The 71,711-nt window shown below is 40.0% G+C and overlaps 4 protein-coding genes across 7 annotated transcripts in view; 1 reads left to right on the forward strand and 3 right to left on the reverse strand.

Annotated features, from left to right (window-relative positions):
- Positions 1–16,159, reverse strand: part of doc2b (double C2-like domains, beta) — a 294,549-nt gene extending 278,390 nt beyond the window's left edge. The window contains exons 1-4 of one of the 2 annotated variants that reach the window (XM_017699405.2): positions 15,901–16,159; positions 6,130–6,220; positions 2,464–2,607; positions 2,001–2,130 (exon numbers count right to left, since the gene is read on the reverse strand). In XM_017699405.2, coding sequence (XP_017554894.1) covers positions 2,001–2,130; positions 2,464–2,607; positions 6,130–6,206 — 351 coding nt within the window. In that variant the 5' untranslated portion in view covers positions 6,207–6,220; positions 15,901–16,159. The remainder of the gene's footprint in view (positions 1–2,000; positions 2,131–2,463; positions 2,608–6,129; positions 6,221–15,900) is intronic. The other variant, XM_017699415.2, reaches the window with a different exon arrangement.
- Positions 16,160–23,426: 7,267 nt separating this feature from the next.
- On the reverse strand, positions 23,427–34,765 carry tmem248 (transmembrane protein 248). The gene is made up of 7 exons (XM_017699429.2): positions 34,447–34,765; positions 31,532–31,690; positions 30,575–30,860; positions 28,898–29,048; positions 25,689–25,872; positions 24,923–25,066; positions 23,427–24,727 (listed from the first exon to the last, which is right to left on the reverse strand). The coding sequence occupies exons 1-7, from the start codon at positions 34,447–34,449 to the stop codon at positions 24,707–24,709; spliced, it is 948 nt and encodes a 315-aa protein (XP_017554918.1). The 5' UTR covers positions 34,450–34,765; the 3' UTR covers positions 23,427–24,706.
- A 1,062-nt stretch (positions 34,766–35,827) lies between these two features.
- rad51d (RAD51 paralog D) lies at positions 35,828–41,378 on the forward strand. 2 transcript variants are annotated; one of them, XM_037533182.1, is made up of 11 exons: positions 35,828–35,962; positions 36,555–36,670; positions 36,762–36,823; positions 38,193–38,311; positions 38,676–38,787; positions 39,092–39,226; positions 39,356–39,451; positions 39,569–39,659; positions 39,744–39,814; positions 40,011–40,172; positions 40,628–41,378. In XM_037533182.1, the coding sequence occupies exons 2-11, from the start codon at positions 36,589–36,591 to the stop codon at positions 40,724–40,726; spliced, it is 1,029 nt and encodes a 342-aa protein (XP_037389079.1). In that variant the 5' UTR covers positions 35,828–35,962; positions 36,555–36,588; the 3' UTR covers positions 40,727–41,378. The 2 variants fall into 2 exon arrangements, with proteins under 2 accessions (XP_037389079.1, XP_017554952.2); XM_017699463.2 differs by having other exon boundaries at positions 38,706–38,787.
- Positions 41,298–56,752, reverse strand: lig3 (ligase III, DNA, ATP-dependent). Of its 2 annotated transcripts, none has more exons than XM_017699451.2 (21): positions 56,613–56,752; positions 54,255–54,577; positions 53,526–53,654; positions 52,096–52,308; positions 51,660–51,811; positions 51,364–51,530; positions 51,063–51,140; positions 50,051–50,219; positions 48,858–49,013; positions 48,572–48,703; positions 48,408–48,487; positions 48,040–48,127; positions 47,703–47,780; positions 47,445–47,568; positions 46,307–46,449; positions 46,129–46,203; positions 45,557–45,703; positions 44,366–44,516; positions 43,678–43,772; positions 43,440–43,523; positions 41,298–42,509 (listed from the first exon to the last, which is right to left on the reverse strand). In XM_017699451.2, exons 2-21 carry the CDS (start codon positions 54,538–54,540, stop codon positions 42,276–42,278), a joined length of 2,781 nt encoding a protein of 926 aa, XP_017554940.1. In that variant the 5' UTR covers positions 54,541–54,577; positions 56,613–56,752; the 3' UTR covers positions 41,298–42,275. The 2 variants fall into 2 exon arrangements, with proteins under 2 accessions (XP_017554940.1, XP_017554930.1); XM_017699441.2 differs by having other exon boundaries at positions 54,255–54,848.
- Between the last annotated feature and the right edge of the window lie 14,959 nt (positions 56,753–71,711).

The following is a 71,711-nucleotide window of genomic DNA, read 5'->3' on the forward strand; positions in this document are numbered from 1 at the left end:
ATGGATGGATGGATGGATGGATGGATGGATATATATGTTTTAGTCCAAAATTTTACTTAAAAACTATCACAAAGGAATGTGTGAAGACAATATATTTTTTCAGGTTCATCACTATTTTACCATTATCAACAGTATATAAAAATAAAATGGCTAGTGTTTTAAATATTGTAATCCTGGTTCCTACCAACAGCTTCATAAAGAATTCTGAGTCGGTAGGTTTTTCTACAGTGCAACACTTGGCTTAAAACTGAAATTTGTGTTAAAAAAAAAAAATTGGTGGAATTCCTGTTAAAAATTTAGCACCGAGTAGTACAGGTACAATGTATCATGGTAACACTATCAAACCATACTTATATTTGCATTAATAAAGGTAATGAACCTGTGCTTCCTGAGTGTTTCTACTTTATGCTAACAGAATGTCTTACAAACCAAAATACACAGCTTGTTTTGATTATACTGTTTCCTGAAAGGATACTTCTAATTTACTACACTTTTATGTATTTTGATTCGTCAAACAGTCGACATCTTACTCCAACCTAATTTACAAAACATAGGGATGAAGGAAAAATGTGGTCAGTCTGGGGGGCCCAGAGGACCAGGCTGGAAAAACACTGATCTCATTCATCCGATAGAATGACATACACTGCAGTCTCATTCCAGTGTCCAATCTTAACCACAAAGGGTCACCTGCAGGTTTTCATTCTAAACAAGGAGAAGCACACTTGATTGCTCTTTAATCAGTTGGTCTCAGTCTTCAAACAACTGAATAGTTATGTGTGCTCATGTTTTGTTGAAAACCTGCGGGCATAACAGCCCTTTGCAGAAGAGACTGGAGACCTCCTTACTAAAATGAAAAAACATTATATACTATTATACATGACATACTGCCTAGGAATAATGGTGAAATCATGGTCATATCATAGTATTGTAATAAATTAAATGACGAACGTGCAAAAAATTTATATGGGACGGCTTTTATGAAAACAACAAAACACGAAGAAATAAGTAAGTTAGTTGGAGTTTGTGCTTTGTATTTGAGCCAGCACAGATTATTAATCATGCTTTCACAACACACTCATATTTCAGTTTTGGTTGCGGTGTACAAGATTTAAAGACATTATACGATATATATAAGATTTAAATCAAAAACAGCTATAATGTACAAGTTACAAGTACAAGTTATTTATTTTTCTGTCCAGAAAAAAAGCAGCAAACATATTTAACTGAAGATTACATAGAAAATGTCAACAACTAAATCAAATCCCTTCCCCCCACCCTTTTTACCTTTCTTACAGATTTGATTCTTTTCAGCTTGTTTTCAGGTTAAGGCAGGGATATTTTTCAGCACCTCCAAAGTTTTAGACGTATTTTCAGATCCTCGCGATCCAAGTAATCCCAAGTAATCCCAAAGTGACCAGTCCAGTGTTCAGAGAACATCAGCCCGTGTGCTAATGTTCTCCACAATGTGCTTTGAGATGTTATCTCGTTGCAGATTAACTGCTTCCTAATCAAACGTATTCCAGATGGTCTAACATTATGTATTAAAATGTTTCTGTACTTTTCAGTATTAATTATGCCTTCAATCAAAAATAAGTCATGATCTCCAGATGTTACACATCCACAAAATTGTACAGTTCATAATGCTTGACTGATGATTAACGACATGGATTGAATAGTCTTTTGTTGCTTTGGCAGCAAACATACTGCATTCTGTTAGTTCTAAAGAGCTTAAATTTAGAATCAAACATCTAGAAAACATTACTCCACATTCAGTTCCTGTGTTGTACATCCAAAGTCAAATCTAGTACTGGAAATCCAATTGATCATGAATGTGACCCAGCACTATAACAACTTCAGCATCTGTAGATATGCTACAAGGGACTCTAAAAAGTGTGACCATATTTATAGTAAAAGTATAGATGGATGACCTGCATTGATGTAATATTGAAGGACATTATATGGAGCGGCAGCTTTAGGAGCAGTGAGGCAGTGTGCTTTACCTTGCAGCAGTCCAGGCAGAGGACTGAAGGAGTGCCCAGCAGACCCAGAGCCTCCCCACACAGCAAACACTGAGACAGCCCATTCCCCACCGCTGACCTCCTCATGTTCTCCAAACGCTCAATTAGTCTCCTGTAAACACAGACCTCAGTGTCATATTCACATGCAGAATACATGGTATGTTTGTTTATCACCATCAAAAAAGAACTAGCAGTTCTAAGTCAGATGCCTTCATGATATGCTGACATAAATAACAAGCATCTATCATGGCTGCACTCAGTGCCTGTACGATTAAAATGATCTGGAAAGGTTATGACCTTTGCTGCTTAAGCAAAAGGCTCAGCACTCATGTAAATACAAAGGACGGCCCGTGTCAAAGCACTACAGCTACAATAGGTTTAGTGAGAGGCAGCTCAAAAGGGCATTGAGAGAACGAGAGCGATGCAGACAGATAAAAAGCTCTACCCGATCCTGTGCTGCTCAATCAGCTCGAGCTGCTCGGCTCTGCGGATGACATTGAAAATGACGTCCAGCTCTCGCTTGTCCAGTGCCTGGGCCTTCCTCTGCTTCTCTGACTGGAACGTGTGCACGGACCAGCCAGTGTGTAGCCTGGTCACACACACACACACACACACACACACACACACACACACAGTAGATTACATTACATTACATTTAGCAGACGCTTTTATCCAAAGCGACTTACAAATAATGTGGTACATAGAACAAACATAGTCAGGCCTTAAAGGAGGCCAAAGGGTACTAGCGGGGTAGAGAAGGGAAGGAGGGCAAGAAGGAGATGAGGTTGGTAGTGGTTAGATTTGATAGAGGCGATCAGAGTAAGTGCTCCCTGAAGAGCTCCGTCTTCAGGAGTTTCTTAAAAATAGCGAGGGACGCCCCTGCTCTGACAGCGGAAGGTAGCTTGTTCCACCATTGGGGAAGCAAGTATGAGAACAGTCTCGATTGCTTTGTGTGACTGTTTGGCAAAGCTAAGCGACGTTCATTGGAGGATCGCAGCGGCCGGGCGGTGCTGTAAGCCTTTAGGAGCGAGTGCAGGTAGGAAGGAGCCTGCTCTGTTAACACCTTGTAAGCAATCGTAAGAGTTTTAAATTTGATACGAGCAGCAACCGGTAACCAGTGGAGCTCAATGAGCAGTGGGGTGACATGTGCCCGTTTTGGTTGGTTAAAGACCAGACGCGCTGCAGCATTCTGAACCATCTTCAGTGGTTTTACAACACAGGCCGGGAGGCCCGTCAGTATGGCATTGCAGTAGTCGAGGCGTGAGATGACCACTGCTTGTACCAAGAGTTGGGTGGCTTGTTGTGTTAGAAACGGCCGTATCTGTCTGATGTTGTACAGCGCAAAGCGGCAGGAGTGCAGCTTTTAAATTGCAAACCTAAAGAGGACTCATTGGCAGATTAGCAATCTTCGTTCCTTGTTGTCAATAATAAGTAGCCCCAAACTGAAGACCGCTGCAGCTGGAGCTCAAAAAAAACAAATATTACTTACTGCTGCCCTCTAAATGTGTAATAGCAGCATGCAAGTTGTTCAAACTTTGGTTATTTTTATAAGAACCATGACGGTTTTCAATTAATGCATTTTCCGTTTTTTACATGAATTTGTCTCAAATCAACAGTGGAACACACACCTAATTCACCTTACATTAGTTGTGAAATAAACAGGACAAACTAACAACTGTTAAAAATAATTATGATCAGGCGATTACGTAATAACTGCGACAGACCTACTTTTAGGTCATCCTTGCAAACATTTGCATGATTTTTAGTTACAGCATCTGCTACACAAATTAATTTCAATGGAAAATGAAAAACCTTTTTAATTTAGTTTACTTATCAGTAACTCGTTTTAAGTCATCTACTTAGGGGGCAGTAATTATAAGTCTTTTAACACTAACTGCAGGTGCTCAGCCAGAAATCTGAAGGGTAATCGTTCCAACAGTAAGAAGCAGCACCAGTTCTCACGCCAAATTTGTGGCCACTTTTTGCATTAAGTGGATAGAGAAAATAGGAATGCACCACACGTTTTGTGGGCATTACAGTTAACAAATTACTATTAATTGGGGCCCAATCAAAATACCTCCTGATATTAGCTGACATTGACAAGTAGCGTTTTTATCGGTATTGTCAGAGCTCGATTTCCTTGCCATGGCATGACATATATCCCTGTTAATGATGGTTTTAGAGAGGGTAACAGGTGTGAGTGGTGGGAAACATTACACTGTTGGTAAACAATACAGATTCTTTCTATTCACATCAGTGCATGCTGATGTAATCAAAACTCAACCAACACATTATACATATATATTATACAACCCCAATTCCAATGAAGTTGGGACATTGTGTAAAACAAATAAAAACAATACAATGATTTGCAAATCCTTTTCAACCTATATTCAATTGAATACACTACAAAGACAAGATATTTAATGTTCAAAACAGATCAATTTTATTGTTTTTTGAAAATATTCACTCATTTTGAATTTGATGCCTGCAACACGTTCCAAAGAAGTTGGGACAGGGGCAACAAAAGACTGGGAAAGTTGAGGAATGCTCAAAAAACACCTGTTTGGAACATTCCACAGGTGAACAGGTTAATTGGAAACAGGTGAGTGTCATGACTGGGTATAAAGGGAGCATCACTGAACGGCTTAGTCGTTCACAAGCAAGGACGGGGAGAGGTTCACCACTTTGTGAACAACTGCGTGAGCAAATAGTCCAACAGTTTAAGAACAACGTTTCTCAATGTGCAATTGCAAGGAATCTAAGGATTTCATCATCTACAGTCCATATTACCATCAAAAGATTCAGAGAATCTGGAGAAATCTCTGCAAGTGGTAAGGCAGAAAACCATCATTGAATGCAGGTGACCTTCGATCCCTCAGGCGGCACTGCATTAAAAACCGACCTCATTCTGTAACGGATATTCCCACATGGGCTGAGGAACACTTCAGAAAACCACTGTCAGTGAACACAGTTTGTCGCTCCATCTACAAGTGCAAGTTAAAACTCTGCCATGCAAAGCGAAATCCATATATCAACAACACTCAGAAACGCCGCCGGCTTCTCTGGGCCCGAGCTCATCTGAGATGTACTGACGCAAAGTGGAAAAGTGTCCTGTGGTCTGACGAGTCCACATTTCAAATTGTTTTTGGAAATCATGGACGTCGTGTCCTCCGGGCCAAAGAGGAAAAGGACAGTCCCAATTGTTATCAGCACAAAGTTCAAAAGCCAGCATCTCTGATGGTCTGGGGGTGTGTTAGTGCCCATGGCAGGGGTAACCTACACATCTGTGAAGGCACCATTAATGCTGAAAGGTACATGCAGGTTTTGGAGCAACATATGCTGCCATCCAAGCAACGTCTTTTTCAGGGACGTCCTGCTTATTTCAGCAAGACAATGCCAAGCCACATTCTGCACGTGTTACAACAGCGTGGCTTCGTAGTAAAAGAGTGCGGGTACTAGACTGGCCTGCCTGCAGTCCAGACCTGTCTCCCATTGAAAATGTTGTTAAAAGGAAAGGTGATGTAACTCAGTGGTAAACATGCCCCTGTCCCAACTTCTTTGGAACGTGTTGCAGACATCAAATTCAAAATGAGTGAATATTTGCAAAAAACAATAAAGTTGATCTGTTTGAACATGAAATATCTTGTCTTTGTAGTGCATTCAATTGAATATAGGTTGAAAAGGATTTGCAAATCATCGTATTCTGTTTTTATTTATGTTTTACACAACGTCCCAACTTCATTGGAATTGGGGTTTATATATATATATATATATATATACATATATATATATATATATATATATATATATATATATATATATATATATATATATATATATATGTATGTATATTAAAGACTGAGTTCATGTCATTCATTTAAAATTATAAAGTGATAACTGAGAACTGAGTGATTTCTGTCAAAAGTGTTGAAGAAATATTAAATACATATAAAAAATATTAATATACAAACTGTATACAAATATAAAATGTATAGTCCCTTAAATTCACACATTTGTGGGCACAAAATATCATATTGGTTGCATCTTAGTATTAATATAAGCCAAAAGCATTAGAATTTATGACCAACAGTCCTGCAGAATTACTCACTTGGCTCTCAGGGCTAGCTGTCGGTCATTTGGGCAAACCCACTGGCTATTCCCACTGCCAAACATGGTGTCGGTCATGCCTCAAAGAGATGCTGTAAGAGAAAAAAAAAGAAAGCATGTAGTTTCTGTATGCTTCTTCATGATAGAGTTAATCACTTCTCTATTGGTTTGTTTGCCACAGTCACAGAGAGGAGACATATGACCTTTCAGTCCTGAAGCTTACTTTGAGTAATGAAAGGAAGCTTGCAGATCAATGCCTCAAAGTCTTAAGCATTTGCCATCAGTGTCAGTCAATTTGGAAGCCATTAGCGTTAGCTATTTGCCTTGGGGCAGTGGTTAGCATTGATGCTGCCACTGTGCATTTTCCTCATCATAAAAAAGCTGCACAGCTGTTCAGCACACAGTTATCAGTTAAGAGGTTTTCACAAACAAGAGGATTCAGTCATGTATAGTAAAATAACTAGCCCTGGAGGGTAGCACTGATACTTCATATCCATTTCACAAAAGAAAAGCTCCTCTTTTGCATCTGGACCTTATGGTTAGTCCTTTCTCTGAACATGACAAATAAATGACAATGAAGTCTGAAGCAAAAAAAAAAAAAAAAAAATGTATATACACACACACACACACACACACACACACACACACACACACACACACTCACCGGCCACTTTTTTAGTGTTCAATTGTTTGTCAACACAAATAGCTAATTCATTCAATCACATGGCCGCAACTCAATGCATTCAGGCAGGTAGAGGTGGTCAAGACAACTTGAAGTGCAAACCGAGCATCAGAACGGGGAAGAAAGGTGATTTAAGTGACTTTGAACGTGGCATTGTTGTTGGTGCCAGACGGGCTGGTCTGAGTATTTCAGAAACTGCTGATCTACTGGGATTTTCACACACAGCCATCTCTAGGGTTTACAGAGAATGGTCCGAAAAAGAGAAAATATCCAGTGAGCGGTCAGTTGTGTGGACGAAAATGCCTTGTTGATGTGAGAGGTCAGAGGAGAATGGGCAGACTGGTTCGGGATAATAGAAAGGCAACAGTAACTAAATGACCAACTAAAATCTGAGGAATGTTTCCAACACCTTGTTGAAAGTATGCCACGAAGAATTAAGGCAGTTCTGATGGCAAAAGACATCAGATAAGACAACCTCTTACTAGCACGTTGTACCTAATAAAGCGGCCAGTGAGTGTATCTCTAACATGAGTTAGTGCTAAATTCTAAACAATGAGTCAGTATCTTTCCTCCACAGGGTGGACAGGAAAGGAATCGGTCCATTTCTCTTGGCCCTGCCCACTCATCCATTTATCAGAGCATTTATGTCCATTAAAAACACATTTCTCAGTTTGTGCTCAGTGGTACAAACACAAGAAACGTATGGTGCAAGGACAGAGGAAAAAATGCAATTACATCTGGAAATACAAACAAACAGTGCTTTTCCTCCAGAAGCACCAAGCAATGAAGTCATGAATGTAGCTACTGCACTGGGTAATTGTGTTTTATCTGGGTTGTGATGCAGATTACTTAAAAGTGCAGTCATGAGAAAAAAAACACCCGTCACACTCTCGCTCTCTCAAACATGCACCTCATTTATGACTAAGCGACTCAGTCTGTTTACATTTCCATGCGACCTAATGCCCTTTGCACAGCGCTGCTGTTTAGGCCCCAGGCACAAAAGAGTGCAAAACAGCAGCTCCAAAATAAAAAAAACAGCCAATCAGCAGCACCAGAACACTCCACTCTTCACAACTAGACCTGTAACATCTTGACAAAATAGTCACAATTATATTGCTACACACTGCACTGTACACAAACAAACCATTTTCAGCATCACAAAAAAGAAATATATTAAAATATAAATATATTTAACAGGAATTTAAAGTCTCAGCAGTTAAATCTAATATCATTTTTTCAATATTTAATGTTTCCACCTTTGTCTTTATTACATCTTCCATTTTTTTCGGGAGTCTTGCCTTCAGTTTTTCAATCTGCAGGAAAACCTTTTCAGCACCACCAAAATTCAGTCTTGAAAAGGTTGTATTTTCTGTTTCTCATGATCCAAACACATTTGGACTCTGGAGTGGACAATCCATTGCTCCGAGGACACCAGCAGCTTCCTAGTTTGATTTGTTTTTGTACCCGTTTCATTTTTGCAGTAAGGGCTTCTTGATGTCTACACATCCTTTCAAACTCATAGCATTGAGTTGTCTTCTCACAGTGGAAGGATGGACAGAAACACCTGTGAATTTTCTAAGATCTAAAGTGAGAGTGCAGCCTGATTTTCTCCTGTCTCTCAAAGATAAAACTTTCAAGTACTGTTTATCTGCTGGTGATCGTTTTGGTGGTCTACTGGGTCTTGCACAGATTAGAAGTGCCATTTTCTCTTTAGCTTTTAAACATTTTTTTTTAAAACTCCAGTTTTGGACGCTCCTGCTTTGACTTTCCCCCTCTTTATGCAAGTGGATTACCTAATCTCAGAAATATGTACTGAAACATGGATAACTAGTACTTTGAAGCAGTTTTAATAAGTGAAAATTAAATGAATGAAGGGTAGTCGCTGACTTTTTAACAGCACTGCATTATGATCACAAAATACATTGGTGAATGATCGAACAATTCCCAATAGTTCTGAGTTCCCTGGAGAGTTTAGTTCCAACCTGCATCTAACAAGATGCCCCACTGATGCGAATACATCGGATTCAGCCAATGAAGGATGAGTTTATTAGCTGGAGCAGGTGTGGCAGATTGTGATAGGGACTAGACTCTACTGGAAAGCAGATCTTGAGAACCAGGGAGATCACAAATAAAAATTTTTTAAAAATCCAGTACTGGGCTCCAGAGTTGGAGCGTTGGCTCAGTCATCAGGAGATCGCGAGTTCGATCCATGGTGATACTACAGCCATCCATGGCCAGGAGTCCAATAGAGCACAACGTGCCTCACTCTCAGGGTGAGTAGGATGGCCCTCCCTCCCCACCCCCCATCACTCAGCGTGATGCTAGTCAGTACAGGCGTCTGTTAGCTGACATAACAAAGCTGACGGTTGCTGCTTTCCTTCGCGTGCGCTCAACTGTCCAATGACGTGGCATTGGCGGCAGTTCAAAAAGATGTGGTGGTGCTTCACAGGTCTGTGCTAGCCTTCACCCTCCTAGCGCTGCTAGTATTGTGATTTGTGTAGTGATAACTAGTGGGTGGAATTGGAAACGGCTAAATTGGGGAGAAAATTGATGAAACAAACAAACAAAACATTTTGTATATTGTCTTTTACTACAAATATTGGCCTTTATCAAATTCCCTCCCTAAGACCATGAGAAAGAAGCACCAAGAGGACCTATACTGAAAAGGAGAAGCTTATTAATAGCACAAGGAGCATGAAGAAAAACACTAAGAGAAACCAAGATTCAAAATTAGGATCTCCCTAAGAGCATGAGGAAGAAACAAGCCATGTTTACATGCAGCCTAATAATCCGTTAATAATTCAACTAATAGCTCAATCTGAATAGAATACGTCCATATAAACACCTCAAACGGAACAGTCTGGTCCAATTGAGGCCATTCAGAACACAATTTCTATCTAATTGAACAAGGTGGGTAAACCTGTAAATAATCAGTTAAATAGAAGTGTAAACGCCTGTGTCCAATTACACTTCCAAACGGAACGTGTAAGTAACGCATGTGCGTTGTGTCATAGTGAAAGTTTATAATGTTCAAGCAGAAACTGAAACTGGTCTGCTGGAAGCAGAAACTGGTCTGCAGGAGACGAAGTTTATGTTCTGATCTTTAAAAGACAGCGGTGGGAGGGACGTCCATCTTATGTGATTCAGATCAACAATCCCCACCGCTTCTTTTATAAGTACATGTGAAGTATGTTTTTCTGAGTCTGACATAATTTTAAAGCAATTCAAAAGACAAGCGCACCAACTGGAAACTCATCTCATTTGGTAAAGTTTACTCTAAGTGATACTCCACACGTGTGTCTTTTTGGATCGGATTACTTTTAGTGCACATGTAAATTAAGATTTACCATCAGATTGTTGAACAGAGTGCACACATAAATGCCTCGGTCTGAATTTGTAATTGGAATGTATTCAATTGGATTGCCAAAAATCTTTGCATGTAAACACAGCCACTGCGAAGAATCAAGACCCAAAAGAATAAACTCCCTAGGAGCATGAGGAAGGAACACTGAGTAGGCCCAAGACCCAAAAGAAGAAACTCCCTAGGAGCATGAAAAAGGAACACTGAGTAGGACCAAGACCCAAAAGGAGAAACTCCCTAGGAGCATGAGGAAAGAACACTGAGTAGGACCAAGACCCAAAAGAATAAACTGCCTAGGAGCATGAGGAAGGAACACTGAGTAGGACCAAGTCCCAAAAGGAGAAACTCCCTAGGAGCATGAGGAAGGAACACTGAGTAGGACCAAGACCCAAAAGAATAAACTCCCTAGGAGCATGAGGAAGGAACACTGAGTAGGACCAAGACCCAAAAGGAGAAACTCCATAAGAGCATGAGGAAGGAACACTGAGTAGGACCAAGACCCAAAAGGAGAAACTCCATAAGAGCATGAAGAAAAAACACTGCGAGGAACCAAAACTCCAAAGGAAAAACTCCCTAAGACCATCAAAAAAACCCCTTAGGGTGACCAAGATGGCGCACTACTGATCTTGTTAGACGTACAGGATATTAGATGTGAGAACAAGGGACGACATGTATCTAAAATTCATGGCTAAGTGGACAATTCTGCTATTTGTTTTTAAACGTCATCAAAATGAAAAAGTTAAAATGTATACAGTCATTTAGTGTGGTTTCCGTTCTAGAGAAGCATGAGTCAGAGTTGCTCAGAGCGGTGGTGATGGGAACCACACATTTGAAGACATTAATGCCTTTAAAAAGAAAAAACTACCTCACAGATAGTTAACTTATTACATTTAACGGTTACAGATACACCGTCTGATGCCAGAGACATCGTTTTACCATATTTCTGAGCTAAGGTTTTGGCCCAAAACATTTTTAAGTCAGTTTATGGCAGAGAGGTACAAGCAGGGCATAGTAATGAAAGAAAATTGATATTTTCCAGATTTACCACTACCACTATTTTACCATCACAATGTAACATACAATGTTGCCAGCTACTTAGACATTAATGGCTGTGTATTGAGTTATTTTCATAGGACAGTAAATCTATACTGCTATACAAGCTGTACACTAACTACTTTAATTTATACCCAAGTTTCATTTTGATAGTGTTGTCCTATGAAAAGATATAATAACATATTTGCAGAAATGTGAGGGGTGTTCTCCCTTTTGTGAGATACTGTACATAACCTCAGAAGACATGTGCAGGTTCACCGTTTGTTTTACATAGTAAATATGCTCAAAAACAATGAACCAACAGGGTTGTTTGACCTTCAAACTGAAAATATATTCACAATAAATGAATGATCGGTCTTTCTTTACACAACTGGTTTACGTAAAATGAATGAGATAAAATATATTTCAATAAATAAATCTATTTATTTTAACCCCAAAAAAATATTCATTCAGATGAAAGAAAAACATATAGTACTGAAATGTTTCAACTGTTCCATCAACTCAATTTTGTCATAGTAAAGTCTGTCTATGTTGACTCTACTCTGAATGCCTAAATGAAAATACGGTATAACTGAATTAAGTTCATACAACAATGTAAAGTGGCTACATTTGTTTGTTAGTAGGGGTGGGAGGTATGATCGTAATGTGGTACACGGCAGTAGGTAAAAACAATGATATTTTAAAAATAATGACGGTATTTCAAATGATGTCAAATTTCTATTCCAAGACTGAGGGGACAAATAAACACATTGCACCCATTTAAATTTTAGAGGGCTCACTGACTGGAGGTTTGGCAGCTCACAAATAACTGGCACTGACAGAAAAAGGTGGAAATCAGAGCCAGGAAAAACTAAGCATGACAGCAGCACTGCACATAAAGAAGCTTTGACTCCAACACCAGCCACTAACTGTGGCTAAAATGACACCTGTGTAGAGAAGAGCGCTCTCATTTTAGCAATAGTTAATTACAACCATGCTGTGGTGTGGAACGTTTAGCCTCCAACTAAGCTCTCTCTCCCAAAAACCACAGAACAGGATTTATTTCTGCTTAATGTCACTCTACTTTTGCTATCTCAAACATTATCATCTAAATTTGTATCAATAGCACCAATTTTCAGAATCAAACCCGTACTGTGATGGGCGGCGCTATATGGGTCTGTGGCCTGCTCGCTAAGCTAACATTAAGGCAGCATATCACGCTAAAGATCCGAACACCGCAGAAGAAATTTTATTTTGCCTTTCTGTATTTGAAATAACACTAGACAAGATGGCAAAAAGTGTTAAGTGACCATCACCAGCAGCTCAGCATTTCTGCCTAAATGGATAGCACCCCAGCCAATGTTGTAGACACTGTGAGCCCTGGGTTCCACCACCACTGTAAAGAAGCTGGTAAGCTTCTCTACATTCAACTATTTCATATCAAAACACTGTAAATGACTATCTAAATGATAATATGCTAAAATTAAGAAAAAAGTGAAATTCCACTTTTACATAAGCTGAAATCAACTCGGTGCTTCCTTCACGTGAACCCTAAGCTAGCTTGCTCATTGACGCCTAAAGTAGGAAGATCAGCAAGTCGTCATGAACGACTAATTGTCCGTTTCGCAAAAGACCACAGCGTTCACTGGGAAAAATCACAAAACTAGCTGGCCGCACACTTATAAAAGATGCTTCTTCAAGAGTTCTTTAGGAAAGAAGATCTATATAGAACCATGAACACTCAGAGAACCCTTTGCTAGATTTTATTTGGTTCTATACCCATCTACTGAAAAGGGTTCTATATAGCACCAAAAAGGGTGTTTCAATTATTTAAAGCTTGTCATTGTAACAACAGAGCCACAAACAGTCAACGAGCCCTTTGCAAGAATAAAAGGTTGAATGGTTCCTCAGATTGATGGAGAACCATTTCCCGATGGAAAGACACAATGGCTCTTTAAGTGTTCATGGTTCTATACAGAACCCTTTTTTTATTCAAGAACTTTTTTTTTTTAAAGAGTGTACAATTCTCCGCAGTTTCAACTCACAGCAAATGAAAAGGTCTTACTGCTGTTTTAACCAGCTGTATACAAACAAAAAGCCCCATTTAAATGAACCACTGTTCCCACTGAATATTCATCTCAGACCCCCCTTTTCCCTTGAAGCAAAGAACAAATACATGACAGAGGAACAAAATACCTTAATAACATTAACCACAGAGCGCTGGCTCCGGGCGATCGCCACACACCTTTCAAACTCAATACGCTCTGGCAGCTGTTCAGGCCAAATCCACTTAAAAGCTGTTGGCAAACAAAGACGCACACCGACAAAGAGCGAGAAAAAGTGTTTACCTTGGGAGAGAGGGGCTGATGACAACAAAAGCAAAAAGAAAGGAAACTTTCACCAGGCTCTGCTTCTTATCTAGGATCTACTTTTCCTCTTCCACGTCCCGAGCTTAAGCGGTGCAAACAAAATCCCTCAAAACTGGTCTTAGATCAGCGTGAGAAGGAAAGTTCCACAGGGCTCCACGGCCAACCTGTCACACCGGTCACATGATGGTAGAACAATCCTTCTGAAACATCCTGTTCCTCCGTTGGCACTGATTGAACCGCCCCTGATGATAGACTTTCACAGACCAGCCTGTTTTAAAGGGTTTACTATTGACCTGGCCTTCAAATCTAAGCAGTAGATGTCATTGTGATCTTATTTGGTGGGCCTGCTGGAGCCCCGAGACATCCCAAATTGAAAGTTGAGTGAGGACTATTGTTTCTTTCACATGGGCAGCTGCTTGGCTTAATAAAAGCTTTTTCAACCAAAACGTGGCTCTTATTCAGATAGACTATTAAATGGACCTAAAACTAAAAGGCAGAATAAGCAAGACTTCACATTTTAACATTCAAGCATCAAATAAAATGAAGTAGAAGTGGTTTTATGCACAGTCATAATTTATGTTTCTGTGGCTGGTTCCCAAACCCTCTATCATTTGGACTTAAACAGACTGTTTTTGTTACTGCGGCATTAGATAGAAAGCTAGACAGCTAGACAGACAGACAGATACAACTCATTGCACAGTACAGGTGCTAGGCAACAAAATGCAGTTTGGCATCTTCCAGAAGTGTAAACAGTGACAAAGTGCAAATCTTTCAATACTGCAATATTTGCTGTGAAACTTTATGACTGAAACATGTAAATGATCTCTGTTCTGATTGGCTGCCCTGTATTGTGCCTCACTCAAAAAGCAGTCTGGGCTGAAACACTGCTTATAACTTCAGCGTGAATAAGTGTGATGTACTGCTCTAGGCTGAACAGGCAGATTTGTGTAAATGAGTTGGTATTTGTGACACGACAATGGCTTGTTTTTGCAGTAGCATGTTTTAAGACCTCAACAATGTTTATCAAACTTTTATTTATAAAAAAAAAAAGAAGAAAATCTTTTGGTCTATATGTTATCACATCTAAAACACTTTGAAATTTATAGGACTAAAACGGCTGAAAATCTTTAATTGAGAATACAAGTAGGAAAATTCAAATATGCGCTTGTAAGATGTTCACCAAAGGTTTAGCCACACAAGATTTCACCGCTTTACTCCAATGAGAACAAGAACCCTGCCAACTTTCATTCTATAGTACACCATAACTTTAAAAAACCTCCTTGTTTCTACACCCTTTGTCCATTTGATCTGCTTCACTTACCAGATAGATGTGCTACAATTACAGACTGTAGACTGTTTCTCTGCATACTTTGTTAGCCCCCTTTTACCCTGATCCTCAATGGTCAGGACCCCCACAGGACCACCAGAGAGCAGGTATTATTTGGGTGGTGGATCATTCTCAGCACTGCAGTAACACCTACGTGGTGGCGGCGTACTACTGTGTGTTGTGCTGGTACAAGTGGATCAGACACAGTAGTGCTGCTGGAGTTTTTAAACACCTCGGTGTCCCTGCGTCCCATGGGCAGCGTCCCTGATGAAGGACTAGAGGATGACCAACACAAACTGTGAAGCAACAGATGAGCTACTGTCTCTGCCTTTATATCTATAAAGTGGACCAACAAAGCAGGAGTGTCTACAAATGGGCAGCGTGTGGACAAAGTTTAAAAACTTCAGCAGCACTGCTGTGTCTGATCCACTTGTACCAGCACAACACACACTAACACACCACCACCATGAATGATCACGCAAATAATACCAGCTCTGTGATGGTCCTGACCACTGAAGGGCTCCCATAAAAAAGGGTAAATGTGATCAAGTATGCGGAGAAGCAGACGGACTGCAGTTTGTAATTGTAGAACTACAAATTGCACCTACTTGGTAAGTGGAGCTCATAAAATGGTCAAAGAGGTGAAGAAAAAAATTTGGCAATTATTATGTTACAGCTGATCGGTGTATATACAGCTGACGTACATTAATGGACGAATAGGAGAGTCTAATATGCAGGTGGTCTGGTCAGGGGACAGATGGTCTGTCCTCTTGCAATATTACGTTTCAGCAAGTGACCGGTTAAAGACTCCACTAACAGCAGCTCAGCTTTCTTATGCAGCTCATCAGTAAATAAGGCACATGCTTGCCGAAAACATGACAGCTTCGGATATCTGTCATTAACTCTGCAATGTTACCACTGTTTCATCTGTGAACAACCATGTCCCATTCGTCACCCCCAAACTTCAAGAAAGCAAAACCTGCCTAGACTCCCAACCTCACCTGGTGACTTTATGTATCCACACAGAAAAGGGACTCTTTCCAAACACTGCTCGTCCTTCTCCCAGCTGTGCACACACCTGCGCTGGACGAAGAGGTTACAGCTGGAGACGCACGATAAGGCAGCAGGTGGAACACAAAAGATTTGCAGCCCATAGACAGTGCAGAACAGAGCTGCCTATTGTACACAGCTCCCTTCAGCTTTCTCCCTTCAAAAAAGCAGGGACGGTCTCGTGGGTCCAGGCTCTGGCTTCGGACAATGGCTGCACTGCGCTTTATCTCCAACTCTGCAAACAAGTGGAAAGGAAAGGGGAAAAAAGGAAACAGAGGTCACATTACACCAGTGCCCCCTCCTCCCAGCAGTGCGGAGAAAGGGGAGGGAGGACCGCGTGTTCCCTCCCAGATACTCAGCACAGGTTTCCTAGGAGAGAAACACCACAACCTTTGTGTCTGGTTCATTAGGAGGAATAGGGACGAAATAGTGCTGGACAATATATATTAATACAGGTGTTCTGGTTTTTGGTGTCACACCACAGATCTTTAATTTTAGCAGAACTGACTGAGAGCAAAAGAAATTAAAGGGACACTCTGACCAAGAGCAAAAAGGTAAGCAGTTACATCTGTTGTAAACATACCTGACTGCCCATCAGAGTTGGTCTACAATAGCCTATAGAGTGAGACTTTCCATTTTAAAACTAGAAGCCCCCTTCTGATGAGGTATCTTGAAGGTGGGAGGAATTTCTCCCAACACTACAGGTGCCTAGGGGTGATTAAATGAAGACAGGCTGTGTGAAATGACGAAAGGAGATAAAAAGAAAGTCAAATAGCCCATCTGTACTTGTTATGTGCTACACCAATAGATTTCCTCATTGCTATGGGATTCACAATGGTTGTGTAATGTATTTGCGTAACGTTTGCTGGGTACTGCAGTGAGAAAACACAAACAAAAGGGAGACAAAAGCGTGAGTTCTGTCAAACTGATGAGGCTGAGGATGTAGTGCTGCACTGCAGAACATTACATAACGTTTGATATACTAAGCACTCATAATACCCCTTTAACTGCAGTGTGATCATTTGCTGGACGCCTCAGATTGTTCTGAAGGAACGCAACACAAAATACAGAGGAAGTTTCCTTTTCCAGAAATCAGCTTTCTGTCTGGTTCGTGTTCACAATGTCAGGTTTATATGACATTCTTTCAGCACAGAGTAGCAGTACTTAGTACTTAGGAAGCAGGAAGATCAGTATTTTTATTAATGCTAATTTAAATATAACCCTATAACTGCAGTACTGTAATAGATCTAAAAACTACCCTCCTACTGAATTCTAGCCACACCGCCCAGCACTGCTAACAGATACAACGTCTGAGAGAACTGGTAAAGAAAGATCTTGCGGTGCAGCTTTTTAACTCTGATACAAAACACTAACCTACTGAAGATGCAAGGAGTGGAGGTCATAAAGGTGGATGACTTCAAATATCTTGGGTCAACCATCCAGAGCAATGGACAGTGCAAAAAAGAGGTGAAGAAGAGGGTACAGGCAGGATGGAGTGGGTGGAGACGGATGTCAGGGCTGAAGTGTGACAGAAGGATAGCAGCAAGAGTGAAAGGGAAGGTTTACAAGACAGTAGTGCGTCCTGCTATGATGTATGGTTTGGAGACTGTGGCTCTGTCTAAAAGACAGGAGGCTGAGCTGGAGGTGGCGGAGATGAAGATGCTGAGATTTTCATTGGGAGTGACAAGGATGGACAAGATTAGAAATGAGCAGATCAGAGGGACAGTGAAGGTGGAGCAGTTTGGAGATAAAGCCAGAGAGGCCAGGTTGAGATGGTTTGGACATGTGTTGAGGAGGAATAGTGGATATATTGGGCAAAGAATGTTGGAGATGGAGCTGCCGGGTAGATCGTGCTGCAGTGATCGGATTTCTGCTTTGCAGCAAAAAAAAAAAAGAAAGTTGGACAGTACACTCAGAAAAGGCGTGACGTAGACGTGACGCAAAGCTCAAACACTGCGCCACGCCACCTGAAAATATGAACGTTAAACACGTAGAACTACGGGAGGCAAATCCAGCCAAAAAAAGAAACTAAAACTGAAACAATAAGATGTAAATGCAAAGCACGTTTTGCCATTTCTTTTTCCAAATATCAGCACAAATATTCAGCCAACATTGACCATGAAATGAAATACCTACATTCGCAATTTCATCCTTCACATATGCACGAGTCATGTGTGACAAAATAAATAAATAAATAAATACATACATGTGAAAACTGCTACTTGTCATTTCATTTTAGTCGTTATTCTGGTGTTTCGTGGCCACGTCTAAAGCGAAAAAGCTAACAGCGAAAAGAAAATCCCAGCTTCACTTCGGCTTTTTCTCATGAAATGCAGAACGCACGTCAAAACTAAAATCAAAATGTAATGTTTACGTTCTTAATTCTTTTTCACAGCAACAGGCTGCATATCTGACAAAATGAAAATGTAAAACTGATTAAATCAACAGCAAAGTGACCGTTTGTGATTCAGTTTTTTTGGCATGAATTTTTAAGTATCTTTTAAGTATCAGAATAAAAAAAGGCAAATGCAAACGAACATTGGCGCCAGCTGCTGGAGATCTGCTTTTCATTTCTGACTTTTCTTCTTCGTTTTCAAACTGATCCACATGCCAATATATGTTAATTAGCACTAGGTGGCGCTACGGGTACATTTTAGGACATGCTCAGACATCAGCATCATCAGAGCGGCATCATTCCTCAAGATAAACCACTTTGAGTTTGGAGAAAAACTGTCATGTCTCAGATCTGGTGAAAGTGAGCATGAGACTGAAAAACGCCAGACCAAACGGCCTCAGAAAAAATTGTGAAAATGGCATACTACATATACTACTGGCATCTATATCGAGATACATAATAGTTTTCTAAGTTAAGCAAACCAGTATATGCTGAACCAGGCTTGCGTTTGGTCTTATACCTTTTCTCTGAGGCCATTTGGTCTGAAGGTCTGATCTCCTCTTCATTACCTTCACTCTGATAGGATGCACCCAGATGCCTGGTTTTCATTACTGACAGTGGTTTCAGTGAAAGATGGTGAATGAAAGAATGGTGTATTGGAAATTAAACTATACAGACCTCATACGTGGACCTCTGAGGAAAAAAGACACAAGAAAAATGTTGGATATGTTTTGGCTGGATGCAGCCAAAAAAAGAAACTAAAACTGAAACAATAAGATGTAAATGCAAAGCACGTTTTGCCATTTCTTTTTCCAAGAAAAATTTTCACAAGAAAAATGTTGGATATGGTCCCTTTAAGTATAGATGATTGTAAGGAAAGGAGCGTTTTTTTTTTTTGGACATTGTCCTCCGGATGTAGTTCCAAAATAGTTGGGGCAGTATGTGAAACACTAATGAAAACAGAAAGCGGTGATTCATAATTTCAATTTGACCTCTATTTGAACAAAAACAGTACAAACACAAAACTCATAATGTTTTACTTCACTACTCTCAGGGACTCCAAAGAAATCTCTGGGTATAGAGGGCAACGAATGAGAAAGACCATCCAGACTGTTACCAGCATAAAGTTCAAAAGCCAGCATCTGTCATGTTTTGGGGTATTAGTTGGCAACTTGCATATCTGTGATGGCATCATTATAGCTTGGCACATTTTGAGCAACATGTTCTGCCTTCTTTTTCAGGGATGCTAATTCTTATTTCATGACCACATAAAGCTACATTCTGCATGTGTTACAACAGCATGACTGCGTAATCAGAGTGTGGGTGCTAGACCGGCCTGCTTGGAGACAAGACCTATCTCCTATTAAAAAAGTGTACAACAACGATAGACCCATACGATTGCACAGCTGAAGACTTATATAACAGTATAATATTTTAAAAGGACATATATTTACAAAAATCAATCACATCCATAAAGTAAAACATCAAATGTTATGTTATATACCATTTTCAATTTAGTACACACTCTCACCTTAGTACCTTTAGTCAGAACCATAATGCTTTGAAACTATATTTTTTAGGTTGTACTGACTCCACACACCCTGTCTCATCTCCAGGCTTTTTATTTTATTGTTCCATTTTAAAACGTGAGGTTATGAAAAGTACAAAAGTATTATATGTATTTTCCACTGGGAAAGTGATTGGACCTCAAAACCAATGTTGTACTTTTGAGGGCACATTTGCATTGTTTGGTACCTTGATGAACGAGAAACGTACCTGTACCTGTAACGTATATTTCTAACACTGCAGGTCAATCTGAACTTACTAGTCACATTTGCTTATCTGCATTTCACACACATCTTTTCTGGAACTGGGATTGCAGGAATAAACCATGAGTTTGATGTAAAGTCTTCCTTCTTGGCTTAACTGCAATATGAAAGTTCAGCATTGAAAGGTTTTGCAACAGGTCCATTAAGAAATTGCATAACGCTCCATAGTCTATATATGCTAGTCTATGTATGCCTCTGTTGATGAAAAGTGCGTCTGGAACACCTGCTTCACTCACTAGGTGTAGACCCCAGAGCCTGAAGGCCGAGCAGCCGGTTTTATTTGTTCAGAGAATGACAGAATCCGCTAAAAGGTCAGAGCTCTTCCTCAGGTAGACTGGCGCAGGCAGCCACTGATTCCATTATTGACAGAAAATAGAATTAGTTTCACCCAGCTGGCCATGAAGTGCACCCTTCGCTCCCCGGCACCACCACATCCACACCGGCCACTTAAATACGCAACGAGACTTCTGCTTCAAGGCAAGCCTTACCTGCTCTCTGCTTTCCTCTAATGGATACTTCATTGTGTGATGAACTTTGATCATAGATGAAAGAAATTCATTTCCTTCCATCTAATGGCACTCTATAAAGGAAAATAGCAGAAATCAGTGAAAAATCTGCTCTGGAGATTTCTCTTTGCTTTTAAGTTAGGAAACATAAAGCTATAGTCTAATAGTGACCCAATCGAATCGCAATCAAGAGAAAATCATAACCGCTCATTGTTAGGTTTGATTTTATTCAGCGAAGCATGTGCCTACAGCATTTTACAAAGAGCACACATAACAGTAGGATTGTCTTCTTACAAACCGGTCAGCAGGTAGGACGTTTACAATCATGCAACAAGACATGTGAAGGAATCGCAATGGCATCACAGTCTGAACCTCACGAGAAGGGAATCTGGTCAAGGGCGTGTCCTTCAGCTCTTCCACCGTCTGTGTACATTATTAGTACATTTCACTCAATGTCCCAAAATGAAAGGGAACAAAAGGGAGGGGGGTGGGGGGGGGGATCAATATGATCCGAGCTTTGAGCAGCATCCATGGAACCCATTTGAGAATTTCCATTGTGTTCCAGTGAAAGCAAACAGTAAAGAAATCATTACATCGGTCATTCCTGTTTGCTTGATTTTAGATGATCTAACCTCACTTTTGGGATTTGGATTAAAAGGAATACGAACCCGTGAGACGCCCACAAATGTGTTCTTTTGTTGGAACGGCTTCCCCTTTGGACAAACTTTTGAAAACGTTGACCAAAATCCCATTCAAGCTACATAACATTGAGCTTCCAGCCTAAAAATGCTACTCTACTAAGCTGGACTATGTTGTTGTAGCTGAAAAAGCAGGTTGTAGAAGACTAACTTTAGCTTGATTACACAACAAATACTGTATTTCATCAACAGCGTAACCTTCCACATGCATAATAATGCCAGACTGGAGACCTGTCCAAGGTACTTCCTGCGTTCCCCCCAGTGAACGCTGGGGTAGGCTCTAGCACCCCCGCAACCCAAAAGGAAAAAGCGGCTTAGATGATGAGTGACTGATTGATAATGCCAGTGTTTTAACAAAAACTGCAATTTCTTATTAGGTTAAAGCTGCACCATGCAAAAGTTTTTTTGTTAAAAGAGTGGCATTACAGAGACAGGAGGAAAGAAAACCTCACTTAAAGTCGGATTTCGCACAAACTCTACCAAATCACGTCACGCGCACTGGCTCAAAAAGAAGGTCCGGCTCGATGTTTGGGTCTCAAACATAAAAACGCTATACTGATGTACAGATATGATAACAGAAATTCACTTACATCCTCAGAAGATAAGCTCTTCACCAAGCTCTGAGCTCTTTGAATACTCTTTCGACATGCTCACAATCAGTAGATTGAGATAGTGTGTAGCGTGCAATTACACATTTCCACCAGAGAGGGCTCTAAATCCCCAAAGCTTATATAATGTAGCTTTACACAGTTCTTGGACCATCGCTCTATAGATTGTGTAACCTAGCTACTGGAGCTTCAAAAGAACACATTTGTGAGCAGACAGGTCATTTCAAATCGAAAACTCCTGATACAAAACTAAAATGAATCATTATCATAAATCTGAGCAGCTTTTAAATAAGACAAACCCAGGAACATAAGCATGTCAACAACACTCTCTTAAAAAATAAGAAAAGAATATATTGCTTTTAAGAAACACAGTGAGCACATCCGTAACCATAACCAGTCCTTATCCTGGTGGTCAATATGTGCTCCCTTGCAAAGCACAATTTATCTCAGCTACTGGCAAATTAAGTAATGCTCAGGTTTAAGCATAACACCACAGTAAAAGCATCTCTCCACTGTATCCAGTCATACTGCAGTGGAGAGTAGGCTGATTCGAGCCGTTATTGTTTCTGATAGGTAGTTAGAGATGAAATGGGCAATGTGTGGATAAGAGAAAAGTTTATTTCAACTTGAATCGATTACATCAGGACAGCTGAGGGAAAAGCTCATTAAGACTCCTTAAGCATTCCTCAAAGTGTTCTAAAATGGACATGCTATTTACATGGGTGATGCAGCTGACTAGTGCAAAGGCACGTTAGTGGTTTGATGTTGGCGTGTTATGTGCTAATGAAGGGCTAGGTCAAGAGATGGAAGAAGCAACAATAGTCTAGATCAGACAAAAAGGACTACTGTTTGGGTGAAGCACTGAAAATGGAGAGCAAACAATGCAGATGAATCCAGTTTGGACAGCCACAAAAATGGATCTTTGTAAATGTGAGGCGCATTTACATATAAACAGCAATGTGAGCATAAAACCTGACTAAGAGGAGAATGAGAGAACATTAAGACAGTTTGTTTGCAGGCGAAAACAGAACAATCGAAATAGTGAGGCAAAAATGAAAGGGTGAAGTTATCCAGGCAAATGTACTTAAGATACTACATTTCATCTTCAAGAATATCAAGCTGATATAACTGCACGGAAAACAATGATCTGCATGGAGAGCAAATATCTGATATGTCCTGGAATGATACAACATTTGGTATGGAAAGGGAAGTAAAACAGCAGAGGTTTCACTTTAGGTAACTTACATGGGTTGAAAATAAAGTAGGAGGGGGGGGGGGCCTAAAAGAAAATTTGCAGGTCTTTGAAGCAATTAAGAATATCCAGTGATAAAATACAGAATGAAGAGAAGTCCAATGCATTTAAGATTTTATATATATATATATATATATATATATATATATATATATATATATATATATATATATATAAAAACATACCTGCCAAAGAAAGCTGTTTACATCTCAAAAATAAATGGAGAAATAAGGTTCGAGGTAAAGAGATTATAAATGATAAAACAACTAAAAATTACAGTAATTTTTATGTCACATTTCAAATCGGATGATAACTGTACAAGTGATTTTTATGCTGCACTATGCCGGTTAATTCTGCTGTAGTTTTAAAAGTACATTCACTCATTCAGTGTACCAGAAAAAGAAAAAGAAAAAAAAATCAAAGTCAAATATAAAAAGAGAGGTAAACCCAAAGTGATGAATCATTGCCAGTGAAGCATTCCATACTTTGTACACAGTAAATCAATCACAAAGCCATCCAACAACAAATGGCCCTTTCCCCCCATTTGAGCTACTTACAACCAAAATATTCAGTTATATACCTGATGGATCACAAACCAGACAAATCATCAATCCAATCCAAACAGCATCCTGTTCTTCGGGTCTTGGTCTCTTTTCCAGGTTGTTTTATATAATGAGGAACGACCCTTGCATCCTTTGATAACTACTTAGCATGTATGCACACTTTGGGTGTACAAAAAAGGCAAAAATCAGTGGGGAACTCAAATAATGGTCCTTTAAAAACCAACACAAAAATTCCAGACCATAATATTTATAATGAGTCTGCTGGCCTACTCTCCTACTAGAATCAATATCACCTTCCAGAGCCAAAGAGCAGACACTAGTCCAAACCATATCTGATAAAACGCCACTGAAGATCCTTCAAGAAGGAACGACAAAAGACACAAGGGCAATGAGAAGGCAAAGGAAAAAAAAACAAAACAACAGTCCATCCTCTCCAAGGAAAGCCATGGTTGATCACCACAAGAGACGTCACAGGTAGCCATGACTTTCTGCATGCGACCAGCAAAAAAGGTGCCGAAAAAACAAACGTGACACTGGATGATGACGATGATATGTGGAAGTGCTGTTGCCCATTCCTCCATACTTCTCTATTCTCAGATGATATTGCATGGGAAGGACTTGGACATGGATGGCACATGGGGGAAAGGAGGATTTAGGCAGAGTGCTTCTGTACTGAATTTAAGGGTCCTACAAATATTTACACAGTAGACACAGGCACTTGAAAGTCTTTGGTTGGAGTGACCCAACGTTGCAGAGATTCGCATTATAGAGTTTTTTCACCCTTCTCCAGGGTTCAGTAGGCAACAAGTATTTTTCTTTTCCTCCCCTATTTCTGATATGGTTCAGTTCAAATGCGCCCCTCTACTGCTGATATGGTTCAGTCCGTATGTCTACCTTGGACCCCGCTTAGCCCTCCGACAAGGCCACCTGAAAAAGACAGACAGGTTAAGCATGTAACAGTGTTTTTATACAGAAGGGGGTCATAGCTTTCATAACAGATACTGCATAACTGGCACACAACCCAAATGTAATCTACTACAGAACAGGGCAGACGGGATTAAACAGCTTTAGCTCTGACACATTTGTGTTTTTGTCAGTTATTGATAAAAGAACGTGTCCTACCTTTTCTGGACAGAAATCTGGGTTGGTCTGTCTTACTTTGCCAGGTCTGCCTTTGATGACTGCATAGCAGAACATTGTAATCACCATCACAAACAGGAAGTAGCTGGTGTGCATTAGGTGCAGGTTGATGAGAGAGCGATCATCCTGCCAAAGGAAAGAAAACACTCCCTAAAGCTCAATATCCATAAGTAGGAGCAGACAGATATACAAATCTGCACTGGGTATTCAGACCACCAAGCCAATGAATCTTCTACCCAGAATAATATAAACACAACTATATACTTTGTATTCACAAATAATAAGAATGCTTTTGAAAGTTGTGACTGAATCATGCACTTGGGAATCCTGCTGGTGTGGTTTCATGTTTCTTCTCTTTAAATGATGCACATAAATGTGACATGTGCACCAATAGCTCCGTCTTGTAGAGAAAACCTCAGTAAACAGGTGTGAGTATATTATTTAGAACAACTTCTAACTGGTTTTTGGTACCGAAGCATGATTGTTAATTGTAAATTTATCGCAAAATCAAACAAGCATGCTTCTGCTACTCTCGCCACAAATTCTACACTTTGACCACAAAATTACTTGTCTTGGTGGTCCAAATGGCTACTGCAAATTTTCTCTCTCTACACCTGGGGACATTACACAATACAAAGGTTTGAAAAGGCCATCAGGATGCCTGCAACACAATGTCCCATTCAACATATAGTTATAAACAACAAATGAACATATTCAGAATTTCCTTTCAGTTTTTGTATGCACTCACGTCTGGAACAATGACCGTAAGTTTGGGGTTCAGAGCGTGGTACACCTTCCCAATGGCACCTTTGTAACACCAAAATGGATTGTAGTCCTGGGTGTATTTGGTGTCTGAGTCTCGTGCTGTGGTGAAGATCTTGTACCAGGACGTTGCATTGCTGTATGTCTCTGGAACACAGTGGGGTGGCTGCCTGAAAAAGGAATTGAGGTTTTAATCAAGGTTTGATTCAGAATGAGAGAACGGACTTCACAAAAAAATTTTTTTTTTAATTTAAAAGTAAAAAACCTCTCCATGGATCACCACCTTATTGTGGTGGAGGTGTTTGCGTGCTTGAATGATCCTAGGAGCTATGTTGTCTGGAGCAAAAGCTCCTGGTAGGGTCTCCCATGACAAACTGGTCCTAGGTGACAGGTCAGACAAAGTGTGATCCATAATAACCCCTATGAAAAGACGAAAACAGGACTTGTGTACCCTGCCCGGAAAAGGGTTACCGGGGCCCCACCCTGAAGCCAGGCCTGGGGGAGGGGCTCGCCAGCGAGCGTCTGGTGGCTGGGCATTTACTCATGGTGCCCGGCCAGGCCCAGCCCAAAGGAGTTACATGAGTCCCCCCTCCCATCGACTCACCACCAATGGGAGAAGCAGTAGTAGGGGTTCAGTGCTTTGTGGATCGGGCAGTGGGCCTTGGCGTTCTGATCCTCGGTTGCTGAAACTGGCTTTTGGAACTTGGAACGTTACCTCACTGGCGGGGAAGGAGCCTGAGTTGGTGCGCGAGGTTGAGAGATACCGGCTAGATACAGTCGGGCTCACCTCAACACACAGCTTGGGCTCTGGGTCCAATCTCCTTGAGAGGGTCTGGACTTTACTCTTTTCTGGAGTTGCCCATGGTGAGAGGCGGTGGGCAGGTGTGGGCTTTCTCATAGCCCCTCGACTCAGTGCCTGTATGTTTTCTCCAGTGGACGAGAGGGTAGCTTCCCTACGCCTTCGGGTTGGGGAACGGGTCCTGACTGCTGTCTGTGCTTATGCACCGAACAGCAGTTCAGAGTACCCAGCCTTCTTAGAGTCCTTGGGAAGGGTGCTTGAAAGTGCTCCTCCAGGAGACTCTATTGTCCAACTGGGGGACTTTAATGCTCACGTGGGCAATGACAGTGAGACCTGGAGGGGTGTGATTTGGAGGAATGGCCTCTCTGATCTGAACCCGAGTGGTGGTCAGTTTTTGGACTTCTGTGCAAACCACATTTTGTCCATCACGAACACCATGTTTGAACACAAGGATGTCCATAAGTGCACATGGCACCAGGACACCCTAGGCCGCAGTTCAATGATTGACTTTGTAGTCGTGTCATCTGACTTGCGGCCATGTGTTTTGGACACTCTGGTAAAGAGAGGAGCTGAGCTGTCAACTGATCACCACCTGGTGGTGAGTTGGATCAGGCGGTCAGACCAGGCAAGCCCAAACGTATAGTGAAGGTTTGCTGGGAACGTCTGGCAGAAGGACCTGTCAGATTGATCTTCAACTCACACCTCTGTCAGAACTTTGACCAGATATCGGGGGAGGTGGGGGACATTGACTCAGAATGGGCCATGTTCCGCTCCTCCAGTGTTGAAGCAGCTGACTGTAACTGTGGCCGTAAGGTAGTTGGTGCCTGTCTGGGCGGTAATCCTTGAATCCGGTGGTAAACACCCCAGGTGAGAGATGCCGTCAAGCTGAAGGAGTCCTACCGGGCATGGTTGGCCTGTGGGACACCAGAGGCAGCTGGCAGGTATCGACAGGCCAAGCGGTCTGCGGCTTCAGTCGTCGCCAAGGCAAAAACCCGTGTGAGGGAGGAGTTTGGTGAGGCCTTGGAAAGTGACTAAGTTGGCTCCGAAAAGATTCTGGCAAACCGTCAGGCGACTCAGAAGGGGAAGCAGTGTGCCACTAGCACTGTATATAGTGGAGATGGTGTGCTGCTGACTTCGACTGAAGACGTCATTGGGCGGTGGAAGGAATACTTTGAGGACCTTCTCAATCCCATCGACATGTTCTCCAGTGAGGAAGCAGAGTCTGGGGACATGGGAATAGGCTTGTCCATTACAGAGGCCGAAGTCGCTATGGTAGTTAAGAAGCTCCTTGGTGGAAAGGCTCCAGGGGTGGATGAGATCCGCCCCGAGTTCCTCAAGGCTCTAGATGTTGTGGGGCTGTCTTGGCTGACACGCCTTTTCAACATTGCGTGGACATCAGGGGCGGTGCCACTGGATTGGCAGACTGGGGTGGTGGTGCCTCTTTTTAAAAAAGGGGACCGGAGGGTGTGTTCCAACTACAGGGGAATCACACTCCTCAGCCTCCCTGGTAAGGTCTATGCAGGGGTACTGGAGAAGAGAGTCCGGCTTATAGTCGAACCTCGGATCCAGGAGGAGCAGCACGGGTTCCACCCTGGTCATGGAACACTGGACCAACTCTTCACCCTCTCCAGGATTCTGGAGGGTTCATGGGAGTTTGCCCAACCAGTCCACATGTGCTTTGTGGATCTGGAGAAGGCATTCGACTGTGTTCCCCGGGGTATTCTGTGGGAGGTGCTTCGGGAGTATGGGGTACATGGCTCTTTGCTATGAGCCATTCAGGCCCTGTACAAACAAAACTGGAGTTTGGTTTGCATAGGTTCGGGCATCTGGTTAGGATGCCTCCTGGACACCTCCCTGGGAGGAGACCCCGTGGAAGACCCAGGACACGCTGGCATGACTATATCACCCAGCCGGCCTGGGAGCGCCTCTTAATCCCCCTTAGAGAGCTGGTGGAAGTGGCTGGGGAAAGGGTGGTCTGGGCCTCATTGCTCAGGATGCTGCCCCCGAGACCCAAACCCCGGAGAAGCGGAAGATAATGGATGGATGGATGGATGGATGGATGAAAATAAAAAAAGCCTTCTGATGCCTGTTGTCTGCTTATACTTCAATGATCCCAGGCTTAGCAATGTACAACATGAACAGCTTACTTCTCATTTCTGTGTCAAAGGGATCTTAAAGACTATTCTTCTTTTTATTTAGTTTTGACTTGATCCTGACAGACTCAATGACAACGACTCAACTACTCAATACACACCAGCCTACAAGACATCGTTGAATTAACAGCCTGAAGCCATGTCAAGATCTGAGGAAACTGACAGGACAATACAGAACAAATAAAGGCTTGGTTAACAATGATGAAGTGCGGCACTACGTAGAGTTTAAAAACAACAACTTACACTGTGACAGGGAAGACGTTACTAGCTGCAGTAATAGTCATGCAGGTGCTGAAGACCACCTGCTCACAATGACCGTGCAGCACGCAGTCATCAGAGTTCCAGGATGCAGGCAGAGTGAAGGTGATGTTCATCTCTTCGTGAGCTTCCCTGCCTGCGCACACACACACACAAAAATTATATATTTACATAATTTTATGAAATATATATTTATATAATTTTTATTTATATATATATATATATATATATATATATATATATATATATATATATATATATATATATATATATATATATATACACACACACATACATACATACATACATACATACACACACACACACACACACACATAGCAGAATCATTGAAAAGCTCTTTAAGGAAGACTGCAAGTAGCATCTATAAGGCGATCAGCTTTAGCCAGCATGTTTTGTTTACAAAGCACCACTGTGTTACTGAACTGCACTTCACACGAGTAAAAAATATCTATATACCTGATCCACAGTGATCCTCTTGGCTTTAACTACAAAGAAAATGTTACCAGGCTGTTCTATTCCACACAAAATGCACACTGTTATGCTATTACTGATTAACAAGACCGCACTAAGGGGAAAAAAAAAACAAAGGAAAAAGGGGAGGGGGGGCTCTTCCGTTCAAAACTCCACATGATGTAACACTGTGAAAATAACCAGTAGGAAGGAAAAAAATAAATAAAAATAAAAATGAAAAAAAGACCACCTGGCTTACACTTCTTATCATATGGTGTATATCCAGTTTTATACAAACTCTCATGCTCCCCTCAAGAAAGCCCCTTTACACTTTTATTTTAGCCCTTTAGAAAGCATTCAACACTTTTTAAAATCACCTGTCTAAAGTACTTTGAGCTGCTGCGGTATAAAAAGTGCTCTATAAATAAAGTAGTGGTGCATAAACAAAGTACTGTAAAAATAGCAGTAAAAACATTCATGAAGCAATTGTAATGGATGGTATAATGGCAGGAATTCATTTACATGAATGGCTAAATAAGGCTTTTTTCAGTAATCATTCTCTGAATGAGCGAACATTAGAGAGACATAATGAATGAACCGCCAATCTCTTGGCCTTAAGCCTAGGGTCTGACTTTAGCATGGCAACCTGCTAGCTGGGCTAGTGCACCCATCAATCAGCTGAATCCCACAATAATGTGCTTTCTGTAGGTAATATACACAGTCATATGCAAAATTTTGAACATCCATGGTCAAATTATGTTTTGTTGATTTTCGAAGTACAAATAATGTAATACATTCTCTACAGATAACAAAATTAAATTACATTTGTCTTTTACAAATTTTACTTTTACTTGCTGAGCTTATTTTAAACATAAAACTAAATATGTGCCAATCGGTTAAATTCTACAAATAATCCAGTAATGGTGCATTCAACTATGCAAAAGTGTGTTCTCTGTAATGAATATGTGCATATTTTCACGAATCACCAAATCATGTCATTTGACTAGGGGTGCCCAAACATGCCTACAACTGTATTATTCACAATGCCTATAAGGTACTTAGGTCAGATCTAGGCTAGGTAAGGGGTAAGCTAGTATCAGTGCCAGTGCTCTGTTTTTGCAGGAAAAAAGTGGTATTGGTGCAGCCTAAAGTTATTACTGTTGTTATCATTCTTGTTATTATTATTCTTACCAGCCAAACCAACTTGCTGCCCAATCACGGTGGCATAGAGGTGGGTGATGTTGCGTGAGTAGCCCCCGAATGGCCTCAGGGGGTCCAGGGTGAGGGTGATGGGGACAGAGATGTTGATGGGGCCCGGGTCCTCAAGCAGCAGAGGGGCCTGAGTGCTGGAACGCGACTGGCTGCTGGTCACCGTGCTCTCTGGAGTTGTGGACTCGTTCAGGCCATGCTTAAGCGTCTCGTTCTCCGAGATGCAGAAGTCCAGCTCGTTGAAGCGAAGAAGGAATGTGTTCCAGTCCTGAATAAGAATTAGAGATACACTAATTATGTAATTTCTAGGCTAGTAACACTAACAGATAATTAGCACAACAATGTATCCATTAATAATGCTTACTTTTTTGCATTTTATGCACACTCATACCATAATCCATACATGAAGTACTGAAAAAGGAAGCATTGGCATGTGCATCAGTATGTGCAGGAGCACCAATGAGTCCTTAAATTATTGACTATTATGGGCTGAAATTCCATTATTGGACCAGTAATAATAATTATGCTCTCATTCATTAGTGAATAATGTATTAGCTGCCTAGTCTTTAAATAATATGTCACCCCTAATTATTCAAAGTTAGTCTTTGCTCAGCAAAAAGAGTTTTGTATAGTAGTAAGTTATGGGTTACACTGCAAGAGCTGGGAATGTTAACTCTCATCAGCAAACTGTAACTATTTAACACAAACTACCAAAAAATTCAGATCGATTTGTTTATCCACTTAATTATTAACCGAGAAGATCATTAATATTTAATCCACTCTTTACAACATTCTGTCTTTTATGACTGGATGCGGCTGGATGTTCCTGCCTCCTGGGTTAAAGTCTTTATTAATTAATCTGTGACATATGCATGCTTTTTTCCACATTCAAAATAAAATTATTAACAAACATCTGAATAAATGAAAATAGCCACCTACCTCTGTCATTTCGGGTGATTTAATCTCTTTGATCTTGAAGAAATACCCAATTGTGAGGAAGGTGATGGCCACAGCACTGACACTGACCATAAATATGACCAGCGGTGGACGGTTACTTATGTAAGTCTTCAGATTCTCCAGAGGATTCAACAAGAACACCTGCACACAGGAATCAGGAATCATACTTACATAAAACCCTAATACTTTCTGCTAACAAAGAAACATTTACACTTCTGTTGTTCACACAATAGTAACACTTTGGTTATGAATGCATGCACATCAGCAGCACCACATAGATGAATTATATAGACAGTCATATTATGTGCCCTATGTGGAAATAATCAAGGTACTAATACAAACCCATATATTCTATATGATATACAGCAACTGAACATTATATGAAAGCAATAGATGTATAACACAGGACAGGGGTCATGCTAAAGCTGCTTAAAGCTCAATGAAGTGAAAATCATGCAAAAATCAACAAATACATCCCTCCTGTTGGACGGTAGGAACTACTGACTTGACAGAAGATAAAGGTAGTATAATATACTAATACTGTTCAGTGTTAAAGGTATTAGTAATAAATATTATCTCTTGAATAATATTCTAGTCCATAACATTTCACCATCTGTTACCAAATGGGTTGTTTTAGGATTTTGAACTTTTGTTTTGTGTAGTTTACACATGATATTCAAGGCCTGACAGTTAACTGCAGTGCCACTGGCTGACAACTTTAAGTCAGTCGCTTTCAAGTCTGCAATGAAATGAAGTTTAATGCTCCTGAAAGCCCCTTTACAGAAAATTATTATAGAAAATGTTTAGAGATATGCTGCCTGATGTCTAACACATTGTTTTATCATAAATCCTTAACTTAAAATGTATTTTAAATGGGTTTAGACATGACAACCCCTGGTTTCTATCACCACCACTGTAAAGGAAGCAGAGTCTGTCCGTTTCAGATTGTTTTGATAAAACAGTTCAAAAACTATAAATAAACTAGTCTAGTTTTCAACACTATCATTTTGAGAGAAGAAAATTGATCAAAACAAGCTCTGTTAAGTTTGTAAAAATCCATCAATTCCACTAAAGACCTTCAGGTCTGCAGTGACTTCACAAATTTTTCCAAAATATATAATTAAATGGTTGAGATGCAAAAGAAATGCTGTTTTAGAGAAACATACAGAGACAGAATTCTTCACAGTGGTGGTCATAGGAACCAGACTTCTGAAGAGTTTAATGCCTCTAAATCACCCTCACAGTTACTACAAGAAACGTTAGATATATGCTGTCTAATGTCTGAGACATTGTTTTATGGGCGTTTTGTAATTTTAATGTGATGGTTTGTGATTTTAAAGCTTTTTGGCTTTAAATGTAATTTAATTTATGTATTTTAATCCATACATGGCAAAGGGATACACGCAATGCTTTGTAAGGCAAAAAAGAAAAAAATATGTGATAAATCTGAGAAAATATATACTATTTTACCTTCGGTAAAAGAAGACACATGTAGGTTCACTGGTGGTTTTGAAGTTAAAAAAAGGCTATATTTATGTTTTAGACATGGTGACTCCGGTTCCTAAAATACCAGCACTGTATAGAAATCTGACTCTGCAATGAACCACTTCACATCAAACCACTCTGAATGACTCTGCTTACATCTTAAGGACTGAATTACTCAGAATTAAAAAAAAACTGGTAGAATTCCCCTTTAAAATCCAGAGGTCTTCGCATCCATACCAGGAATCCACTTTCCAATTCTGTATTTTGTAATCAATGGTGGTTAACTTAACTTAACTGTTTATGTAAATGACTGGCCACCTAGTGTCACATCTACCAGTGACAGCAAAACCCAGAACCGAAAACTGGATTCAAGGTCCAGATCTGAAGACGTGGATCTTTCTAATTTCCCTCAGTTTGCATAAGCAAAACACTGCGACATCACGACTGTCTGACCTGGTCCATTTCAAACTAAAGTCAGCCTTTCCAGACAAAACAGGCCTTCAATGCTAAGCGGCAGGAACCTTGCATCCTGATAAGCTTGTGGACAATCTCCTCATGCTCTTACTCTTCAGAGCTATAAGGAGAACTGCAAGAACTGCAGCTAGCCATCGATGTTGACTGCTTAAGAATCAATGTCACACACTCACACACGCCGCACTCATGTCAGACAAGCGTTGTGAGAAATTCTCCAGACCAAGACAATTAATTATGCATGTATTTACAATTAAATAGGGTATTTATGATCCTCATTTGGGAGCTTGGTCCAGAATTCCAGTTAGAGACGCATTTCTGCGTGCAGACTTCTGGTCAGCTACCTAGAACTTCCAGAAGCATTTAAGCTGAGCCAGGCAGACGACCTAATGCAGAACATTTGGATGAAATTACTAAAAAAGTACAGCTGTACGGCTATATTGGCTGATTTATGCATATATGTTTACCGACCTTTAGGGCAAACAGAACCCAAAGCACTAAACCAGCCTGTAAATAAAGTAGCTAAAGTACTGTGGACGCGGCCAGCTGACATGCTACGCAACTGTAAAGTTAGCATGTAGCTAACGTTGCTCCATGGCAACGGTGAAATTTAACGTAACCATCCATTAACGTTACATTTTCAACAACACAAACACTTTTTAATACCGAGTTATGATGTTCTTGCAACGATTACGGCCTCTACACCCAAAGCAAACAGCACATCATGCTTTTATGCTGGGTTAGCCTTCTTTAGCTTTAACGTTTAGCTGTCTGACCCAAGTTGCAGCTATACTAGCGTTCCTACTAGCTAGCTAGCTAGTTAGCCACATTAAAAGCTCAAATATTGAAATAATGCCTGTGAAGACGCGCAGCGAAACTTGGGTGGGTTACCGAACGAAATGCGTAACACGAGAAAAAGTGAAATTGACCGCTAAACTCACCATTTTGGCGGCGGGTTACCAGGTCGAGAGCAGGCGGGAGGCGGGCAGACAGCTAGCAGGCTCCAGTCGCTGATCCAGACGGACTAGCGGAGCGAGGAAAGACCGGGGCTGGGGGATAGGCACGGCGAGCGACGGTACAGGAGCTGCGTAAACTCCTTCCCATTATTTGCCGGTCCCTGTCAACTCGGAAAAGCGACGAGTTTGTTTGCTTATTAAATAACTTACAACGAGCAGCTGGGTTTCCCAAGACGCTAGCGCTCTCTAACTACGACGTACTGCTCGTCACTGTTTACCACGAACCGCAGCCTGTAGCAGCAGCGCTGTCCGACTCGAGAATGAATCGCTCGTTTCGGTTGACTCTTTTCAACGAACCAGACGAGTCGATTCACAATCCCCATTAATATTTAATCAAGTGTTTGAGGTGTAAAAAGATTCATTCAGAGTGACTTGATGTGGAGTTTTTCGTCGCAGAGAATAATGTTTATAATGTTTTAAATGTTTATAATGGCAAAAAATCTTAAATCTGAAAAAAAGGGGTACTTGCATTACAACGCCCTGTTTATAACCATCTGGATTAAAATAAACGGAGGCGAATTTTAAGCCAAACTGTTGCAAATCAACGCCTCAGACTGCAGGCAGCATATATCTAAGCTTTTAGAGGTAGACGTCTGGTTCCTATCATCACCACTGTGAGCAATTCTGACTGCAAGTTTTTCTAGAACGGAGCATTTCACACCAAACCGCTCTGAATGGATCTCAATGATTTAATCATGTATAATTTTTGAAGAATTCTCATTGAAATGTAGGGCACTTGTTATGTGCTCTTCTCAAAGGGAGCCTGGCTGTAGGTTTTGGACGCCACAGTAGCACATGTATGTCTTTGTTTTAGCCAAGCAGTTTGTGAATATAGATAGATGCATAATACAGGAAATAAAATTGATTGGAGTGGCAGTATTAAAGGATACATTTTAAACGTGTGAGACATGTGAGGCTGTCTTTCAGGCCAGATGTGGGCTCCTGCCCAGTAGAGACCCCTGAAATGTTTACATCGTGAAGACTCGCAATAGAATTCAAATAATAATCTTATTAAAACAAGGAATAGATGTTTGAATTTGCTGAAATGGCGACAGTATCGTCTCTAGCCCCAGAGAATAAATGCGACTTGCCTTTTGAATCACTGAATCGCTTTATCAGACGTTCGATGCATTGAAGCGGACAGTGTGAAAGAATCGGTTCGATGACATGCGCGTCATCCTATGGGGGGCGGGCTTCGTCCTCGACGCTTGTTATAATTGGCTCAAATACACCGAATCGAAGTTCGATTGGTGGACATCTCTGTCAGTCTCAGCACCTCCGCCTGACTATGAAAGTAAGGCGCGAGTGGTTGCTGGGCTAGTCAGTCGGTGTGGCGACCCTTGAGTGGAGTGATTGGAGTAAAACGGCGTTTCGTGTTGCACAAACGTTATAGCGTTAATAGTCTTACGTGTGAAATGTGCCCAAACCAAGCGATGTGAAGGTACGAGGGGTGAGCCTTTACTGTGGCCTTTAGTCAAACGGAGAATTATTAGTTCCCGTGAACTTACAGCTAGTCTGTAGTTAGCTAGGCTAACCTAGCTAGGTTAGCTATCTGCGTCGGCTCCTGCTTGCTAGCTAACCAGCTCTGCGGTTTACCTTAATAAACAAAATACAAATATAAACAAAAATAAATGTTGTTAATGTTATTGTTCAGTTAATGTTTGCTTTAACTATGCGGTTTATTTCAGTAAACGTCAACAAAATATTGTTTTTCAGTTGTTTGCCCTGACAGCCATTTACCTCAGATAAACGTCAACTAAATGTTATTATTTTTCAGCTGTTATCTTTAACTGTTGTTTATTTCAGATAATCTCAACTAAATGTTGTATTACTGTTTGCCTTAATTGTGCCATTTACCTCAGTTACATGTCCACTAAATGTTAGTTATTTTTCAGCTGATGTTTGCCTAACTGTGCAGTTTGTTTCCGTGAACGTCAGCTAAATGTTATATTGGTGTTTTTCAGCTCTTTGTCTTCCCTGTGCGATTTACGTCCATTTCATGTTAACTAAATCTTGTTATTGTTATTTTTCAGCTGGTATTTGTCTGAACTCTACCTCAAAGGTGTCATGGTGCTTTTAAGAGAAGGCCTGTGTCCGGGTTTGACCGTCGATATGGTGAAAGCTCTCCAGACAGAAGACATTAGGACAGGTTCGACACAAAACATTGATTGATTGCCGTGCTAGTTGATTCAGCTGTCCCTCAGCCTGAGCACATACTGAACAAAACATTTATTTTTCAGTTGAGGACCTTGTCTCATCTGACTCAGAAGAACTGGCTCAGAAATGTTCATTGTCTTATAAGGTTTGTAGTAAGTTTGCACACATACAGTTTACTGTTTATTGAGAAATTTAACAGTTTATCTGTATATTTAGTCAGGGGAAACATGCGTTCTGACGCCTTCCTTTCGCCCCATACGGAAATATGATCTATGGCATATATGTACATATGTCACAGGCATGTATTTCAAAATATGTATACATATGTTATGCACATGTATAAGTTACAGATATTGGACTATTAACAGGTTTTCTGTCATCCCAAAATTGTTCTATGTCAATGGTGAATTATAGAAGTTGAACTGACTTCACAAATCTCACAATTTCAGTTTGATGCAGTGGTGTCTCGATTTAAAACAACTTTCAGTACAACTAAAATATAGTGTCTGAAAATGTGCCTTATGTTAAAATGTTAATGTTTCCGTTTTCATTTTATTACAATATTCAACATTATAGAAGCTTTAAACTGACTGCAAGATTTTCCACAGTTTAGATTTCATGATTGTTTTTTGCTGCAACTAGCAATGTGTGAATTGGATGCTTGGGCTGATGCAAATAAATGTAAATGAAGGAAAGCAATAAAAGCATTAATAGATTAAAACAGAAAACATTCTAGCTTGCAGTCACATTTCTAGCTCATGCAGTTCTAACTTTTCAGCATTCACCTGTGCTATCAGGTTTTTATTAAGCTGTAAAAGCTGCAGCTTTGCTCAGCTCTACTTACGATGCTATGTAACTGTAGGTAACCTTGTAGTGTATCATTTCAACATTACAATCAGTGTGTTGGCTACTACATAAATATTGCACATTAGCTAATAAGCTAATTCAGACACTTTAGGCTGGTACTCGTATAGTACTTGCATGCGATGAACAATGAAGAGACAAGAAAATCATTAATTACAATTATGTGCATGGTGATTATCAGCTGAAATTGCATCACGGGCCTAGAAATAAGAGTATATTAACCTTTTTTAAACTTTATTGGTCAAGCAGTTGTTCATTTGTCAGACAAGTTAATCACTTATTTATTAACCACTTATTTATTAACATCTAACAACAGTAATATGGATGCACATGTATATCAGTATCATTTTGGTGTAATCAGAAAATAAAGTGATATTTGATGATGTATTTATTATACTTATCACAAGCTAACCAGCTTACAACTATACCACTATACAACAATAAGGTTGAGTGACCCCATTTATACCTCTCTATTTATCCTTCCACTGAGAGTAAGATCCTTCTGGATCGGTGTTTACTGACCTCTAAACAAATTTAGAGATGAATGCATGAATCAAAGCAAGGTGGTTATACTTCATAAGCAGTTTTGCTTTGGTAGGCTTGATTGATGTACCTTGACACTTCAGTAACAGTGTTCTGTATTTTTTCAGGCTTTGGTGGCTGTTCGGCGGGTGCTTCTGGCTCAGCACACAGCGTTCCCTGTCTCAGGAGCAGATCTGTACGAGGAGCTGCTGAGCTCCACTTCTATTCTCTCCACAGGAAATCACAGGTGATGACATTTAGACACATTAATGTCTTGAATATCACTGTCAGTTATGTTAGCTGTCATGTAATTTACTGATTATTTTGATGAGTGATAAAATAATCTGTAGCCAAACAATAAAAATGGACTTGAGCGAACAATAGCAAACCGTGCACATGTTATTTTGAAAATTTTCAACAAAAAAATACATTTCATACTCAAATTTCTTGAAAGGATACAAACAACCTTACGCCAACATAACAAATAATAGATAAAGATAAATGCCTAAATAATGTTTACTTTGAAATGCTTACAATCAATAAAAAATTGACAGTATATTTATGCATGTATACAGTTGTAATTTGAATCCCCATGTACAGCTGTGTTGTAGTGTCTGGAGTTCTAAAGTCTCTCTCTGCAGTGTGGATAAGCTGCTTGACTCTGGCTTGTACACAGGAGAGATCACAGAGCTAGCTGGAGGTCCTGGAACAGGCAAAACACAGGTGAGATTTTGACAGGACATTATACAGTACAGCAGAAATGAGGAGCTGAGGGCTGGAGTTGAGTCCAGTTTGCTGATTTCTCTGCTGAATCACGTGTGCAGGAATCTGACCAGAGTTCCTCAAATCCTTGAGTAGAGTAAGGCCACATAAATATGTAAATACATCCATGCATGTAATTCACACATCATTTTCCAGTCGTCTTTGTTTGTAGTCTTGTGAGTGGTCCACTACATTTACAAGCCTTTGAAACTACAGGGTAAGCACTGACTTGCATCTTTTTTGTCTTTTCATCTTCACCCATTAGCTGTGTGTTAGTGTAGCTATGAACATAGCACATGAGCTTAAACAGAACGTGCTATACATTGACACAAACGGTGGGATGTGCGCTAGCCGGTTGCTCCAGATGCTCCAAGCCAAAACGACCAATACAGTGGAGCAGGTAAGAACCAATGCCTTATACAGCGCTTTAATATTGCATTATCTATTCCAATACCTTAAAAAATGATCACTGAAGTAATCTGAATCAATCAATGCATTCTTTCCATTGTGGCTATGGTTATACATGCAGATGAATGCTCTTCAGAGGATCAGGGTATTCCGGGTGTTTGATGTGTTCTCCTTACTGTGCTGTCTTCAAAATCTGAGAGCTTGTGGTCTTCAGAAGGTAAGTGTAATTTCCTAAATTAATTACACGCCATGCTTTGAAGCATGTTTACAGCGATACAGTTCAGTCCGTACAGTTAGTGCCTCGTCCAATCAAGGCTTTTGCTGTCTTTTTAAGGGATCTGTTGGAGGAGGTTCAGTTAAAGCAGTGATGGTGGACTCAGTTTCTGCTGTGGTTTTCTGCATGCTTGGAGGGAAACAGACTGAAGGTGGTTATTTCAACAAAACCCTTGATACAGTTACCCATTTCTCAGTCAGTATTGCTGTACTTTTACCTTCACGATTTTCTGCAGGTATGTCTCTGATGATTCAGGTTGCTACAGAGCTGAAGATGATTGCCAAAGACTATAATGTAGCAGTTCTTGTAAGTAACACTACTTGTTCATAATGACTTAATATAGCAGTTTATAATAGTTTGGTTAGCATTATGCCTTTGTGTCATGCTCCCCTCCACCTGCATTCACTGTTAACCTGATTAGGATTTTTGTATGGACAGTTACTTCAATGAATCATGAGTTTGCACAACATATTGAGTAATACTGAAGACATGAATGTGTTAGGTGACCAACCATGTGACACGGGATGGAAACGGTCAGCTGAAAGCCGGTTTAGGGCAGACGTGGAGTCACATTCCACGCACACGAATTCTTCTGCAGAGAGCTAACCGCCCAGGAGCACCTACCAGCTTACGGACAGCAACCCTGACCAAATCCTCACGGCAGGTCAGTGCTGTGTTGTCGAGTACTCCAACAATTTATTTAATTTTTTTTTTAATGACCCCATTTCTGTTCATATTCGGTGACTACAAGGCATGTGGCATCATTTTATGAATCCATGTGTGAGTTTATAGAATTCAATTTGCAGATTTTTTTTATAATGCAGGTGAAGGCAACTTTTTATTTTTAATGAAAAGTTCAAGTGTTGTTAATTCTTTCTTAAAAGGTTGCTTTTATACAGTGATAACGTTAGAGCTGCTCTTAAATTTACCTTTTTTTTTTTTTTTTTTTAATAGGGACAGAATTGTGTAGTGTATATACTTGTAAAAAAAAAAAAACTCAAATTAAAATTGGCAGCATGCATTTAAAGCACAAAGTCCTAGTGAAACAAGACATTTGGAAAAATGTTCTCCTTACAGTGCTAGTGACACAGAACATCAAATTTTTTCATGCTTTTACAGCCCTGTTATCTGATGGAGGAATTTGATTTGTGTGAGCAGTCTGCAGAGGAGCTGAAATCGAGGTTTTCAGGGAAGAGAAAACTGGACACTACTGCATAAGAAGCTGCAAAAAAGTACTAACTCTGGGGGGGAAAAAAATCTTGCAGATGACGTTCTTGCTTTTATAAAGCAAGTTTTTCAGAATTTGTTTTTAAAATCTGCCATGGCCTTTTGTTAAAAGGAATTGTGTAGAATTGTTCAAATGAGTGTTTATTGAGGGCATTATTACTTAAGTCTTTGAATGTTGCATTTAGCACAATTAAAGATGCATCTTCCTAGACAAACCTATGATGCACGTTTTAGATATCAATGGAAATGAGTAGAAAGTCACTAGACCAATACATTCTGAACAACTGAACCTAAGTGTACAAAATTCACCACTCTAGCCAGAAAAGACCCAAATGGGTTTTCTAGCGTATTTAACTGTGGATGCTGTAAACAACTGCTAAAAGGCAGGAATGTTAAGATTGTGTTGTGAAGATGTTTTGTAGAGTCATTTACCAAACATCTTAAGACTAACAATACTGACGTAGGATCAACTTGTTTATGCAACACCAAATAAAATTCCATGACCTGATCTTAGATCAGAGCTTATCCTCCGAGATGCTTGCTAAATGTGGGCCACCATTAATACACCCCAAAATATTTTAATTCCAGTGTTTCAACAGATGAGTTTCATTGTAAATAAGAATAAAGAAAACAGTTACAGTAATATCAGTTTTAAGCTGTTGCATTCATGTTTTGCCTGATAAAACTTCTTTTATTCCCTTCTGTTTAGCTTCATATTCACCTAGAAAAAGTAGTGATAACACTGCACAATTTTTGAAAAGTAAGTTTGCTCACGTACATAGCTTTCAAAATGTCCAAAAGCAACCACCAAGCCACTGTTACCCTATATGAGGCAGAAACAAACCATATCAACAAGAGTTTGCAGATGCTGGCTTTCTGTATTTTTTGTTGTTTTTGAGTCCATGCTAAACAGTTGTTGCATAATTGAACTACTGACAGTCCTGCTCCTACTCTAGGCTGTGTTTTGTTTCTATAAAATTACATTAAGTAAAGAATCTATCACACTTGGCCCACATTTGTCAATAGACTTCTGCATATACTGTTACTACTTGACATCATGGTACCATGATCTAAAAAGACATACTGCATATTTTGATGACAAAACACACCTGTTAATACCATCAGTTTAGTAACAGTGTAATATGAAAGACCCCTATCTGGCCAAGATACATACGTGCACCAGATCAATGATGGCTTCTGATGAAAACTAAGACTCATAAATAATAATGAAGATGAATAGGCACCTTTCTGTGACATCTGAAGAACTATGCCTTAAATATGAAATGTCACTTGCAATACCAAACTTTGGTATAGCCCCAGAAAATGCAGAAGAAACTTAGCTGAGACAAACTAATTAAAAAACGGTCAAGTTCATAAACCCAGTTTGTCCTGAATGAACACGCTAGTGGTGTTGTGGTCAGAGCTGTTCCAGTGTAGCCTATGCACTGTTGCCTGAAGGTGTGAAGGGCACTTTGTTTTTTATTTTAAAAAAAGATGCTGGAGCACCACGTCTGCATTCTCAGTGCAGTCCTTAACGGCTTCAGCAGGGTGGAACCACCCTCCTTTTGCGAATACACTCCCAGATCCAGTTGGAGGTAACTTTCTTGGCCTGGCTGTCCTCCCCAGGCTCAGCCAGTGTGTGTGTGGCAGATTCTGCATCGTAGTCAGGCACCAGATCTCCGTCATAAGCCACAAAGTAGCGCCGCAGCTTTTCAAAGTCCTGCACTGTTTCTGGGAGGTGGAGCTTTACACCTGTGAAGATGTCCAGTAGAGTCTGCAGAGAAAATTACATTAAGGTTTTAACTCTGAACACTAAGTCATGATAGCAAAGTCTGTTCAATCAATAAACAAGCAGCAATTTTAGCAATGCCTTCCAGCAGTTTTTTTAGTCCTTCAACACCAGACTCCTTTGTCTCGGTCTCTTTGAGGAGAGACCTATAAACCCACAATGTTTCAGAAACACACGTAAAATCACTGGTAAAATCTTACTGCATATATTTTGTAGCATTGAGCTCAAATAACACAAACATTTTTTCAGGTTGTTCTGGCTACCACACATGCATCTCTCAACAACAAGGGTGGTTTTCCAGAAAGCATGCTGTCTCCTTTTAAAGCATCCACTAATAATCTATTAAATACATTTTTGGCCAAGTCATTTTTAATTGAAGTCAATGTGGATCAGAATTCATAACCTTTTTCTTTAGTACACTGACATACACTGAAACAACAGAGAGGCCTAAAATTGTTGTAAAAGACAGCTTCTGCATTTATTCTTACTCTTTGACAAATCATAATTCAATGACAAAATGATCTAATGATAAAAAGAATTCATATTTTGAAGACAGTCACGCATTAATACCATCTCTTTAGTACTAGTGTAATACGAAAGACCTCCATCTGGCCAGGATGTACATGTGCACCAGATTATCGATGGCTTCTGCTGAAAAATATGACTAGAAATCAAATGTGAAAAACAAAAGAGGAATCTGTATCTTCCCACGACACCTGGAGAACCATGAGTCAAAGAACGGGAGTACTGGAAAACTCACACCACTTGCAATACCAAACGAAGCTATGTCATCATTTTCTAGGTGAATCCCAGACATGTTTTTATCGTTCAGGTGGCATGAGTACTTTGTGTAAATGTCACAAGACATAAATAACCACAGCGTGTAAAGCAGCAACTGGACAAAAGTACACTGACCTTTTCTGACTGTGGATCAGGTGTGTTTGCTGAAGCAGTTTTGGGTTTGCTTTGTCCATTGCTGTGAACGGTTTCAGTCTTGATCTGAAAAGAACCAAAGAAGTATCTTAAATAAAGCTCTGCAGGAGAGCAAGAAATAAAACTGCAGAAAGGCACAAAAACCTCTCTGCAAGTTTCTGTATGTCTTCGGTAGCTCTAAGAAGGCTTTTGGGGGCTCAGAGGAAGATGTGTGACAGACCTTCTTTGCACTTTGTTCTACTGCCGGCAGCTTCCTCTTTGCAGGGGATGGGAGTTTGGATTTTACCATCTTTGGCTTTGGAGTGTGACCATTTTCTGCAGGGAAGTAAAACAATTTATTTTTTAAGAACATTCAGGAAAAAGGGCATAGATTCAGTCTTTAACAAAATCTGCAATAAAAAACCAACCTGTTTTGATTTATCATAGTTGTTAGAACCACATAATTGTTTACATATCTTTAGTAATAGTGTAATATGAAAGGCCTCATATGTTGCTACTGTGGTGGAAATTTATAAACATTGGGCTATTCCTTGCTGTCCAGCAACAAGTGGATCATTACAGCCTTTCAAAGGTTACAGACTTTGAAAGGAGTGACTGAAGTTTACAATTCTCCTGAATATTTTAGCTTAATTCAGTAGTTTTAGCCTGGGATGCTTTATGACCCTCTCAGTCGTAAAGGTTTCAGCCAGTCTGAACAGAGGTCGTTTACATAGATCAGCCTCAAAGGCACAGTAATAAAAACATCCTAAGGAAACAGGAAAATAAAAATTGAGACATAAATCCACACGTTAAATGGACTCATTCAATCAGGAAAAATCTAGAAAACGAGCCCTTTAAAAAAAAGCTGCTAATGCAATTAATCACAGACCAAAACATTTATGGCCTCTCAGTCTATCCAAGATACATACTGGTCTTATTTGTGTGAGCTGTTCCATGTGAAGTGGAAGGAGAGCTGCCTCCACTGTCCCCTCCTGAGGAGCCATTGTCATCTTTTTTGCTTCTGGACGGCCCTGCGGTCACCTCAAAGTCACATTTCTCCTTTGAGACACGGTAGAGTTCCTAAACAAAGAGTTTGAAAAGATGGGTTGACATTTTAGTCGCCAATCCCTTTTATCTACTTGAGTTTTTTCCATAGCACTGAACTGTGCTGTTAGAAAATGAATGGATGCTTCCTGTGCACTGAGAAGGCCACCAGTAACCCAGACAGTGGAGCTTATTTCTTATGACAACCAACCCTGATATAAGACTGCATGCAGAAAGGAAAAATGCTGAAAGTCAAACCTGTCAACACTAAATTCAAGCTGATTTTTCCTTAATGCTCTGTTATATGAACCTGGGATTCTTCTCTTATACACACACACACACACACACACACACACACACACACACACACACACACACACACACACACACACACAGGTTATACAAATAAATGTAGCCATGCGTTTTGCATGCCTATTCACCTCCTACAGAAGTGCCACAATATTCTCTGGAGGGAGTTTTTTCCTGTTTGGGACTCTATATATGTATGCATATATTTTTGTGTGTGTGTGTGTGTGTGTGTGTGTGTGTGTGTGTGTGCGCGCATACATATAAACAAGCAACTTATGTTAAATAAACATGGATTTTTTTTCTCCCTTCTGTGTGGGGACTCCCACAGTCTGCACATCATATCTGCATAATGCATGCTGGGCATTGTAGTGAGAAAATAATGATGGACAAAACACACAAAGCACACAAAATGATGAATTCTGTCAAAGCAACGAGGCTAAGGGATGTAATGAATGTACTACAGAACGCTGCCCAACAACAAATGCTAATTTCAGACTTGGAATACACCTTTAATTCTGTTTAAAAAACTGTTTGTTTTTCTCTACTTTTTTTGAGGTGTTGGAAGGGAAACTAACATTATTATTCTTCTTAGGACAACATTTATCAGTTTTTCCAACTTGGGTTATGTACACAAAAATTATTTCTAATCATGTTGGACTACCATGTTAAAACAATTGAAGTAATCTGGGAAAACGTCAGGCTCAGATCTTTTTAATATATGTGTGCTGTGGTTAGCACACCAAAGAGACTTCTTAGAGTTACTAAACCTTGAGCTGAGGAAGGTTGGTGGCTGTCTTCCAGTCCTTATCATCACGCATGCGAGTGCATCGGGGGAAACGGATGGAAATGCCATCAGCTGTATGCATCTCTGACTTTGAGAATTCGGCTCCTGTGATTTCCCAAACTGGTGCTTTCTGTGAGGGACAGGAGCAGTGCTTTCTGTCAAATTATCTTTAAAGGGACTAACAGAACAGAGTACTGAGCAATTCACCCACCATGTCCAACATTAACATTTCGAATCTTTAACAGGTTGCATGGTCTACTGACTGATAATGAAGAATTAATAGACCAATTCGTACCGACTGGCACAATATAGACACAATACTAGTCCTGTGATTATATTACTACATATTGCGACATATTGTATGATACCAGTACTGCAGTGTGGCAAATAATGCGCTAACAATTAAGAGACTATATATTGTGCAGCCCTTTCATAAATTAACTATATCCAAACTGAAATACAATCAAAGGAAATGACCGTTAGCTTCCTGTACAAAGTGCATACAAGAAGTCACACTGAGAAACTCCTGGTGGAGTGTCCCAATTCATTTGTTACCTCTGGATCTCTGATGAGAAAATCTGGGTAGTAGTTCTTAACAATTTTTAACCAGCTTGGAATCTTGCTAGGATCCTGTGAAAGAGAAAAATATAAGACTTTACAGTGAGTCAAATTACATGAGTCTGCATATTTAAAGGCAGCAGAGACAAGGTTCAGATATAGTCTTGAGGTTTACCTTGCCGATTTTAATAACGTCTAGCTCCTTCTGCAGTCTGGCTAGAGTGGCATCATCAAAGCCTCCAGAGCATTTAGTCACAGTGCACCACTTCTTTGAGTCTGGATCATAGCATCCCATGAGGAAGCTGGACATTATCCCACCTGTGTAGAATAATGAGGGACCAAGCTGTTATGTTCTTTATTTAACAGGAACAATAAACCTCATTGTAATTTACCAGCCTAAACGTTTTTCATCTGTTTATTCCTGCCACAGTATCTTAGGATCTGATCCTAGCCACAACATGAAGGTTTATTCTAAAGTTGTAAATGTTTTTAATTCAGAACAAAGTGGCCATTTTCAGGTATGAGTGTAATCTTTCAAAAATGAATAAAACAGCTTTCATTGTATAGAAATAACTTAAAGGGGAATTCATGCATAATTAAACTGTTACAATATCAACAAAACAATGAAATGCATAATTAAATCATTACAATGTAAACAAGCATTCAGACTAGTTTGATGTAAAGTGCTTCATTCTAGATGACTCAGACCTGCCTCTGAAAGTTCCCTCACAGAACACTTTGATATGAAATGGGTGCCGGGATGCCTGAGACTGTCTTACCATAATTCTGAGAACAATTTGGATTAAAGTGCATATATCTGGAAACATTTATGGTGGAGAAGTACATGGATGTCACACTGAACATGAGTTGAATTGCCTGGTGAAAAAGCCAACTTGAATGATAAAGAATCCAGGAACATGAAAAAGGAATTTGCCTCTGGTCATTTTGGTTTGGTCCAAGTTCATCTAGGCAAACTTGCTTCAGTAGTGTGAGCCAATAGACAAGAGGTTGAGCTGAGGTTTAGTCTTTCAACTCAGACACCTTAATGCTGCTTAATCATTCACAGATGCAAAAGTTAACTAGCTAATGTTAACTATATGCCCCCCCCACCCCCCAATCACAACAGGACCACTCATACTGGCCTGATTTGTGCTCTGCAAAGAAAACAGCAGTACCCAATAGTATTGCTATGTATGCATTATAGACAAGATGATCCCTGGTTCATATCACCACCACTGTAAAGAAGTTTTTGTACAATGCACCATTTCATATCAAAACACTCAAAATGATTGAATTACACCCATTTTACATACCTTTGGAACCTGACCCATAAAATGCCCCCAAGACCACCAGGTCTGCAGTATCAGCCATAGCTCCTTCATTGAGGTAGTCTTTCTTCACCTTCAACCAGTGACGTTTACCAGGCTCATACATTCCCTGCAACAGAAAGTTTATCTGTCTCTTGTGTACCAAAACAGAATGAACATTAATTCAACTGGAATCTACATAAAGCAAACAAGATACTCAAACTGTCAAAATGAAAGAGGAGATTCTAAACGAGTGCACCTCACCTTAAGATCTTTCAGAACCAGTCCCTCCAGTCCCTCCCTGATTACTCGTGTGATCATTTCAGCCAGATCAGCAGCTTTCTGTCAGAACACAAAACAAGCTGAATTACTTTCTCTCACGTGTAAGGGACGTGCCGCAGGGGTGGTCTAGGCACAATGTAAAGTATGGTATGGCCCGTGAATCTGATTACATGAAACATGCATGAAGCTGAAGCTGTAAAACAACCATCATGAAAGAAAAACTGGCCAATGACAAAGCTCCTATTCCTAATTCCACAGTAACTAATAATGAACTAAAAATAAAGTGTGAGCTGAACCAAAGTAATCAAGGCCAACATACTGTGACATGTTTCATTTCTGAAAACAGAATTCTGTTAGGAACTTCCACCATGTTGTCATGGAGAAATTTTCTTCTCTCACAGAGCGGCCTGGAAAACACGATAAAGCCTTATTCCAGCAAAATGAACATCATCAAAAGAGCATTCAATTAATGAAATAAGAGTGGCAGCCCATTTAAGTTGGCATTTCTTTAAAACAACTACTCTAACCAAATTTTACTTCACGAAACCTTTTGTGCGTGCTACCATCAGAAAACCGTAGCTTTCTCTTATGCCCTTTGGCTACACTGATTACCCACTGGGTGGAAAACAGTTCTAATTATGAGTATTGAATAGCATAATTAAAAGGGGGAGGGGGGGGGATACTCACTTTTCCATAAGACTGACTCCATTAAAGTAAATGCAGTCAAATACAAACAGGCACACTTGTGCGTCTTGGAAGGCTGCTTTCTGAAACATAAAGATAGAGCACAATGACCATTTCTGAAAATGAGACATATTTCTAATTATAAGAAAAGTTTTCTAGTAGTTTACTTTGTGAACTCCTAACGTCCCAAAAGGCAGAGGTTTGCTGGTCTTGGTGTCAATCAGGAGAACTTCAGCATCAAGTATCATGCTGTTGCCACCTGAAAAGGCTTGAGGTATAAACTCTTTAAAATGTGCCACCTAGGAAATAAAAAAAAAAAAAAAAAGTGAACATGAAAATTTTTAAAAAGTTTGTTGATTCCTTAGAAATTGACTTAGAAACCTGTGCAGAGTAAATAATAACCGTACATAAGAATGGCATATTCTGTTTTTGATGTGTCGTGTCATTATTTACCTTGTGAGGCAGCACAGGTTTGAGACTGCGACTGAAGTAGCTGAAGTGATCTCCGTTCTTGTGAACTTGCACACGCTCACCGTCATACTTGATCTCAGAATACATCCCATTAGGGCATTTCTTCATGGCATACTCAACGGACTTGCATGCTTCTGCCTAAAACAGAGGTAAATTGATCAAAACCTTTCAGAAGACCAGAGGTTTGTCCTTTATTTGCTGTTTGTCTTGTATCAATTACTATTAGCCACATTGTAAAGACATTTTATATCAAGATGAACCTTGAATGATGACCAACACAAAAAATGAATACACATACACACCATGAACCGTAAGCATTTTTTGCAAAATATGCAAATATTTTGTCTGAAGACGATCTTACAGAAATGGTTTGGTGTACACAACTTTCTACTTCACATGTAGTTAATCACCCAGCACGTCTGGTACCCAAATTCAGCTTCTTCGCCTCAGCACTGGAGCTTCAATGCTAATGTTACTAACAAACAAGAAATCAGTAGTCACCCAATTTTTTTCTATAAACACATCTACAAAACATCCCACTCAAGCCGCAGCCAAGTGTTTTTAAGGCCTTACAAACTTGTTAGTGGTTTAGGACTTAATGTGAACTATGAAAATGAACAACCATCATTGTGTGAACTTCAATGAGTAGCCATTTCAGACAACAGGTGTTGAGCCGAATTCTCCGCCCAGAATCTCATTCCTCTTTCTGTCATTTCCATGATGTACACACATCTTCAATTTGAAAAGTCAAGATTACAGTTAATTATAAACAGAAATTGCAAACACAATCTGCAGTGTCCACGTGTAGCGTGCATGCACACGAAGGAAGCTCGGCAAACAACTTGTGGTGACAACATTTGGGTGACTATTGACTTCGTGTTTGTAAGTCTTGCAGCTCTGGGTTAAAGCTAAACAAATAAAATTTGGACAGCAAACAAGTCTTGGCTGATTAAGTGCATCTAGGACAAGTGGCTAATTGTGTATATTTCATATTTTGCCAAACCATTCTTTAATTCTGAATTCTTCATTCCAGGAATTATTTTCATTTCTATTTTTGTACAGATCACCTACTTTGTTCATCGGGTCTATGGCTTAAAACAACATCATGCATTTAATGCAATTGTAAAATGTGCTGATTGAATATTTAAGCTTGGTAAGTGTAAAACGGCACTGACCAACATCGGTTGAACAGGGGTCATAAGTGTGGCTTCCACACTCAGGAACTTCCTTGGGCCAGTCCCGTTAGATGCCTCCTGCTGGTTCCGAAGCACTCGGTCAATGACATCGCCAAGGTTTCGTGAAGCTTTGAAGGCATCATAGGCATTTGGGTCCAAAGCATCAAGACTACCATGTAGAAGAGAGGAAGAAAAACATTGTTAGATTATTTGACAAAATTGATATTGCAGTGGAACATAATAAAAGTGCACTTTGAACTCTGGTGAAAGTGAGAGCCCATGTAATGTGCTGCACAGATTAGTTACATCAGCAATTAATTATAGTAATTATAATTATAATCCTAAAAAGAACATCTCATTTAAGCAATATACAGGGTAAGTCAAAAGTCACAGGACACCATTTTATTTTATTTGATTTTTTATGCTGTCACAAGTCTCCACGATGCGGTGCTGATGGTGGTGTTTGTTGCGGATTTCCTCGGCATACCCAATTTGTTTGAGATGACCCCAGAGATAAAAGTCGATAATAAAATAAAAAATAAAATAAAACCTGTCCTGTCACTTTTGACTCACCCTGTAGAATTCAAGTCTGTAGACTACGAAACAGAAGACAATAGAATACCATTCAGTATTTGCCTAAAAAAGAGCCTAGATGTCAGCTAAAGCTTCAAATGTTGTAAAAACTTGTGTTAAATTAATAAGTGTAAGGACATACTGTGGAATGTGTTTGTAGCTATAAAGCTACTGGCTGTATTATATTGTTAACTTACATGAATGTGCAATCTTCTATAAAAAAAAATTAAACAAAAAGTTAAAAAACTTTCAAATGGAATCTGTTGGATTTCCAATGTTGCAGAATTCAACAGGCTGTCTTTACATTACTGGTGTAGTTTTCTGCTAAGCTGTACTGTTTGGGATTTATGCAGCCTTTGTGGTCTGGCAAAACCAGGCTTGCCTACTCTTGCTCTAATAACACTTTCTATTGGTGTGAGAATTGTTCAGGTTTACTTACACATGTTTGGCCCCAGAATTAATTTTCAAATCATGTTTGACAAGTCTGACATAACACTTCAAGTCATTTCCTGTGCATCTGAAAGATAAAAGGAATTTATTTAAAATGTGGTTGATCTCTGCACAGATAAAATCACAGTGTCAGGCACTGAACACAGGCATTATCCATCACACTGGTGGTATCATTCATTTTTCATGCTGCCTTTATGCAATTACATTACTCATGTGGGTGCATAATTGGCCAGAAAACAAACTATACAAAAACTAAACTAAATATCTCTGAACACACTTCACTGTCTCACTTTTTTGCAATGTTCTGGAGTTCTGCCTGCTGCTCGTCTTCTTTGGTGAGCTGAGCCAGGCGACTTAGTGAAGCATCCACTTCCTGGATGGTCAGAAGACTCTTGGCTGCAGGAGGAAACGACTTGCTGTCTTCAAAAAACATCCTCACTGTTTCAGAAACATCTCCCTTTGGCACACAGAAAAAAAACACAGGTTTGAAGGAAGACACTTGAAAAAGAGCAAAAAACTCTCCAAAAACCTACAAAGCAATTTCCCGCTTTGTGGTGGTGTCAGAAACATGATAGTGATATCTAACCTGTTCCAGATCGCGCACCATCTCATCTTGATTGCAGTTGAAGATGCGGCTGAAAAGCTTGACAATTTGCTTGTCGTTGAGATTGTAAACACTCTTCACTACTCCTGGGAGAAGCAGCTTGACTGTGAGGTAGAGGTCACCCCTAAACTTGTCTGGGTTGGAGAGTGAGAGAACATCAAGTGATTGTCAATCCAGGGGAAAAAAAAAAAAAAAAATCATGCAATAAAGTGGTCTCCACTGCCAGCAGAGGTCAAGCTCATTCTAAATGGTCACATGTGAAACTGTGTTAATTGAGGATTGTTCAGGAAATCATTACATGCATCACAAAATCTCAAATATGATCTGCTATCAAAGACTTTTAACTTGATACAATGACGCACTCTCACACCCCTAGTAGTTTCTGAATGATTACAACTGCCAAGATCTTTGAGCCTACCTCCACCAGAACCTTTCTTCAAGAAATCCTTGATGATCTCCGTCTTTGCGTTGTAGCTGGACTTCTCGGCCACCATGGCACAGAGCTTGCGGAACTCCCGGAACAGGGAGTCTTTGTGGTCCGGCTCACAGAACTGAGCAGACAGAGTGCTGCCCTGAGAGGGTTTACTGGGAGATGGGCCTGGACTTGAGGAGGATGAACCTGCCTTTGTAGCTGGTTAAGACAAGGAGCAGAATGTAAACTTCAGCTTAAAAAATTAACCAACCACAGCTAACGTGTTATGACAGAACGTATCAGCATTAAGATTTATCTTTCAGGTGGAATTAATGTTCACAACAGACAAGCAGCCAACTGCACGAAACAAAGGGGGGAGTTCTATGGCTACTTTTTCAGAAAAAAAAAAGTTACTACACAAATATGTAAGACACAAAGCAATTAAACAAACAACAGTGACCGCTGCTACTGTGCTTTATATCCTTCATATTTACTTTTTAGTTTTTCTTTTTCCTCTTCCAAAAATTGAGATTTTTCTTGTTATTGGCAGTTCCCTGTAAAAATGATGGTTTTACTTAAGTAGCTGCTGTGCTATTCCTCTTTTAGTGTCCTGATATTATGATTAGCGTAAAAAATATTAGTAGCTGGTAACCCGCAAAAATCACCAAAAATGTAAACAGAGGGGGTCCACCTCTACTAGAAGCCAAGCATCAACTGAGCAAAAGGCTGGTCCTGCTTGGTGCAAGAGCCATAATCCTGAACTTAACCTGCCCCAGAGCAGGTTAAGCATGCAGCATAATTTGCCTTGGTGATGTAATCAGGTAAAAATGATGCAGTAATGTGATGTGAAGATCCAGGGTTAGATCAAACTAAGCTTAAAGTCAGCTGGCTAAACAAGAAATCTGTTCGTTAGACAGACCAGATCACTGTTCTAGCTGTAAGACTGAAGGACATGTACATCAATATTTGAACATAAAGGGACAGTCAAAAAACTGAGTAGACCTGTCTGACCAGAATTATTCTCCTCTATGCTTTAAACAGCATAAGCTTGTCTATAATTACCTCATATTCCATTGTCACATTCAACTGAGTGTTGTGTGTTTTATATGAGCACTTAATCAGTATTACGTACTGAAAATGTTCCTTTTTGGTCTAAAATCCAAATCCATTAAAGCTGTGGTAAGGGGTTTTCTGCTTGTTAAACACATGCTGTTTTTGAAGCCTTTTTAACGCAAAGAGTGTTTTTTTTTGCACTGGAACGTTTTTTTTAGAGAAACTTTCTCTAAAAAAGTATTTAGAGAAACCTTCACAAATTACAGTAATGTAAATTATTTATAGTCAATGTCAATTAACTATAGTGCGTTCTCAAAAAGCAAAAAAAGGTATTCAAATTTTTGACTGGTACCCAAAGCATAATGCGAATAGCAATTGTATACCTGTGAAGCCAGAAAACTTGCGCGGCGCATTGACTGTTGGGTCAGCAAGAGGCGCTGATAACTGTCCGCTGGTGTTCAGTTTGGCTTGTACCTTCTTCTTCGGACTTGCGTTAGCTTTAGCAGCCAGTTCTGATAAGACAAGGGAGATTCAGCAACAAGTTAAAATGATAGTTCAGTGAAAACTCTAACTTGATAACCTCCCCTTTACCCTATATTAACTGATTAGACATGTAGTATCCAACATTTCTGCTTTAAATTTGCATTGGAGCAAATCTAATCTAAACATCTATAAATACCTATTCATAATAAATCTAATCATCTTAGCCTTGCGCAAACTGCATGGCCAAATTGTCAACCACACTATGGGAGGTAATCTGAAACACACTAATGAGCCTTCTGACATATACGTAACACTTTTTTTTCCATTTTCATAGACAACATTGTCACAAAGATAAAAAGACAAAGACAAAACTGTAGCAGCAGCCATCATGAAACCTGGATTTAACCTAATGGTTTTGGTCCTGGAGTAGCACTTCCCGGGATAGCCTGCTGTTTTCCCTGCTCAAACACACCCGAATAACCTCAGGAAAGACTCGCAAATTAGCTGGTGAGGTGAAGTGGGTATGTTTAAACATGGAAATCACTAAATTATGTAGGACAGCAGTACTCCATGACCAGAACTGCGAAACATAAGTCATTATAACCCATCTCAGAATAACCCCTTCTCACCGGTCACATGCTTATTAATGAGCCCTTTATCCTCATCCTGCAGTTCCTCCCAGCCCTCCAGATCAGTGATGTCATCAATCTTCTTGGTAGTGGCCCGAGCTCGCTCCAGCTTCTCAAAGATGCACTTCACATGGTACCACTCCTTCATCTCCCCAGCAGACTCACTGAACGGGTTGGGCACAATCTTGCCGATTCGGACCAGACCCTTCATGATTTTGTCCTTGCATTTCTTGCAGCCTGCAGTGCCACGTTTGGCGTATTCTACACAGTACCTCTGCTCTGCCATGTTGGGCCTCTCACCCTGCCACACAGGCCAGGATCCACTGAAAGACAATGAAGATGAGAAACTGAACTGTCTGGACGGTGTGAAAAGGGTGAAACTGCCACCAGGCCTAGAGACAAAGCTCCAGACTGGGATCCGAGTCTGGGTGCACTGTAGGAACGTGTGCCTCCTTAGTGTTTCCCACAAAGGAAAACTCCTGCACAGTGTTGACAAAGATGCGCCACGTAGCGTTCTTATTGTCTTGCAAAAGCAAAGACTATACATCCAGTTTATCCAGAAAGACGAACCATACTACTCTGGCAAGGTGGTTTCTGAAGGACAGAATAAATAGAAACCAGCATTAACAGCATTTTCACATGTGCATCTCTACCTCACAATTAACATCACATCTACATTTAAGTGTTAGATGAACATCAAATTCCAAATAATGCTCATTTACCATCACATCAGTTAAACAGTACTGCACAGATTAAAGATGGCAAGATACAACTTTTTCTCCTCCAATATTGATACTGAAACCTTGAGTACTGGCCAATACCAACCTGGAAGACTTACTGCAAAAACTCTAGATCATGGTATGGCGAGATCCGATGATATTTATGTTAGCATTAATAAGGCTAAGAAGATCACTTTTCCTGACTACTCCTACTCTATGCTAAAGCAATATCTTACAAACAGGAAATAGCCTGTTTTGATTGACCTATTTTATTTACACCAAAGAGAACCAGACAGAAAGCATATTTCCAGAAAGGGAATTTACTATTTATTTGATTTGCATGTGTCTGATCCACTCAGACCAGCGCAACACACACCAACAGACCACCACATCAGTGTTAATGCAGCGCTGAGAATGACCCACCACCCAAACAGTACCTGCTCTGTGAGGATCCATGGGGGTCCTGACCACTGAAGAACAGGGTAAAAGGGGGCTAACACAGTATCAGAGAAACAGATGGACTACAGTCTGTAACTGTAGAACTACAAAGTGAACCTACAGAGTAAGTGGAGCTGATAAAATGGACAATGAGCGTAGAAACAAGGAGGTGGTCGTAATGTTATGCCTCATCGGTGTACATTGCAGTTAACTGCCAGGTCCTGGCTACCATGAGTAATGAGAATTTAAATAAAAAGCTAATAACAAACTGGAACACTGCAGCAGGGAAATGATGATAACAGAATCACACTGGCATCAGCTAATAGTTTCTTTTAAAAAGAAAACAACAAATATATAGGTATCAAATAGATGTTTGAATCTGACCAATATTTTTAAACTGATATTAACTGTACACCCAAATCCCCACATCGATGTATCCCCAATTCAACGGTAGTGACAGCACTAACTAGGGCTGGGCAAAATAACAACATTTACCATTATCATGATCAATTCTGTCAAAATATGCTTTTCTAAGCATATCACAGATATCGGCAGTACTCAAAAACACTTCCCTATTGCTTGTCTGATTATATAAAGACCACTATAAGTCTTGTTACTGGATGCAGAACAAGATGCGAGATGTTGAATATAAACCACTGTAACGTTAGTCGTAGCTGTCGATGGGTCTTTCGCAGAATATTCGTTATATAACTAGTGTACCGTGAAAAGTTCTTCAGGCATTGTGATATTACATTTGTGCTAACTATATCGCCCAACTCACAACACGAACCACATCTCGGATCGGGGGGAATCTCTGTTAACGGCAGTTTTTAGATCAAGTGGCTACAGTAGGCACGGTAGCCAGGTTAGCTAGCTGACATACTGTTAGGTTCCAGCTCAGTTCTCCATGACAACAAAGTCAGTTAGGCTTACAGAGAACTGCATGTTTATTATGATAGTGCGTTAAAAACCTCACAGCTATAAGAACATCATACAGAACCGTATGGTGTACCCGTCCCGTAAGGTGGAACGATATACACGGGAATGTAAGTCGCTGCTGAATGTATGAACTCAAGCTAAGCGCACTAATAGTACAACAGCATAATAGCCAGCTAGCTTAGCTGAGTCCAGCTCAACGGCTGTAAGGTGGACGTTGCAGGTTATCAAACAAAGCAGTTCGGCTACCATGCAGCTCTTTTACCTGTTTTTGACTGAACCACTCGCTTATCCAGATCCCGCAGCTCGCAATGTTGGAATAAGTTAGTTTTTGTGTGTCACTGTAATCACAGTGAGAGAAGCAGCCACGGAGTCAAAGCCACGCGCTTCCTCTTTGTTTGCGGCGCTTTCCGCTGCGCTACGCATGCGCCGACACTGGCCATTATTTTCTGCCGACAGAAAATGAACCAGCAGCTATACCGTCGCCGTGAAAACAACAACAACAACAACAAACTAGCAGGTTTCTTCTCTGCACTCTGTAAACAAACAGTTTAATATATCTCTACCTCCTGCAATATGTCATCTCCTTTCACTTCTTTATATTTCTTTGCGTCTGTTTATTTAGCGTTAAAGTTCTTATTTACTATTTTCTTGTATGAATTATGTATGGTTTGATCCACATGTATAACAGAGCAGTGTAATGACTGATGTCTCTATTGTTGTTATATGTGCAAATATTTCATTTGAAAGTTTATCATAAAACGATTAAAAAAAAGAACATATTGTTCAAGAAAAGTTTCAACACGTTCATTTTAAATCGGTGTTCTTCAGCATTTATTCACTGACTTTATTCTATTAATGGCTAGCGGAGCATTTAAGCAAAATCGTAGTTTATAAACGCTTGAACATTTTTAATATAAACGAATACATTTATATCCTGAACACAGAACAGCATAAAACGTTTCATCACCGTTGTTATATTTTAAGAGCTTCTAAACTCGAGTTATAGGAGTTTAAAACGGCGCTTAATAAATATTCATGACGTCAATCACCTGCCAACCAATCAGCACTCAGTAGCTGTAACGTTAGCTTTTCTTCAATGTTTTAGCGAAATACATGCTTCTACTTTCTAAAGTTAAAGGCAGCTTCATGACAAGTGATTACAAACTATTTTAACTTAAAATCAGCTGGTATTTTAAGCTTGTCTTCTCATTTCTTCAAGTATTTAGACTGGAGGTGAGATGGCGTCACGAAACTGTTTTTTCTTACTGGTTTTAAATATTCTTACAATGTAACGTTTTTTATTTGCATTGTTATGTACAATGTTTACATTGTTAATTTTGAGAATGAGAGTTTATATTTCTTTATCTTTAGTATTATATATACTATATTGCCAAAAGTATCACTCACCCATGCAAATCATTGAATTCAGGTGTTCCAATCAGTTCCATGGCCACAGGTGTATAAAACCAAGCCCCTAGGCCTGCAGACTGCTTCTACAAACATTAGTGAAAGAATGGGTCGCTCTCAGGAGCTCAGTGAATTCCAGCGTGGTGCTGTGATAGGACGCCACCTGTGCAACTAGTCCAGTCATGAAATTTTCTCGCTACGAAATATTCCACAGTCAACTGTCAGTGGTATTATAACAAAGTGGAAGCGATTGGGAACGACAGCAACTCAGCTGCGATGTGGTAGGCCACAGAGTGGGGTCAGGGGATGCTGAGGCACATAGTGCGCAGAGGTCGCCAACTTTCTGCAGAGTTAAACACAACAGACCTCCAAACTTCATATGGCCTTCAGATGAGCTCAAGAACAGCGTAGAGAGCTTCGTGGAATGAGTTTCCATGGCCGAGCAGCTGCATCCAAGTCTTACATCACCAAGCACAATGCAAAGTGTCGAATGTAGTGGTCCGCCACTGGACTCTAGAGTAGTGGAGACATGTTCTCTGGTTATCCGCTGGACGAGGCTGGGCTTGGCGGTTGCCAGGAGAACGGTAAATGTCTGACTGCATTGTGCCAAGTGTAAAATTTGGTGGAGTGGGGATTATGGTGTGGGGGTGTTTTTCAGGAGTTGGGCTTGACCCCTTAGTTCCAGTGAAAGGAACTCTTAATGCTTCAGTAGACCAAGAGATTTTGGACAGTTTCATGCCTGCAACTTTGTGGGAACAGAGCCCCTTCCTGTTCCAACATGACTGCACACAAACCAAGGTCCATAAAGACCTGGATGAGTGAGTTTGATGTGAAAGAACTTGACTGGCCTGACCTCAACCCGACAGAACACCTTTGGGATGAATGAGAGCGGAGACTGCGAGCCAGGCCTTCTCGTCCAACATCAGTCTCTGACCTCACAAATACACTTCCCAGGCTTAAGACCTACTATTCAGGAGCTACAGGGACTTCAATGCAAATTGGTGGAGCTATTCTGAGGTTATGGAAGTGTTTAATAGATTTCAGTATCATTTTCCAAACTTCTAATATTTTCTGTTTAAAGCATTGGGATGTAAACAGAGACGGAGAGCTTGTTACTGTGCCCTCCACAAATATTGGCACCCCTGGTAAATATGAGTAAAATAGGCAGTAAAAGCATTCTATATTGCTTATCCTTTTGATCTTTTATTGAAAATATAAAAAATATTCCCTTTATTTGAAGTAAGAGAAGAGATAAGATAAGATAATATAAGATAAGATAGACGTTTATTATCCCACTGGGTGAAATTTGCATTGTTACAGCAGAATACACAGTAAACAGATAAAGAGCAGTAAGGAGACAAAGATGTGCCTCATACAAAAAGTACAGTGATTTAGAGAGACAAACAATATCTAATCATAATTTAATTAATATCTATCTCAAATCTTTGTGTGCCACAATTGTTGACACCCCTTCAGTTGTGCAGCCTCCCTTTGGAGAGATAACAAGGGAGATAACTATAGTCTTTTAACTAACTTTTCCTATAGTGCTTAATGAGACTGGAGAACACTTGGCAAGCGATCTGAGACCATTCCTCCATACAAAATTTCTCCAGACACTTCAGATTCCTAGGTCCATTCTTGTAGCTGTTTCCTGGTTTGTGCAGCTCAACAATCTTTTGTCATAAATCATTGCTTTATCCTCTGGTCTTTCCCATAGTGATGGATGACTAAGGGAAATTGGCCTGTGAGTCACCTCATATTTATACCCCATTAAAACAGAAATTCATGTTTGACCATTTGTTTGTTCCTAATAACTCAGGTGAATTATAAAATAGAAAATATGAAGGGGAATATACTTCCTTTAGATCTCACTCATAAGACGTTGAAGAGGGGCCAACGACAAAAATATTTCATGATTAGATTTTTTTTTAAATCATAAAGGTTATATTTTTGTTTATGTTTTTTTTTTCATTGATATTTTCAATGAAAATCAAAAGATAATCAATAAGCTATTATATCAGTGGGGGCAGAAATGGCACCTCAAAATGTGGACTCACCAACCTAACCCCTTACTCAAAGAGTATTACGGAAATGACATAACTCAAGTAAACATAAAAGTCCCAAAGACTTTTACTTCAAAATAAAAAAGTATGCGCTCTGAAAACTTCTGCAGTAAAACCTCTTAGTACAGCCTCCTACTAGCAAAGGAACTGGACTTTTTAGGCTCAGTTTTCTGTTTTTTTTGTCTAAAATCAAATGTTTAGGTTAAAGTGAGAGGTTTGAGCAACAGGAGTTGAATCAACAGAGCAGAATGATACTAACCCCCTTAAAAAAATGAGGAACTACATGTTAATAGCTGATGTGGAATTGAGGGAAAAGCAGAAGTAGACTTTCCGTACAAATCTACTTGTGTAGAAGTGAAAATATCATAGTCTGAAAATGCTTAGATGGTAAAACTACGTGCCAGAACTGTTAGTTTTCCAGCAGGGCTGGTAACTTCCACACACTGCAGGAGGGATCCAGAAATCCTTGCATTTCTGAAACAGGCCAAAAGATGTCAGTAGTGCCATCATAGAGCATTTAGTGAATAAAATCCTCATGCTGTTTTTGTTTCGTGATCTTAAGGGTATTCATTGACTCTTGAAGTGAGTTTAGACTTTCATAGCTCGAAGCAACTTTGTGTCTCTGTCATGAGACATGAGAGTTCAACATCATTTGCATATGATGAAATAGGTTTGAAAGGTGTTTCAGTAGGTACATACTCTATTTATACATAGTTATTAATGCATCTAGAGCTGTTCAAATCAGCAGGTTCAGACAGAGAAATAAGTCTGCAAGATCCCCCACTACATCTCAAAGCCCACTGCAGCAGTACAAACCTATTATTTATGATGTATGTGCAAATCAAACCTTCACTGAGTGAGAAATCTAAAGTGCTCCACTCTTTTGCTTTGTGTGTGACTGTTGTATGTAAATCCTCTTCTTACCATTTTGCTTCTCATTGTTGGTGCCCACTTACAATGATGAACAATTATGAAGCCAACAAGATAATGGGCATTCAATTTTGACTATGTATTAGTTATAAACTTATAACTAAGTATATCACTTATATATTCTATTACATTCCAATATAGTATAAGTATATTACATATACTGTATTGGAATGCTTGTTATAGTGAAATGTAGTATCAGTCAATAATTTGGACACATTAATATGGAGATTTTCCACTCTTCAGGAAAGCTTTCTACAAGATTTTGAAGTGTGTCTGTGGGAATCTTTGCCCATTTACCCAGAAGAGCATTTGTGAGGTCAGACACTGACGTTAGACGAGAGGGCCTGGCTCACAGTCTTTGTTCTAGTTCATACCAAAGTTTTTTGATGCGGTTGAGGTTGACGACTTTGTACAGGCCAGTCAAGTTCGTCCACACCAAACTCTCCTAACCCTGCCTTTATGGTCTTTGCTTTGTGCACTGGGACACAGTCATGCTGGAACAGAAAGGAGCCTTCCCTAAAACCTTATGTGCAGCTGCTCAGCCATGGAAATCCATTTCGTGAAGCTCCTGATTTTGCTGATGTTGCTTCCAGAGGCAATTTGGACCTCTTCAGTGAGTGATTCAACAGAGCATTCAGCACTCAACAGCCCCACTCTGTGAGTCTACCGATTCATGGCTAAGCTGGTGTTGCACCTAGATGCGTCCATTTCACATTACGAGCACTTACAGTTGGCAGGGGCAGATCTAACAGGACAGAAATTTCACAAACTGACTCATGGCAAAGGTGGCATCCTATGACAGTGCCATGTTTAAAGTCACTGAGGTCATTAGTACAACCCATTCTGACTGCAAGGCTATGTGCTTAATTTTATTCACCTCTTGGTAATGGGTGGGGCTGAAACACCTAAATAATTAGGAGGTGTGTCCCAATACTTCTGTCTATACAGTGTATGAAAAATGCAGTACAGGTCTGAATGCTTGACCCCCACAATGAGGGGGTCACATGGCTCTGTTATGCAGTCCATGACAATGTCCACATCCACAGTTAAGCAGCCTCAGTGAATGGTTTGAAAATGTAAAGTGGAATATGAAAAAAAAAATCACTGTTGATTTCTTTTAAAAACTGAGTCTTCTGAAAAGAATGAAAAGCTGTAATAAAGGGAAAAACTTTGTATTTAGTTGTTACTTCTGTGAAACTGTCCGTTAAATGCACATTTGCTGCTCATATTTCCTGAGAATGAAAAATACGTCACTTCTATTTAAAGCTACTCTACATAAGTTGTGGGGATTTGGAGACCTCCCTGGTAGAAATATGTAATTGCAGAGAACATTTTATTGTCACCATATCTTCACCTGTATTATGCTGCTTTTGCATTTGAGACCTAAACATCACTATCACCAAATTTTATTTTGTTAGCCTGTGTGTGTGACATTAATATGTAAATACGTATAATGTGGTATAAAAAACAAAATCTACTTTGAGGCCTCTGGCTTTTAAATTTAAGGCTAAGAAAAGCAACTCACAGCAAATACACCATACGTTAGCATGTTTCTCAACTCAGTAATTCTACATCTTTTAATTTTAACAAAAAAACTTACATAATTCAGCTTTAAAGGCCATTTTGACAGGAAATTTAATTAATAAAGGATGGTCCTTGACTTTTGCACAGTAGTGCATCAATAAGTTTCACTGATCACATAAGTATAAGTATATAAACCTAAGTATATAAGTATATAAGCCTTTAATCAATTGTGTCTTAACTTTTGAATAACTTTTGAATAACTTTTCTTGAAAATTCTGTTTTTGAAATGTATGATCTGAAATGGTTATTTCAAAACAAGAGGTGAGTGGGTGTGTGAGGGGACTGCCTTGGCAGATATGCTCACAGTAGTCTTTTATTACATTGTAATACTGTAGATCCAATTGCATATCTAGCCATATCACTCAGCTTTGTCAGTACACATCGGCTGGCTTTGCTGTTCTTAAATCATACCTTTAAGCAACGTTTCTGGTCTTTCCTTACATTTTCACACTGTGATAGCAAAACAATCTGTTTTTAGATGAAGGAGTGAAGTGCACCCCCCTGTCACACAGCAGATGGCCCTTAAATGTAGCCTAATAGAATAAGTCTGCTTCTAGAAAAACATTCCTAGTGTGTAATTTGCAAAAACAAACATTATGGCATGCTGGCAAGTAGAGCGACAAACCCACTTTGCCAGTGAAATATCTGCCTCGTCTTAGATTAAGCTGAAATCTCAGGGGGTAGGCTGATTTTACGAGAATAGTTCAATCAGAAAATCCGCTTTAAGGACGACTCTTGCTGCAAAAAGCAAATGAACAGAATTTCTTGCAAATGTAAATGCTTTCTTAATGGAGTGTCTACTGTAATTCATTAGCGTCTTCGAGGGGGCTGATATGGAGCTTGGAGCTAAGGACTGATAACCAGAGGTTTGTTGATTCAGGGCCTTGGGGCATGTGGAAGGAAAAATAATTGGTTAGGAAAGCTAGTTCAGAATCTCATGGCCTTGCATGAGGCTTGAGCTTCACATTTCTGCAGGGGTCATCTGGCTGACCTCCTCGACATGCTCTTACAAAACGACATGCGGTAAAGCCACCCCCAGGCAAGGCAACAGTGGGCTAGCCCAAACATTTCCACAATTAGACTCGTGCCAGCAGCATTCAGAACTGCTGCTTCTCCAGTTCTTCTCTTCAGCCTTGTATCTCATCTGATACTGGCCAGAGTGAGACTGTTTTCATCAAACTGGGCTGAGAAATGGAATTCATCTTCTGAGACTCAGAGAAACTGAAAGCGAAGCACTCTTTTCATGGCTTCCTTTCATGAGAAGGGGCTTCTGAAAGAATGCATGATGCAGCCTATAGCTCACATGTGCATCCAACTCAGGATATCAATTTACTTCTTCATCCGGTGCAGAAAACATGAATTAGCGAGAGATATCCATGTGAGGATACTGGGCTTTCCTTACTCATCTGCTCTAGGCAGCCTCAAAAAGCTGAAGCAGCACTTTGGCTCCGTTCATGTGGTGGAAAATGACACATTACCATTTCCTGCTGCTCTCTGAAAACAGACGTTTCTGTAATGTTTCTACAGATGTTTCTGTGATGTGATGAACACTGACCACTCACAAATACCTAAAATAACAAAACAATTGTCAATTGGGTTTTCCTATTTGGACAGATAGAAAAGTCATATCTGTCAAAAATGGCACGTCATGGATTTGTACAGACATGCGTTCATGATATGATGTATTGTTAAAAAATTTGGCGTAAGTGTTTTTTAAAAAATAAAACTTTTTTAAAAAAATTTGGAAACAGCAATTTAGCAACAGATTTAAGCAGATCTCTGTACAGAGGTATTATCTTGTTTTGCCTTCTTCTAAAAATCTTTATATGTCTCCAAAATGATGCATGATAACGTATCAGTTAATGAATTCTTGAAATGTTGACACATAAGTGACAATGATTGGGTGAACAGTGGGGGAGTGGATGTGGTGGCTGTAGGGGGGCTGTGGGGGTCAAGCAGGCACACAACAATGTAAGGCACACAACAATGTAAGCATGCAACAATATAAAAACAAATCAAACCATTTTATTACATCTCTCATGTTGTCTTTTTTCGCATATTATTTTTTTCCAGTTTGATAATTGTTTTTCATTTATTTTGTATGCTTATACATGTTTCTATAATGTATATTGCACTGTAGGTCAAAATAGGTTTTCTGTATCATTGGTTTCAAGCCCAATGTTTATTCACTGTGTCTTCTGTAGGCTAACCAATGCATAAAACAGAAGAAGATGTACAATTAGTTGCTTTTCTGCATATTTCATTACTTTTTTCCGCAATTTAGAAATAATGGGTTCATTTATGTTGTTATCCCTATAACGTAGTCTAACCTTGCCTAAGTGCCTACACAAAGGTTGTGTCTCAGTCTGCATTCTACTGTACTGAACAGGGTTTTTCTAAATAGTGATGGCACCACTGGTCTTATTTGAATATGACTGAAAGCCCTTGGGACATGCTACATTGCCCCTAGGTGTGAGTGTGTGAGTGATTGTGTATGTCTGTCTGTCTGCTCTGCGATGGACTGGCGACCTGTCCAGGGTGTATCCTGCCTTCCGCCTGATGACCGCTGGGATAGGCTCCAGCACCCCCCCGCAACCCTGAGAGAGAAGCGGCTTAGAAAATGGATGGATGGATGGATGTAAGCCCTTGCACATATGTGTCATGGGAGAGATGTGGACAAAATGTCAGGTTGACAAAACCCACCAGACGCTGAACAATGAAGCTCAAAACTTGTTCTGTCCAAAATTGGACACCTGGCCACCCTACATGTGAACCTTGCAACTTTGCCTCTCATAAAAATGACTTTATGACTTCAATTTGATCATTATTATGATCATTCCTTAAGAAAAATGGTAAAATGATCTTTAAGATTATAAGTCCCGCTGCTGTTTATTACGCTTATTACTACTCTGCACTGGAGCCATAAGGCTAATGTAGATAACAAGCAGGCTAGCAGCAAATACCCTCTAAATATCACACAAAAATTATGCCTAAAACATCACACACCTGTTTCAAACTTCATTGCATTGTTAAGTAATTTCAGACAGACTTCCTCATGTGGTTTCTGACACTATATGACCCCCTTGAGCCTATAAAAGTGGATACAACTCAGGCCTCAACGTGGCTGCTGTTAGCGTTTTTAGCCATGTGATTTACTTTAGTACAGTTTGCATAGAAAACACAGTATACAGTGTCTGAAACCACGTCAGCAAGTTTATTAAGGATTGCTGAATAACTTGACCCAGTTTGAGGCAAAAGTGTGACAATTTAGGCAGGCAGGTAGCACACGGCTAAGTATAAGCTGCCTTCATTTGTTAGCTAAATTAGCTTGATAGCACCAGTGCAAAACTAACAAAGCAAACTTTGGACACTAACCATGCTTTGGTTGACAGGCTGCATTTGATGTGAAGGGGAAAACTGTGTAAATCTGAGCTGAACTATCATTTCAATGCTCGTGTTTTTTAATGGAGAGAGTCCAATCAACGGCATCATGTTCCTGATCCTGCTCAAATAAAACCCTGCGCTCTGCCTCTGTTCTGTGCACAAGAGAGCAAAGGCAGCATAAAGAGGGGATGAAAGAATGAGGAGCGGTTCAAGCAGGAAATAATTAACCAAATGTTACAAGAAGTCTCATCTCCTTTTCCTTGGTTTCAGCTCAGATGGGATGAAATGCCTGTTTCACTGCTTCATTAAACTCAGTTAGAGACTGAAAGATTGGCCCGACAGGACCCAGTGCGAGGGAACTAAATCAGCATTCAGTGGCGGCTTGTTCCCAATTAAAAGCAAATTAAATGACAATAAAGTGGAATTGTTGAAGAAATAAAGTGGCTTTGCCAGTGGAGAGATAAGCCATGGCGGTAAAAAATAAGAAAGCTTTGTGACAAACACAAACAAACTGATTTTCTCATTATTGGTTAGCCTACGTATGAATAGGGAATGCATTATTTCACTGTTATTTTGCTGTCTTTCAACGCAACTTTGTCATTTTGTCTACATGTGTTGCGTGCATGTGAATGATTTTCCCCTCTTTTAAAGCAAACTTTGCCCTACTTGCGTGAGAGTAATAAAAGGCTCCTCATTTGCAAGGTAATTCGGAGTTGAAGTCTGTGTCATATTGCAAACAAGGCACCCAACAGTGACACACTCATTTTGGCCCGTGCATTAGCAATCTGCACAGTCTCTCCCCAGGGCTGATGAAAATGTGCATTGTAACATTATTATTTCCATCGATTCCTTTCCAAAGCCAATGTCAAGACATTTAGTCTTTTATTTATTATTCTCTCCTGCCACCACTCTCGTTCCCCTCCTCATTTCTCTTCTAAACGCCAGTCGATACCGGCCTTGAAAGATGCCTGCTTTCACTCGCTGCCGCTTCTTCGTTTTTTTTTTTCCTGGAACCTGTCCTTCTCTGTGATGTGAGATGGATCTCTACACTCTTTCTACAAGTTTGGATTTAAATCGTTTGATTTCTAATTGGGCTGTCTCTGAAGGTGCCTGAGTGGGCAAGGTTCACTTGAAGCCATGTGGAGATGTGGAGAATTAATCAATACTTTTCTGTAAAGCTTCTTTGGTAGGCAACCTATAATTGGCACTGCTGTGAAAAGTGTAATCCACTCAAAGTGATTCAGATGGGGATCTATCACAAAAAACAGCTAAAACTGAACTTCAACATAAACATATATTTGTCCTCCACTTTTTCTGAAACACACACACACACACACCTTCTAAGCCGCTTCTCCTTCTGGGTCGTGGGGGAAGCTGGAGCCTATCCCAGCAGTCATCAGGTGGAAGGCAGGATACACCCTGGACAGGTCACCAGTCCATTGCAGGGTTATCTGAGACCTTTATTTCTGCTCACTGGCCACTTTATTAGAAACACCTACCTTGTATATCCACTTGCTGGCCACTTCATCGGAAACACGTACGCTGTATTTCCACTCACCTGCCACTTTATTAGATTAAATTTTCACTCGCTGGCCACTTTATTGGAAACACCTACCTCTTTAAACTTTAAAATGGTTATTCATACTCTCATATCTCACTTACGCAAAGGTTCTTTAGGGAACCAAACGTGGTACTCCTATAACGTCAGTCCAAAGAAACGTTTTGGGCACCTTCAAGAGTTTAGATGTACAATTACAGACTGTAGTCCATCTGTTGTCATGCTCAGTTTGTCAGCCTCCTCTACCCCATTCATCATTGGTCAGTTTCTGGCCACAAGATTGCTACTGACATTATTTAGGTAGTTGCACATTCTAAACACAGCAATGACACTGACATGGTGGTAGCATGGTAGAGTGACCATTGTTGCTAGAGGTTGGCTAACACACTGTGCATCAACATATAGTTTACATTATCTAACTGTACACCTGCAAAGTGGAGCTACAAAGTGTTTCCAATAGAGTGACCAGTGATTATATGTACAATGTTATTGTGGAAGACTGAAACTCCAATGTCATAATTACTGCTTCTAAAAGCAGTCGCTCAGATTTGGTTGAGGAATGACCAAAAGTGCATGTGGCACTAAAATCATGCACTCACTCACTGTCTGATGGGCTCTCTACAATGTGATGACGCACCCGTAACTTGCCCATAATGGATTCATACATTATGTTCTGAATAGGATTGAGCCTTCAGGGTGACTCATTATCTAGAAATCAAAGCTAATCTATGAGGAAACTGATTGTACAAATGGGCAAAGGCCACTCAGACATGCATTCTGACCAATTCCTGAAGTGATTTTTCAAAAGCCATTGGATATTATGGTATAACATTTACATTTGAGGGGTATGCGCTAAAGTGGAATAGTAATGTTCTGATTAGTGATTGTATCATGGATCTAATGAGTGACCATTACTGGCATGGCCGGAGTTCAAATGTAATCCAAGGGGAGCCCAAAGGACCATGAGTATTTAACCCTTACATATCATCAAGGATGTATTCTGAGATGTGACTCTGTCTATTGTACCTCATTAAAATCTGCCTCTAAAGAAGTTGGGGAGCATGCCTGTATACATTGGTCATAGCAAAATGGTTTTGCATGTTAAATTGGAGGCTTTTGTGTTCTGTCATATATCATTATATAAAAGAAGCTCAATGCTGCCTTCAGAATGAATCTCAGGGCTAATTTTTTGCCTTAACGTAAAAAGGAAAAAATGTTAAATCAAAATCCATTATTGTAGAGCAAATGAGGCAATTTAGTCACGAGATCCTCCCCTTCCCTCAGCACCCAAGCCAAGATGAAAACCTCTTCTTCCACTCTAAATAAAGCCATTTTCAAATTCACGCTCTCACTTGAGCAAATTGACTTCTTTCTATGAGGTCTCTTGTCGCAAGCTCAAAAGGTTAAAGCATCTAAATGAGTTTGACCTCGGCCTTCCATTTGGAATGTCATGTCCATTAGGGATTTTTTTTCTCCTCTACTCATCTATGGAGTGATTAAATGTCCTCGGGAGCTGGAGGCGAACGAGGCAGGATGGAGTGACTCTCCATCTCTGATGGCCTAGGATGCTCAGCATGTGGATGTGATTGCTCTCTACTTTGAAGGACCCAAAGACCACTTTGGACAGCTACAGGCCATGCAGCACATCAAGATAATGAAAATCCTAATATAAATACTGTGTCATAATGGAAAGCTTTAGCTATGTCCAAAATTGTGCCATAGTCAGTGTATTCACTTACTGGCCACTCCCATAAGAACTCCCTACCATGTTGGTGTGCTTTGTTGGTTTACAGTTAAATTCAATTCAAGTTTATTTGTATAGCACCTTTTACAACAATGTTGTCACAAAGCAGCTTTACAGAAGTTTGAAAACATAGTTACAACATATATCCCCCCAGTGAGCAAGCCAGAGGCGACAGTGGCAAGGAAAAACTCCCTCAGTCTGGAGGAAGAAACCTTGGTAGGAACCAAGACTCACAAGGCAAGACCCTTCCTCCTCTGGTCAAACAGTGTTTACAATTTAATAAGCTAAATACCAAATAGAAGCTAAGAGGATCTCTGTTTGAAGACTGGATGGTAAAGCTTTAGAAACTGCGCTGGTAGAGGCAGTCTCTGACTGAGGCAGTCTCTGACTGAGGCAGTCTCTGACTGAGTCTTTATGAAAAGTGGGAGTGAGCTGAAATGGTCCCATCCTATCTCAATGCTGGTACATCTGGATGGCACAGTGATGTAATTGAGGGTGTTGCAGTTGGCACAAATGAACAGGAGAGCGGGTTGGTGATGGTGAGGAGGAGGCCCTGATGGTCAGTCTTCAGCAGGATGGGAGGGCAGTCATTATCTCAGGAAGAGTAAAGAGACAAAATTAGTTCTGCTCAGGAGTGTGACTGTAATAAATATGATTTCCCCCAGAATGTGGCTGGTGACTCCGGCAGATCTAACTATAACAGCATAAACTAAAAGGAGAGAACCAGAAGGTAACATAAATATGAGAGTACCCTGAGGCACTGGGATCCCCCCACTCCACTGTCAACAAACCTGTGTGATCGCGTGAAGTGGTGGGTCAACAGCACCAACATCTCAGTTTACCATAAGCCTCTATGCCCATGAACCCCTGGATCTCCTGCCTTTATCTAACGGGGAAGGCTAATTATCAAAAGCTAAACTAAACAAGTATGTTTTCGGTCTAGACTTAAAGGTTGAGACTGTGTCAGAGTCCTGAACATTAGCTGGGAGATTATTCCACAATTTGGGGGCTTTGTAAGAAAACTCTTCTGAATTTTAGGAACCAGTAGAAAACCAGCATCCTGTGATCTGAGTAAGCGAGGCAGTTCATAATAGGAAATAAGATCTTGCAGGTACTCCAGTGAGAGACCATGCAGGGCTTTATAAGTCAATAAGAGAATTTTATAGTCAATACAGAATTTGATAGGAAGCCAGTATAGTGCTGATAAAACTGGGCTGATGTGATCAGATATTCTGGTTTTAGTGAATACTGTAGCTGCAGCATTCTGAACTAATTGAAGTTTATTTAGGTTCTTGTTGGAGCATCCCGACAACAATGCATTACAGTAGTCTAGCCTTGAAGTTATAAAGGCATGTACCAATTTTTCAGCGTCATGTAGGGATAATGCATTTCTTAACTTTGAAATGTTTCGGAGGTGAAGAAACGCTGTCCTTGTAATATTACCTATGTGTTGATTAAACGTTAGATCTGAATCAATTTTCACACCAAGATTTTTACCTACTGAACCAGGTATTACAGAGAAGTCTGCACGATTTAACATTAAATCTGAGCATTTATTCCGAGCAGCCTTTGGACCAAGAAGGAGAACTTCTGTTTTATCTGGGTTTAAAAGAAGGAAATTCTACAGCATCCAGTTTCGTATATCTTTAAGAAAAGTTAAAGACTATAGCCTCTCTTTTTCAGTGTCTGTTAGTCATCCTGAACCTACTAAATGCACCTATATTACTGTGCAAAAGCCAGAGACCCTTCAATTACGTCATATAGTCAAAGCATTCATTTAGTATTTGTTTTTCAGGAGACATTTTAGGAAGAATTGTAGGTAATTATCTACTTGTTAAAGGAAGGAGAAACATGATTTTCCAAAATTGGAGCTGACAAAATGATTAAAAACAGAGAAAAGGGGACTCCTACAACTGTGCAAGACGTGGTAGACCACCAAAACTGTCCCCATCAAATAAACAGCACTTAAAGCTTGAGAGAGAGGAGAAAATCAAGCTCCACTGTTGCTTCCGATCTGAAAAAAATCACAGGTGTTTCTGTCCATCCTTCCACTGTGAGAAGACACCTCAGCACTATGAGGCTGAAAGGATGTGCAGCTGTCAAGAAACTGTTACAGGGAAAAGAAGTCCAATAAGAAGAACATTAACAATTCAAACAAAGAAGCTGCTGGTGTTCTCAGAACAGTAGATTGACCACCCCAGAGGCCAGATCTCATCATCACTGAATGTATTTGGGATTACTCTTATCATGAAAAGCAGAAAATGCTACCGAATTCTAAGACTGAACTTAGGAGGTGTGGAAAAATATCCCTGCAGATTTCATGGACAATCTGAAAGCTAGTGTAGTGATGTAGTAGTTCACTACACTAGCTTTCAGATGATAGTGACAGTGATAGTTGAGGCTTCTGTATAATTCTCTGTTCAATATATGCATTTATTTTATGCTAAAAAAATAAATAACTTGCTGTAATGCTGGGTTGATGAATCAGATACTCACGGATACAAAATAAACCAGGAGGATCAAAATACAGTAAAGCAGGGGTATATAATTAAAATTCAAAAAGGTCCAGTTAGAGAAAAAATCCTCAAGCAAAAGTCCAGAACATCATATTGTCTAACTTGCATTATGATTCAGTGCCATATACTGTAAACTGAAATAGCATTGTAGGAATATCAACATCTCATGTAGCCA

The sequence above is a fragment of the Pygocentrus nattereri genome, chromosome 23 (genome assembly GCF_015220715.1).
Source record: "Pygocentrus nattereri isolate fPygNat1 chromosome 23, fPygNat1.pri, whole genome shotgun sequence".
Lineage (NCBI taxonomy): Eukaryota > Metazoa > Chordata > Actinopteri > Characiformes > Serrasalmidae > Pygocentrus > Pygocentrus nattereri.

Excerpts from the sequence above, each read along its gene's own strand:
- tmem248 (XM_017699429.2), bottom strand. Across the intron at positions 30,861-31,531 it reads AATCACCCGAAATGACAGAG|GACTGGAACACATTCCTTCT; the intron begins GTAGGTGGCTAT and ends ATTCTTATTCAG. Across the intron at positions 25,067-25,688 it reads TTACGGTCATTGTTCCAGAC|GATGATCGCTCTCTCATCAA; the intron begins GTGAGTGCATAC and ends TTCCTTTGGCAG.
- rad51d (XM_037533182.1), top strand. The coding sequence starts at position 36,589 with ATGGTGCTTTTAAGAGAAGGCCTGTGTCCGGGTTTGACCGTCGATATG. Across the intron at positions 38,312-38,675 it reads CTCTCCACAGGAAATCACAG|TGTCTGGAGTTCTAAAGTCT; the intron begins GTGATGACATTT and ends GCTGTGTTGTAG. Across the intron at positions 38,788-39,091 it reads CTGGAACAGGCAAAACACAG|CTGTGTGTTAGTGTAGCTAT; the intron begins GTGAGATTTTGA and ends TTCACCCATTAG.
- lig3 (XM_017699441.2), bottom strand. The coding sequence starts at position 54,801 with ATGTATAGTCTTTGCTTTTGCAAGACAATAAGAACGCTACGTGGCGCA. Across the intron at positions 53,655-54,254 it reads CATTAATAAGCATGTGACCG|AACTGGCTGCTAAAGCTAAC; the intron begins GTGAGAAGGGGT and ends TTGTCTTATCAG. Across the intron at positions 43,773-44,365 it reads AGCTCACACAAATAAGACCA|AAAATGGTCACACTCCAAAG; the intron begins GTATGTATCTTG and ends ACTTCCCTGCAG.